At 55.5% G+C, this 59887-nt stretch overlaps 2 protein-coding genes across 8 annotated transcripts; both read right to left on the bottom strand.

Moving 5' to 3' along the window:
* Nucleotides 1–8024: 8024 nt before the first annotated feature.
* On the bottom strand, nucleotides 8025–41658 carry CFAP65 (cilia and flagella associated protein 65). Of its 6 annotated transcripts, none has more exons than XM_070489701.1 (35): nucleotides 41556–41658; nucleotides 40688–40733; nucleotides 39711–39761; nucleotides 39169–39398; nucleotides 37086–37270; nucleotides 34163–34265; nucleotides 33482–33648; nucleotides 33081–33280; nucleotides 32651–32796; nucleotides 31919–32141; nucleotides 31277–31542; nucleotides 30640–30840; nucleotides 30080–30439; nucleotides 28463–28600; nucleotides 26790–27035; nucleotides 26028–26252; nucleotides 24920–25078; nucleotides 24542–24692; nucleotides 24000–24128; nucleotides 22630–22843; nucleotides 22193–22321; nucleotides 17854–18030; nucleotides 17484–17550; nucleotides 17226–17336; nucleotides 15032–15223; nucleotides 14770–14928; nucleotides 13477–13620; nucleotides 12745–12858; nucleotides 12436–12543; nucleotides 11116–11160; nucleotides 10684–10886; nucleotides 10100–10228; nucleotides 9084–9572; nucleotides 8286–8423; nucleotides 8025–8170 (listed from the first exon to the last, which is right to left on the bottom strand). In XM_070489701.1, exons 4-35 carry the CDS (start codon nucleotides 39328–39330, stop codon nucleotides 8038–8040), a joined length of 5613 nt encoding a protein of 1870 aa, XP_070345802.1. In that variant the 5' UTR covers nucleotides 39331–39398; nucleotides 39711–39761; nucleotides 40688–40733; nucleotides 41556–41658; the 3' UTR covers nucleotides 8025–8037. The 6 variants fall into 6 exon arrangements, with proteins under 6 accessions (XP_070345802.1, XP_070345803.1, XP_070345807.1 ...); XM_070489702.1 differs by having other exon boundaries at nucleotides 41613–41652; XM_070489706.1 differs by lacking the exon at nucleotides 30080–30439.
* An 11060-nt stretch (nucleotides 41659–52718) lies between these two features.
* Nucleotides 52719–59301, bottom strand: IHH (Indian hedgehog signaling molecule). Of its 2 annotated transcripts, none has more exons than XM_014856106.3 (3): nucleotides 58596–59301; nucleotides 55876–56137; nucleotides 52719–54154 (listed from the first exon to the last, which is right to left on the bottom strand). In XM_014856106.3, the coding sequence occupies exons 1-3, from the start codon at nucleotides 58905–58907 to the stop codon at nucleotides 53496–53498; spliced, it is 1233 nt and encodes a 410-aa protein (XP_014711592.2). In that variant the 5' UTR covers nucleotides 58908–59301; the 3' UTR covers nucleotides 52719–53495. The 2 variants fall into 2 exon arrangements, with proteins under 2 accessions (XP_014711592.2, XP_070345801.1); XM_070489700.1 differs by lacking the exon at nucleotides 58596–59301 and adding an exon at nucleotides 56487–56756.
* Nucleotides 59302–59887: the final 586 nt, after the last annotated feature.

The raw sequence follows: 59887 nt of genomic DNA, 5'->3' as shown, positions 1-59887 counted from the left end.
TATAAAGTTCTTTTTCACCTTTTGTTTATGGGTGTTTAAGGGTGTACTGAGTGTCTTTCTTTATACCAGAGCGTCAGCTCTGTTTAAGGGGAGAGGGGCTGTGTCAGCCATGTTCTCAATCTTTATCCTCAAACCTCACACAGGGCACATTGGACACATCGTAGGCACTCAATGAAACTTGAATGAGTGAGTGAACCGCACGTGGTGAGCTGGAGCTCCATGTCCCTGCGCAGGGAAGATAGAGGAAATTCTCCAATGAGACTGAGGAAATTCTCCAATGAGAGGGGTGACGGTTTGCCCATCCTACCAACCTCCCCACCCCTGAATTCTGGGATGCTGAGAACAGGCACTGGGGGCAGCCAGAGCCTCCATTGGGTCTCTTTTTTCACGGGCGAGGAATTGCTGTTGAGGATCATGACGTGTGTGAAGGTGAAGGCCAAAAGTATGGGGCCCTAGAACGTGGGGAGTAAAGCCCAAGTTAGGAGGGTTTGAGTCAGAGCAGGGACAACCAGGTTTGACTGGGGATGGGGTCAGAACCATGCCCACTCCCCTGACTCCCTACCCTAGCGGGGGTTTGGACATCCACAAGTAGGATATAATTTCCCCTAAACCACAGGGGGAAATACAAACTATGGAGGGAGGCAAAAGCCAGTCCTGGACTCTTCGCGTCCTGGTCCTTGGCCTTGGTCTCACAAGTCGGGGCTGCGGCAGCGGAGTGGGAGGTGAGGAACCAAATCTCTCCTTCCGTCCCCTCTCCCTTCCTCCCCCGTCTCTCTCCGGCAGTTCTGGATTCGGCCACCAGTGGGCGCTGGCGGGCCGCGCTAGGTGGAAAGCGGCGCGGTGGGGCTGCGTGGGAGGGGGAGTTGGTGGGAGGCTGAGATCTGGAGGGGCGGCGGGCGCGGGTGCGGAGTGCGTCAGGCTGTGCGTCTGCGCTGGTCCATGACGCGGACGCTGGGTGTTCGTCCGCGGGTGCAGGGGCTTGTCAGAAGCGGGACACTGTGTTTGTGGGAGCTGGGGCTGGGGGTCTGGGCCGGTGCTCCACCTGGGAGGGCAGCTTCCAGTCCAGGTGTTGGTCAGAGGACCGTAATCCGCAGGAGGGGAGTGTGTGTGTGTGTGTGTGTGTGTGTGTGTGTGTGTGTGTGTGTGTGTTCTAAGGCTGGGGGGAAGTGGGGAGGTAGGACAGCCGAGATCCAAATTAGGAGGAGTCCGGCTTGGATTTGGGATGGAGACCCTGAGTGTGAGCAGGGCCTCTTCTAGCCCTAAATTCTGATTTTGGCTCTGCACTAAGTAGCTGTGTGGCGCTAGCCAGCCTCTCCCCTCCTCTGCACCTCAGCTTCCTCATCAGGACAATGGTGTGTGGGTCATACCGCCCCCGCAGTCTTGTCATGGCTTATAGTTCTGGCTGTCTTCCACCAGCTCTCTCAGAAATGGGCACACTCACCAACACAGACAATAGCCACTTGCCCAGAAGACCTCTAGACCTCTCTCAGAGTCCCCCCACCCCCAAGCCCCTCCCTGGCTCTGCGCCCCTGAGTCACCAAGAAAGGGAAGAAGGAGCCACTGAGGAAAGGGGCAGGGAAGGGGCTGTCAGGAAGCCCTCCTGGTGTGCCAGAATGAGACCCCGGGATCCCTGTCCTTTCTCTGTACTATGGACACCCTCCCAGCCTCCTTTCTCCACCAGGCTGGTCCAGCTCCAGCCTCCCAGCCTCCCTTTACCCAACCCCCTTCTAGCCCCCTCCTACCCCCCAGCAGCTGGTCCTGTTTGTTTTCCCAGATCAGTTGGCTCTGAGCTTCCTGAAGGAAGGATGCACAGGTGGTTTTGTTTGCCAGCTCAGCGCCCTCACCCCTACCTGCTCCACATTCACAGCCTCGGCCCTTGGGCGTGGAGCGGGGAGTTAGGTAGAGGTAGACACACACAGCATCCCCAAATCCACAGCTCCGAGAGACCTCAAGATCCCATAGGAGTCTCATCACCCTCAGAGAATGCCCCCTCCCTAGACCTCATAGAGTCCTTCATCTCATATAGGGACCTCTGGTCTCACAGAGAAATCCTCAGGAACCGCCCAGTGATTCTACCAAAATGCCCACCCCATAGGGCACCCTAAGATCCCCCAGAGAAACCCTCCGACTCAGTCCTGTTCCTTTAGATCCCACTCAGACCCCTATCCCATATGGAGGACATGCGGATCCCCAGGTCTCCACGTCAGGCAAGGGACCTGAGAATCCCCAGAGAAATGACCTCTCCCTTAGATGGAGCCCCAGCCCACGAACAGCCCACCTTCTCAGTACTGCTGGGCAGCTGAGAGGTGCGCAGTGGCCAGTGTCCTCTCCTCAAGTTGGCCTGCTCCCACCCTTCACCCCTCATTTCACTGGGAAATCAGCCAGGGCTCTGGTGGCTGAAGATGCAAATTCTGTGAATGGCACCCTCCCCCACCCTGGTACCATCACCAGCCCTCCTTTGCAGCCCTGCTCCTCCACTCCCCGCCCCCACTCCAGGTCTGGAGCCTGGAACAGGCAGAGGAGCACCTTCCCTGGGGCTGTGAGGGCTGGTCTCCTGGGAGACAGAGATAAGGCGGGTGAGAGACCAGCTCAGCTCAGGCAGGGTCTGACAGCTGGGCCCGAAGGAGGTGGCTCCTGAGGGGGTGGGAGCCCCACCTGCACAGACCCATTGTCCCATCCCACTATAAGCAGAGCCCCTCTTCTCTGTCCGGAGTGGGGCTGGAGGACTGACCACCATCCAGGGGCATGGGAGGCAGCTTTCACCCCCACCGACTCACCCAGACACGGGGCTGGCACAGGGCAGCAGGGAGAGGGCACACACATACACACGTTCACACAGTACAGGCACCAGGACGGTCCTGCATGCATCCCCATTGAACCGTCTCCCTCTAGGATTCCATAGACACCTCAGCATCACACTCATTTACGGGCAGCCATCTGCTCACTCATTCCTCAAACATTTAATAAGATGCACTATGTGCCAGGCACGGTGCTGGGTGTTGGTGTCACACACGAGTATGCCCTCATGCATTTCACGGGCACACAGCCCGCTCCATGGTCACCTAAGGAGGATCGCCTCAGCCACCCACCCATGAGCATACAGACAGCAAAGGGTTGAGAGTGTGGGCTCTGGAGTCACACTGCCGCCTGGGTTCAAATCAAAGCTCCACTGTTTATGAGTTGGATGAACTTGCACTCTACTTCTCAGTTTTTCCCTCTGTAAAATGGGAATGATAGTTTTAAAAACTGTCATGAAGATTTAAGTGCATGTGAAACTGGCCTGCAGTAGGCACCCAAAACATTTTGGCTATTACTGTAGTTGTGGTTGTGCTTATAATTGGCTTTGCCCAGTGGTTCTCTCCACTCACCTGGGGCTGGGCTGGGTCGGGGGAGGAGTCAGGCCACTGGCACAGCTTTGGGGTCTGCATCCCCCTCCCCACTTGCCCTCTGGAAGCCAGCCTAGCACCCAGGATGGGGAACCTTCCTGCTTCACCCCATTTGAGCCCTTCTGCCAATGATCTCACTTTGGGAGGGTTGGGAAGGTCAGGGGTGCGGGTGAGGTATCCCAATTTCCTTTATTCTCCTGGAAAGGACCCTTGGGAGTGGAACCCAGGGCCTAACTTCTGGTCCTGGTGATGCTCCTGGCTTCATATGCGGCCTCCGGCAGGTCACTTCCCCTCTTTGGGCCTCGGTTATGTACCCATAAACTAAGCTAACTGCTGATCCTGGGGGAGCCTCCCAGTCCCGACTCCTGTGATCCTGTGATGCCTCAGGAAGGCTCCCTCCCCTCCCCACCCAGCCTCTGCCTGCCTGCTCCCCCACACACACCTGGCCGAGCCAGAGTGAAGGGGCGAGTTGCCACTGTCGCCATGGGGACTAATCTCCAAGAAGGTCAGTGAGGCCCTGGTTCTGCCCTGGCCGGATGGGGATTAGCACCTGGGTATGAGCTCCCCCCAGGGCCTCCACTTCCGAGCCCCCCCACTCTCACATAGACCCTGAGTGGCCTCCACATGCAGAAGTTCCAAGGCTGGGCTAGAATTAGTGGGGCAGGGCAGCTGGCACACCTGTCCGTCTGTCCAGCTGTGGCCAAGAGAGAAAGGGAGAGATGGAGTCAGTTGCATGCCCCTCATTGCTCGCAGCCCCGTGTCTACCTGGGGCCTGAGCTGTGCCCCTCTTCACCTCTACCCTTTAAAGGGGAGAGATGGGTCTCCCAAGATAGGGCTATGCCCCCCTCCTCCAGCCCTGGCTGTCCCATTTACAGCCCACCCAGAAGCCACCTCTTTCTCCTCCGTTGGGGGTAATTTCCCCATCCCACTGTGGGGTGGGGTGGGGTGGAGGCTGTTTTCACCCGGCTTCCACCTCCCTCCACACACACTGTGCTTTCCACCTCGGTTACCCTGGCATCTTGTCTCTGCCTGTCTCTGGTGTCTCGCTCTTGCTTTCACTGTCTTGGGGGAAGGGGTCTGCAGCCTCTCCGGGCCCTGAAATTCCCTGTGGCTCTCACACCCCTCTGGGCTGCCCCCTCTGTCCTTGTCCTTGTGTTCTCCACCCTCATTCTCATCTTTCTCCTCTCTCCATTTCTCCTTGGCTGCTTCCCGGGCACACCACTGCCCTCACTCCAACTGCTCAGTCCCTTTTTCTGCTTCCTCTACTACCTGTCCCTCCCCCGCCCCGGGTGCTGACAGGGATGACAGGAAGCAGGCTCAGCGGGAAGGGGAGGGAGGAGGGGGCCACCTCGAACACCAGCTGCTGGGCACCCCCCCCTCCAAGCCCCACACCTGCAGGCCTGCCTGGCGCCTGGAGACTCCGCCCCTGGCCGGGCAGGGGAGGAGGGACCCGGAGGAGAGGCCCAAACCCTGGCCACAGTCAGGAAATGTGGGGCCTTGGGGATGGGGGTGTGGAGGTCTGGGGAACTTAGGCCCTGGGGGGAAGGGGCAGTGGCTCTCCGTCCTAGGGGCAGACCCCAGCCCAGCAATGGCCTCATTCCTCTCTCCCTCCCCCCACCAAGGGCTGCTGGGTGCATGTGCTTGTGAGGGGTCCTTCCAGGGAGGCATCTTCCTTGTGCAGCCCCAAGATCTGGAATCCCAGCCAGAGAGGGGGAGCCCTAGCCCCCTTCCCTGACGGCGGAAGGGAGAGGAAGCCCTCAAAGACACAGGGGAGACAGGCCAGCGCCAGGCCAGGCCCCTGACAGGCAAATCATTCAGTGCCAGGCAAGGAGGACAGGGTTGGGCCACGACGGAAGCCTGGTCGGGGAGGCCAGGATGGGGGCTGCACACACCCCAGCCCCGGGACCCATGGATCTCCCCCCTCCCCAGGGCTGCTGCGTGCAGATCCCACCTGCAGTCCGCCCTCTCCCCAGACCTGCCTGGGATCTGTCAGAGCCATCTCATCCCTTCCCCCTCCCTCTCTCTGCACCAAGGGCTCAGTAGACCCCGTGGGGCCTGGGGTAGGTGGGTGACGGGTGGCAGTGGGGGGAGGTGTGGAAGGGACAAAACAGCACCTCTAGGAACATCCACATTGGAGCCAGAGGCGGCCAGTGACTCCTAACCCTCATTCCCATCACCCTGGGGGCTGCCTCTGCCTGGGTGTGCGGGGGTGGGGGGGTGGGGTACAGCCCCTCCCCATGACACTTCTTCACCCTAAGGGGAAACTGGAGCTCTTACTGCTGTCCAAGGAGACTTCCTTCCACCCCAGCCTACAGCTGGCCCCTCCTTCTGGGGCTGGCTCAGCATCACCATCAATTTTGGGAGGAGGAATGAAGGACACCTGGAGTGACAGGAGAGCACTCAGCTAGGGGCTCAGCTGACCCCAGCCCTTGTGGGGAGCCCTCAGTTCTGGGCTCTCCCAGCCAGAGGCCAGGGGTCTAGGGTAATCTCCCTCCCCCTCCCCCTTGTCAGATCCAAGTCACTGGAAAGCGAGATGATCTGTCCCAGGTTTGGGTTGTGGCTAATAACCCATGGACTTCTGCCTGAGCTGAGGGCCACTTAGACTCGCCCCCACCCCAGCTCGCTGAAACAAGAGGCTTTGGGATTATGAGGTTCGGGAAAGGTGGTAAGCCGCTGTGCATGGGGACCCCAACAGGCAAGGGCTCCCCCAGACCCTGTGTTTGTCCTTTTCAGTCAGTCTGACAGTCTGTCTGTCTCAGACATGGGAAGACTGAAAGAGGGCCAGGGAGATGGCAGGGAGTGGACCCTGTGGATGTCAGCACCAAAGAGACCTGGAGGAGAGGACTTGCTGTCCATCCTGGTTCCAGCCCCCCCCCCCCATTTTCCACCCCTCACAGCTGTTGCTCCAACCCCTTGAGGACCTCCATCTTCCCGTCAGGTTTGGGGGGAGGGGCTCAAACGTATTGCTAGAAGCCCAGAAACCAAGATTTGGCAACTGAGGAGGAGAGGGTGGCCAGACCAACCCCCTTCATTGTGCAAGTAGGAAAACCCAGGAGTGGCCCGGCAATGACTTGCCCAAGGCCACAGAAGTCGCTGGGACAGAGCCGGACTGGAAGCTGGCTGTCCACCTCCAGAAGGGCCCCTGTTCCGGCCACAGCCCCCTATACCACCTAGTGGAGCCTGCTCGGCCGGCCCCTGTTACCCGGAATCGAGTCAGGCTGCCCCGGAGTTGCGGGCAGGACAAGGCAGGGCGGGCTGGGCCAGATGGGAACCGGATCTCCCCTGGGAGCGGCGCACAGCCTCTCCGACCCGTATGGCGGCGGCGGTGGCAGGTGCCTGCGTGGCGATCGGGCGGGCCCCCGGGCGAGTGCTGAGAGGCCGCCCCTGCCTCACGCGAGCCGAACGAACAAAACGCTCAGGTCCGGTTTGTGCGAGGGGCTCGTCGCGGGGCGGGAGCGGAGGGCCCGGGGACTGGCTGTGGCCCTCGGCGATCACTGGGTCCTGGTCTTCCGAGAGCGCAGTGCCGCACAGCGCTCCGCTAGCCGCCGCCCTCACCTGCGTGCATCTGCGGCTGACACGTCGGCGGCCTCGGCGGCCACCACAGGTGCGAGCCTGGTCCGCCCCTCCCCTCCTGGCCACCTTCCACCCGGCCTGGCCCTGCTTGGCTTCGTCCCCAGCCCCCGCCCCGGAGCTTGTGCCGGAGCCTGGGCTCAGCGCGCTCTTATACGGCCTGTTCAGTCCCCGCCCCTAGACACGCATACACACACACACACACACTCACACCTGTCCGGGCGCCCGTTTGCTCGGGGCAAATATTGACTCAGAGGAGGCGGAGCGCCCCCCACCCACCCTCTCCCTGCCTGCGCCCGGGCTCTGGGGCCGGAGCTCCTCGCAGGCCTTGGCAGCAGGGGTGGAGGGAGGGTGGAGGGGACCTGGGCCCTCTGGAACAACACCAGATGTCATTTTTCCACCCACCTGCCTCTGAGGGGGAGGAGCCGAGGAGCAGAGGACAGAGGCTCCCGGGTGGAGGTTAGGGGGAGCAGGGAGGTGAGTATCTTAGGGAGGGCGGGACATCCCTGGTCTGGGGATTCAGATGCACGATGAGAGTCGCTTAGTAGGGTCTGTGGTCTGCTGTCTAACGGTGGCCTCTACCCGCGTCCCAGAGTCTAGATCTTGGCCCTCGGCGACGTGCCTCGGTTTCCCTTCCTTCCCAACTTCTTAGCAGAGTCCAGGGAACTCAGCAGATGCTGAAAGAAAAGGCTGGCGGTGGGGGCGCCGCGGCGCAGCAGAGAAAGGGGAGGGGTGGCCACCTGCCGCGCAGACCAGGCCTGGCACTGAGTTTCTGTCCACCAGGCTACGCTGGGGCAAAGGCCAGCCAGGCCCCGCTCGCAGCGCCCTCCACTGGCCAGACTGGATTCTGGCAGCGAGCAGCGAGACCTCCAGACCAGCTGCGGTGTGAAGCCAAGAGGCGCAACCTCCCAGCCCCTAAACCTTCAATGAGTCGCTGCGGTCACCTCGGCCTCTTCCACCATCTGTCCCTCTGAGAGCGCGCGCGAGTTCCAACCGCGTTGGGGAAATAAAGTCAAGGCAGATATAACAAAAAGGCTAGATGATTTACTGGCGGGGAGGTGGAGAGAGGGCCGGGCGAAACCTAGGGCAGGAAGTCGGAGGGTCTGGGCCCTGAGGTCTGCAAATAGTCGGTAGGGGGCGGCGCCATCGGGTGGGGCGCCTCCGCTTGCTGCGGCCCCAGGGGCGCCACCGGCGGCGGGTCGGGAGTCGGAACCCTGGAAGACAGAAAGCCCCAGGTAGGGGTGGAGGCGAGGTTTTGGGCTGAGCCTGCATGCCCATGCCGCCCCTCGCGCCCCTCCCGCGTCGTCCGCGTGGCCCGGGCGCCCCCACCTGGGCAAGCTCAGCGGCGGCAGGGCGATGACGCGTGGCCGAGAGGTGAGCACCACCTCCCCGCGGCTCGCCTCCACCAGGATGTTCTGGATCATGTTCTCCAGCAGCGCCTCCTGCAGGTTGGCGAAAGCTGGGAGCCTGTGGCGGGCAGGGGCGCCGGTGTCAGCGCGGCCACCCAGCGCGCTAACCTTCTCCGCTGGCCTCCTCTGTGCTCTAGCCTGTGCCGCGTGCTCTGCGTGGATTCTCATTTAACTTCCCGCCCTCCCAACACTGAGGCATCCTTGTTCCAATTTTACAGACGCTCAAACTGTAGCTTAGAGACCCAGTTGCCAAACTTCAAGCCGCTGGTACAAGTGGTGGGATTCGAACCCAAGCAATCATAGTCCCCATCCCAGGGCCAGGTTTGGGGAAGGGCATCGATCCAGCGATGAGTGGGTGCAGAAGGTACTGGGTGGGGCCCAAGGAATCCCAACAGACAGAAAGCGACGACAGAACAGCCCCAAGGCAAGGTGGTACTTCTCTCCTGACTCTAGAAACCCATTTAAGAGACTTTGAAGACTATACCTATCCTCCTGGAAGTGGTGTGCTAGTAAATGTCAATAGCAGGGTCTTGAAGAAAAAATTAAAGCTCAGATCGCCATTCTGTAAATACTCCCATGGAAATCTTAAGCTACAAATGCGATGTCAATGGGAAGAGACCAGCACACAGGCAGAGGCTGGCCCCAGCATACCAATGCCTCCCAGGATCCTTCTGCACGCAGCCCCCCTCCAAACCCTCACCTGGGTCTGGCTGCTCACCGGCTGATGGCCTCCTTCTCCTCCCGCTCTTGCTCCTCCTTCACTATGACCTTCAGCTGCTGCTGCCACTGCCATTTCAGGGATTCTTGGGACATGGGCTGCATCGTGGGCCCAACCCCTACCCAGCCCAACTTCTCTTCGTTCCCCTCCAGCTCCTCCTCCTCCAGCTCCTCCTTGCCCGTCTCCTCCTCTTCTTCCGTCTCCTCCTCTTCCTCCTCTTCCTCCTCCAGCGCCTCTTCTTCCTCTTCATCCTTCTTTTCTTCCCCCGCTTCCTTCTTCCCTGGCTTCAGCTTGTCCTCCTCCTGCTCCTTGCTCCTGCTGTCCTCAAAGCTACTGGAGGACGGAGACAGGACTGGCGCTAAGTGCAGGCTGCTGTTCTTGGCCATGAACCTGGCTGACTGCTCACTCCAGAACTGGCAGAAGTAAGGTATCTGCTCCACCAGGCTTTGGTCCACAGCCTCGTGGAAGATCTTGTCCTCCAGCAGGCCCCTGGGTGGCAGGGAGGAGGAGAAGATCCTTGATGAGAAGCCTGGCAGCTTCCTGTAGGGCTCTGGCTCTGGGGTACCCCAAAGGGTGATTCTTGCCTAGTGTGTCTACAAACAGGTGCTAGGTGCAGGATGGATTGGAGCTGTTGGTCAGTTGCCCCTCCCAACCCTTCTTTAGAGGAAGGCATCTCTGGGCCCCATGAAGTCTTAGAGGTGAACATTATATGGTGGAGGTGGAGCCAGGAGGTGAGAGTTGCACAGAGGAAAGGCAGGAGGCTTGGGGAGACAGTGAACTGGCTCCAGACCTGATCTCCCCGCCATGAACAGGGCAGAACTCCAGACCCAGCCCTGAGGATCCCTCCAATCAGCTCCATCCTGGAGGGCCTGGGGTCATCAGTGGAAGGATGTTTTAAGGAAGTTCTGTTTTTCAGGAAAGGAAGGGCTGGGACTTCAGAGGTGGTGGGTACACCCAGAGTTGACTGAATGAGCTGGAGACATGGGGGGCGGGTGATGATGAGGGTGCAGGGTCACCTGATGATGGTGGTGAGACAGTCAACCAGGAGCTGCTTCTTCTGCTTGGAGACATGGGTCCAATTGTCAGGAGATTCTTCCTCAGAAGGTTCTGACTCTTCCCTGGGTTGCTTCCTCTTTGGCAGATCCCTGGGGAAGGCCATGACATTCTGAGTAGCCTGGGCAAGCCACCATGCTGGGGTTGGGTGCACAAGCAATGGTGATGGCCGTGCAATCATGAGGACATAGATGAGTTTCGGGCAGCCCCAGCCTTAACTATATGTAGTGCTACTGCATTCAGGGGACCAAGCCCAACCCCCAGAGTCAGTGCAGAACCTGAGAGGCTCCAAGTTGGAGATGGGAGGAAGTGAGGTGTGCAGAGGCCTAAGTGGGTTCCCCAGGGAGCTCTGGCTTTTTGTCCCCATTCTCATAAAGGCTTAAGCAGTAATGGGGACATCCTGGGCCCAGCAGAGCCCCATTAGCCCCATCACCACTGCACTTGCTCCAAGCCTTCAGCAAGGGTTGGGTCTGGGCAGCCCCTGTTCTGGAGGAGGAGAGGGGGCAGAAAGCAGAGGAAGGAGATCCCTCCCTCCCTGAGAGTTCACCGGTGCAAGAAGTGACGGGGAAAGTCAGAGAAGAAGTTGGCCAGGAAGTAGTCGGTGGCATGGGCGCGGGCAGTGAGGCCCAAGCAGAGCATGCCTGGCGAGGGTGGCTGGGGGCACGGCCAGGATGTCTCCTCCTTTGGGATCTTAAGGTTCCAGCTGGCAGGCCGGTTGAGAGACTGCTGGTTCTTGATGGGGGGCAGCGTCTTTGGGATGTGAGAGACATGGAGGACCAAGATTTGGGGACCATATTCTTATCACCGATGGGCCCCTAGCCCCCAACCAGTTCCTTTTGGGCCACATAGGGGTGTGACCCCACCCACTGGCACTTTTGTCCCTCCCTTCCAGGAGGCTCTCCCCGGGGTTGGAGGCATCTCTGAGAGTGAGCTCTCTCAAGTTATCCCAAGGAGATAGGCCTGGGGCTTATGGCCTCACCTTGTACTTCCTCACAGGTTCACAGGCTGCGCAATAGGCCCTTCTCTGTGGAAGCAAAGAGACCCTTGCTTAGGATACAAGAAGCCTGAGGGGGGACTCCCCTCTTCCTACCCTTCCTGCTGGCCCACAGAGGGCCTGAAGCCAATGCTGGGACCTGCTGCCCTCTGGTTCCTGCCCCAAATCCAGTCACACCCTCTTCCAGAAACTTCCCTATGGAACTGCTGCCCCCAGACAAGGAAAATGTGGTTACCCAACTGAAGGAAAGAGAAGGAGATGCCATCGACTTGTACAGGCTGCCCCAATGCCCTGGAGCTTGTGTCCTGGAGCTTTGTGGTTTGGTATGACAAGGAAACAGCCTTCCTTATTAAGACTTAATTTGAAAATCCCTTTTCCCATCCCCTCAAGGCTTGATTTGCATTCACAGCTGGGCCAGAGCCTCAGAGGGGAGAGGTGCCTCCCTGGGGCTTCAGCGTGGTGGATGCAGAGGTGATCAAGGTGCAAGAATATCCACAGGGATATATTGAAAAGGGAGTAGGGGGGACCAATACGGATGCTTTATCTCATGTCTGTTATTGGTCTCCCCCACAAATACTAATAGCCCATGTTTCGTGGATGCCCAGGTGCCAGGCACTGCTGTAGACACACGTATTAGCTTACTTAATCCTCACAACTCTATGAAGCAGATACTACTTGACTTGCATTTAAAAATACTTTTAAAACTTTTATTTTTAACCTTCTTAATATGGTAAATTTCAAATGTATACAAAAGTGGAGAGATGGCTACAAAGAATCCTCTGTAACCCACCATCCAGTTCCAAAAATCAGCAACTCCCAGTGAAGCTTGTCTCGTCTATGCCCCCACTCTGGATCATCTTGAAGCCAAGCCCAGGGGTCATATCACCCCCATTTTACAGTTGAGGGAAACTGAGAGGTTAAATAACTTGGCCAAGATCGCAGAACTAAAAATCCTCAAAGCCAGCAATCAAAGTCGGGCAATTTGTGTCCAGAGCCTACACCAGAAACCACTATACCACACTGCCTTCCATCGGAAGGTGAGCTCTGCCTTGTTTCCCTGGGCCCTCAGTGCCCAGCACTTAGTACGAACTCTTTAAATACTTGAAGCAGGCGATGGTCAGCCACCTTCTGTATCCAGAGTTGCCTGGGAAGATGCTATGCTTAATCTAGTGAAAGAAATCTAGTCTCTTACGGCAGGCTGGCCAGTGTTGCATGTAGGACCACCTTGGATCGCCACCTCTGTCCCCTCTGGTAAGGTGAGTCAGAAGGATCTGTAGTGTTCAAGGCCCACTCTGCCCTCCTCACCTTCACTTTCTTATCTGTGATGGTGAACTCCACTTCCTGTCGCTCCTTCTCATCCTTCCACTCCTGCAGCTCCTTATTGTACTGCTTCAGGAGTTCATGCTGGTACACCTGTGGCCCAGGACAAGGAGAAAGACCAAGGATTGGTGGGCCTGTAGCCAGGCCTTGTCCGGGCCCTGTGCCATGGGCCCCTCACTCTTCCAGGGGCTGGCCCCTGCCTCTCCCTGGGGGTCTGGGGATCTTATAGCCTATCCCAACCCCCAGGGCTGGGAGTTATGCTCCATCCCAGCTTCTCTCTGGGGCTGATCTTACCTTGCATACCAGGTCCACGCTGTAGAAGCTGGCATGCACTGAGGCCTTTAAGGTCACCACAAATGGGACTGACTCTTCAGGAGCCACCTTCCCTCTCATAGGACTCACAGACACCTGTTGATTTGGGGAAGGAGACTCTGGAGCTTCATAGGAATGGGATGGGACAAGATGGGATGGGATGGCATGCCATGGGATGGCATGCAGTGGTATGGGGTGGGGTTGGATGGGTGAGATGGGATGGGATGGAGTGAAATGGAATGGGATGAGATGGGATGGGATGAGATGGGATGGGATGAGATGGGATGGGATGGGATGAGATGGGATGGGATGAGATGGGATGGGGTAAGATGGGATGTGGTGGGGTGGGATGGGATGGAGTGAGATGGAATGGGATGGGATGGAGTGAGATGGAATGGGATGAGATGGAATGGGATGGGATGGGATGGAGTGAGATGGAATGGGATGAGATGGAATGGGATGGGATGGGATGGAGTGAGATGGAATGGGATGAGATGGGATGGGATGAGATGGAATGGGATGAAATGGGATGGGATGAGATGGGATTGGATGGGGTGGGATGGGGTAAGATGGGATGTGGTGGGATTGGATGGGATGGAGTGAGATGGGATGGGATGAGATGGGATGGGATGAGATGGAATACAATGTAATGGGATGGGGTGGGTCTGGAGCCCTGATGGAGGTTCTGATTCTGTGGACACAGGGGACTCTTACCTCCCCAAAATCTAGAGGCCTCAGCTGCCAGACGAAGGCAATTGTCTCATTCTTAGAGACATTGTTGAGGAATAGCAGGCGGCTGCACTTGCTCTGCACAGGAATGTTTCCCAGGGAGATATGAGACTGGGACAGGAAGACATTCTGTTGTTGGAGACAACACAACAGCAACAGCAACAGGTGAAGAAATAATAACCATAGCAACCACTACCAGTTACTGAGTACTTTCAACAGGCCAGGCACCACAGTAGGCAATTTACATGCATTTGAGGCTCCCAGTGGCCTATGACATAGGTCCTATTATTATCCTCATTTTACAGATGTGCTGCTAAGTTTCAGAGAGCATAAATAACTTTTCCAAAGATCTCTCACAGGCACAGCTGGGATAAACCTAGACATTCTCACTCTAAAGCCTATGATTTTGACCTTAAAATGGGCTTGGAAGGACTGAGAACTCAGAATTCATTTAGAAAAGACAGAAAAAAAGCCAACATAATTTGAGTGCCTGAAGGATGGTTGTAAATTAATAGGTGATGGGCTGTTGGCATCCTCCCTGGGCACAGAACAGGAGCTGTGTTGTACGTGTCTGGAAAGACTGAGCCCACATGGAAGGGCCACTTTCTCTCTGTCCAGGTCCTGAGTGCCTCCACTGAGTGGGGCTTTGTCTGGCTCTTGTCTGTGTCCTCAGGACCTCCACAGTGCTCATCCTGCAGTAGAAGTCCAACGAGGGTAGGAGTGGAAGGGTGGCCAAGTGAAAGATGGGTGGATAGTGACTGGATAGGCACACAGAAAGATAGATGGAGAAGTGGGTGGATGGATGGATGGATGGATGGATGGGGGGAACGCATCAGATCTCCCAACGGTTAGGAGTGTGTGAACTAAAAGTAGTGTTGTCGACCCTAGATATCTTTCAGCACCACCCATATATGTCCAAGAGAGGGGCTATTCTGCATGAAGATAATCCGTCAGAGCCCTAGAATGGGGGAGCCTCTTTATACTCATTCCAATACCTTCATCCCAATGCCCAGAGAAGAGGGTGGCTAGAGGACCCTGAAGCAGGTGGCGTGGCTTGAGAAGGAACAGCTGTGGGCACTAGGTGGCAGGGTAAGCCTCTCATGGAGCTGGTGCTGCCTCCTCAATCTGGAGGAGGGCTGGTCCAGGCTTCCCCTCTTCATCCCTCCCTTCTCATCTCCATCTCATTTCCTTCTCAGCCTTCCCATCCCTCTGCACTGGCCACTGTGGGCCCTCAGCCTCCTCTGAGGCCTCAGGCCTTCCCAGCTCCCTTCCCCCTACCTGTCCAGGAACCATCAGCCTAGAGGGTATGGAGCTGTCGTCCCACGAGGAGATGTTGTGGAATGGGGCTGTGTCCCCCATGACATGGGGGTCATAGCCCACTCCCTGGAAGCAGATGATGGCTGAATTCCATCCCAGGATGTGTATGGGCACATCCACCTGGGAAGTTGGGAGGTTAGGAGAAGGAACTGGTCAGAGCAAGGCCTGCTGAGAAGGCCAACTCCAACCCCCCACCCCCACATTAGCCCAGGCTGCTGCTCACGGAGTAGGTCTTGGCCTCAATGGGCGAGAAGATCCACAAGACCCGAGCCGTCGTTCCTGGCTGGATCTCCCCTTGCGGGTTGAGGCAGCAGAAGATGGGGTGATTGAAATTTTTCTCCTGAACCTGCGACAGGATGTTGGTCTGGATCTCATATGTCACGGGCACGGAACCACCGTTATACAGCTCATAAATCTGCAGAGGGCAGGAATGGGGAAATCTCCATACCAGCTCAGAGCTGCAATGCAGAGAGCCTGGGTTCCATGTCCACTGTGGGACAGGTTGAGCTCCACGATGTCACCTTTACAGTCCCAGAGCTCCCAAATACCTCTGATTTCCCCAATGGCTTGATCATCCAAGAAGGATGTAACTGTATTTTCAGGCTGTGACATTTTAGGATAATCTACAACCCTTATTTTATTTGCTCTCAACTTACCTTTGTCAAGGTATAAGGGGACACTAATGCTCGTGTCCCTAGTGTTGGAATTTACGGAAATGTCCATGCACGCACCATCCAGACCCTTCATCGCTTTCTAGGCTCTTGTTCTAATCACCCATGAGGCTGCCACTTTCCAAGTCTGCCATTAGAGGCAGTCCTGCTTGAAGGTAGATAAGGGAGCAGAGGAAGGTCTGAGGTCCCGAGACTAACTCCAAAGTTTGGGAATAACAGAATGTCCTGGAAGAAACCAGAGATCTTCTGGTTCAATCTTCCACTTTAGAGATGAGAAAATGGAAGCCAGAAGGAACAAAGACTTCACCTGGATTTAGGCCTGGCCCCCTCATCTTTCTCAGCACTGAATATGCTGACTAATTTCTCTAGCCTGGACCATCCTCTGAGCTCCAGACTTTGTATCCAACTTCCACTTGACAACCCCTCTTGGTTGTCTCATAGGCATCTCAAATTTGGCTAAAACCAAACTCTTCACTCTAAAACCTATTCCTACCCCCAGTTTATCTCCTCTCGGCAAAAGGTACTACATATTCCCAGGAGATCCAACTAGGAATCCACTACATCCTTAATCCCTCCCTTTCTCTTTCTTCCCAGATCCAATCCCCAGCAAGTCCCAATGATTCTGCCTCCAGAATGTAAATTACATCTGTTCACTTCTCTCTATTTCCACTGACCTTTTGCAGGTCCAAGCCACCATGTGTCATCATCTCAAAAATGACAGAGGAAGCTTGGCCACAGTTGTGGAGTTTGGTTGGAGGCATGACTGGGTCTTCTGGCTCTGGATCTGGGGGCATTTTCCATTGTCTATGTTCAGGGCCACAGGGGAGTGGTCTGGTCTCTCTGGAAAGCTCTCCGGGGGGCACATGAGTCTTTGCTTTCCTTTTCAAGAGTCTGGGCTTCTGCAGGCTTGGGAATGGCCAGCCCCAGGGCATTCTGCGAAGCCCACAGGGTAAAGGGTGGTATAGGGTAGTGTAGGGAAGTGAACAGACCTCGGGGCTGGGGGACCTCCTCTCAGGTCCAGAAGGTCCATTCCTTTGCCTCTAGGCTGAATGGCCAGAGACTCCTGCCCAGAAACACAAGGACTTCTAAGTGGGAAATTTCAGAGCCAAGAAATGTTTGGAAAAACACCATGTCCCCTTCTTGGAGATTTCCAATGCACATTTTCAGAGCAAAGGAAATTGATTCCCTCCAATTAATAAAGAAAGTTCTATAGCTTCATGAGGATTCACATTCCAGTTTTTCCCATTCCAGTGTCTGATTTTGGAGCAGTGATTTTCAAACAGTGGCTGAGACCGATTAGTGAGTAGGTCATGAAACCAATCGAGTGGGTCATGTCCAGCATTTTAAAAGCAGAAAAGAATAAAATAAAAAGGAAAACATCAGAGTGCTTTGCATGTAGTAGCGTACATATTGATTTGTGATACTTTTGGTTGTATGTGTATGTAAGTACTGGGTTATTATCCCAAATACATTAGTGTGGTTCGCAGTCAAAGAAGTTTGCAGAGCCCTGTGCCAGGGGAAAGGCACTGAAGGCTGCACAGGGCTTAGCACCAGGCACAGGAAGCTGCGGCTTCTCGCCTCTGGTGTCTCCCAGTTGCTCAATCTCGGGGTTCAATCTGCAGCCCCACCTCCTGGGGTGAGGGCTGCTGAATGGCAGGGTCTTTGTCACCCCGTCAAGGGCAAGTGCAGACACAGGGAGATTGATCCTTAAGCCTCTTGGTGACCAGGACGATGTCGACCACTGACCTGCCTTGGGGGCAGTGTGTCGCCGATGGGGACAGGGGTGAACTGGTGGCTAGTAGAGGTGAAGTGCACGTACTTCTGCTCCAGCTTCACTGTCACACCTATGAAATTCAGCTGAAAATAGAAAGCCCATGAGTAGCACCCCTTCCTGGGGGGAACTGAAGCACCTAGCAGAGAGATCTGGACCCCAGCTCTGTGGGGAGCTCGGTTCTCTGCTCCTCTCTTTGTTGTCCAGGACGGGACCAGGGTGCTAGGCCTCACCAGGATCTCCCGGCCGTGGGACACCTTGAAGAGCACTGGGAGACGATCAGTGCCGATGAACAGGTGGCTGGAAGAGAGGAGACAAGTCTGAGATGAGTTATGGAGCCGTGGTACAAGCCGGAGAACAAATGGTCAGGCATGCTTGTGGCTTTGAGCTGGCTAGCCTCTGGGAGCATGCGGAAAGCCCTTAGTTGAGATAGGGCAAGAGGTGAATTAAACCTCCCCTATAGGTGGGAAGCTGGGGTTCTCCCAGGGTGGTGGCCATTCAGGGAACCCTGGGGTTACACGGTGCAAGGCCAGTCTTCTCCAGGCACCAGGGGAAAGGAGGTCTCTGGGACCAGAAGGGCAGGCCAGGCGGTAGGGGGATCACCTGTATTTGAATTCCACTATCTGCTCCTGCCCAGGACTCAGGCTCCCGGCCTTGGGGCTGATGGAGAATATGCAATTGTCCTGCACGCGCATTTGGTGTAGCTCGGTGGCGTCAAACTCTGCTTGCTCTGCCCACAGTTCCAGGTCGATTTGCTGGTCACTTGGAAAGAGGAAGGCCCTGGGAGAGGGGCACAAAGCAGGGGGAGTGGAGCCCCTCAGTCAGAACAGAAAGGGGGGAGCTTGAGGCCCTGGGTGGGGCAGATGGAGCCCTCCTCCATGCTCCCCCCCCCCGACTTCATCCCCCCATTTGGCAAGCTGTCCTATGCATGGCTGAGCAAATGTGGCTGTCGTGGATTCTCATTCCATAATGGCCTCAAAGCCTGGGAACAGAGCAAGGCCACAGTGACTACAAGGGAAGTGGAGACCAGGGCCCTCACAGTGGGTGCCAAGGATTGAGGGGGGTGCTTGTATATGTGGGTCACTTTGAGCTGGCCACTAACTCGGGAGGGGTTTCTATGACAAAGCCCTTAGGAAGAGCCATTTGAGGCATCTAGGAATGCCAGCAGCATCAACCAGGGGTCCCTGAGAGGGAGGTGTCCAGGCCAGCTTGGGCACAGGGCAGAGAACAGACACCCCAGCAGGGCCAGCACTCTGGAAACTGCAGCAAGACTTGGAGTAGAATTAATGCCCCTGAAATGCCTCACGCTGTAGTGAAGCAAATGCTGCCCTCCAAAAAGCTGACAACACAAGTGACACAGGGGTCCCAAGGTCGCAATCGGAAAAGGATGGCCCTTCACTCTCAGAGAGATGGCACAGAACTGGCCTCCAAACGAGCAGAGGGTATGAACAGGGAGCAGCCAAAAGGGGAAAAGAAAACGGCCAACACATCGGAAAAGGCACGATCAGTCAGGGAAATGCAAGTGGGAACTCGCTCGGATCAGGTCAGAACCCTGAAAAAATCGCTACATCCAATGCCAGTGAGTTTAGAAAGAACAGACACCCTCAAACATGGGAAGGGAGAGAAGGACCTGCTGCCACTTTTGTAGGAATTTAGGCAGCATCTATTAGGATAAAAAATGTATATGCCCTTGGACTCAGAAATTCTATTTTGGGGGATCTGCAAGAATAAATGCAAGCATGTGTGCACACACACACACACTCACGCAGACACAAGGATGTTTATCACAGCTTTGCTTGTAGTGGCAAAAAAAAAAAAAGCACTGGGAACAACTAACGCCATCCAATAAAGGAGTGGTTTAATAACTTAAGGTCCATTCATAATAGAGAATATTATGTGACTATTAAAAAGAATGATTGAGATGTGTGTGTGTTGATCTGTATTGACCTAAAGGGAATGTGATTGGTATAATGCAGAGTGAAAATGTTATTGACAGAATGCTAAGCAGGAAGTAATAGGTATAGTATTGTGCCGTTACTGTCAGAAAAAATGAGGAGAAACAGGGTAACCCCGTGGCTGCGTCCATGTGTCTACATTGTGTGAGGGCTGAGAGTAAAGCGCACGCTGATCCCCCATCACCACACCCAGCGGGCTTGGAGAGGGGCTGGCCATTTCTTACTTCTCTCCCATCACCCTTGTTTCATTGACTTGTTACAGGTAAATAAACTGCTTTTGTCGTTTTATCTGGGGATATGGATCAGTGGCAAAACTAGAGATCTTGCTCCTCTGGGGTCATCCAGGTAGTTTCAACCCCTCTGTGTCCTTCGTGGCCCTCAGTCAGTCTCCCTCCAAATACTCCCGACCCCCTTTCCTTTTCTGGCGCGGTCCCCCATCTGGGACTGTGGGACCCTCCCCCCGCCCCCCGCCCTGCCACCTCGTCCCTCTGCCTCAAGCTGCTAATCCATTTCCCTCCTCGCTCCCTGCACCCCAGACCAGAGTGACAGCTCTTGAAATAGATCATGTCTTTGCCCCCCATCCCATCGATGCCTCAGGAAGAAGTCTACACTCTCAGAAGGAGGAGGAGTCTGAGGCCCTGCATGCCTTGGCCTTGGCCGGCCTCCCCAGCTGCATCCTAGACTCTTCTCTTTCCCGGATCAGCACTCCAGCCACGAAGGCCCTTTTCTCTTACCCACGTTCATGCCAGGCCCTCTGTCTGGAAGGCCCTTCGCAGCTTCTCTTTCTCTTCTCTCTAGGCTGCAGGTCTAGCTTAGTTGTAGCTTCCTCCAGGAAGCCTTTCTGGTATGCCCCCCACCATCCCTGGCAAGATGGAGTGAAGTGGCCTTGAGTGCTGCACACACTCTCACAGCAGACATCACCCGGCACCCTGGAGGGCAGGACCTGGGCTCCTCACCATTTCTACTCTGAGGACCAAGCCTGAGCTGGCACCTAGGAAGCCCCCAGTGAATGTTTAGCGAGTGCATGAGGGAACAAATGCCATTACCCAGTATCGGTATCTGACGCTGTAAGGAATCTCTGCTGAAAGGCAAGACCCTACACTCCCTGGGCCAAGGGCGGAGGCTGAGGAGAAGGCTTGGAGGGGGTGGGGCAGCCCTATTTCCTCTGTTGGTCTCCCTCCCACTTGGGGCTCTCACTCCATCCTGCCTGCTGCCGTGCCTCCAGGCCAAGTCCACACTCCCCATTTCTTACTGGTTCTGGCAGGAATAAAACCTTCAGTCTGTTCTTTATGAGCTCAGCAGAGACCGGTTAGAATTTTCAAAAATAGCCTTCTAAGAAATGGAAAGGAAACACAACAACACATAAAGCCTAGGAGAGTCGGGCCTTCCAAGGAAGGTTGCCCGCGCTTGGCATCCTGGAGGCAGCACGGACGGCCTTCCTGAACCTCAGATGATCCCCGACGGACGGGCCGGCACAGCGGGCACTCTGCCTGGGCTTCCTCTTGCCTCCGTTTCCAGCAACCTGGACCCTCTCCATGGAGAGTGTGAGCTGGCTTGCTCCTACACAAACACACCCCCGCACAATCCACTAAAATACCCTGCTGCACGCCGGCATGCAGGCCAACGTGCCGTTCCTGCCCCCACCCCCGACCCCTGTAGGGCCTGGCTCCTGGCCACTCAAAGAGCCCAGTGAATGGTGGGTCCGGAGCTCAAGGCGGGCCCTGGCCTTCCCCACCGGCCGGCTGCCCTGCTTGCCAAGCTGCCTCAGTCATTCAGGGCCAGCACGTCTCAGACAGGAGCCACCTAAGGAGGCAGCTTTCCCAGCACCCTCCACCACGGGGAGGGGTGGGACAATCCAGACAGTACCCCTGATGATGCAGCCTCCACCCCACCTCTCCCCCATCCCGGATACGCCAAGACTCTGCTCAGGCAGGAAGGTTCCTGAGATTACAGTTGCCCCCAGCTGCGTATTTTCACTCCCATCCACCCACTGCCATGCCCAGCCTGGGCCCCCAGCTCTCTCTCCCAGGCCTGACCCAGATGGGGACACATCTTTCTCACCTCCCTTTAGCCAAGTGAAGTTGGAAGTCATCAAAAAGAAGTCAACTAGGAAATCAAGGTGTGTAGTGGAGGTAGGGAGGAAGCACAAGAAAAAGCCCTGGCATGGAAATGAGATGCTTACTGGGCACAAGTTCGGGGCCCCAGTGGGAGGAAAGGGGAGCACAGGAAGGGCCAAGCGTGGCGGCCTCAGGTCTCCAGGCCGGGGCCCCATGTGACTGGAGAAGTGCTGCCTGCCCTACAGCCTCGACCCTTCCCACAGCCCCGTGCAGCTTCTTTCAGCCATGCCATCCTTCCTGACACGGGCTCAGTGGCAGCAAATCCCTGTCGTCCCTCACCAGAGACCCTCAACTCGCCCCCGTGCAGGCCCGGTCCCCACTGGACCGGGGCTCCGTCAGGGGTGCCCCAGCACCCAGCGTGGTGCCTGGTACGCAGCCGCAGTTTGAAGCCATCTTGCTGACTAGCTGGTGGAGGCTGGGGCTCTGGAGGTGGGCAAATCTGGATTTGAACCTGCCTCTGCGTGCTAATGGCTGAGGGGTCTTGGCTGAGTCCTCAGCCTCCCATTTAGGAAAGTCAGCAGAGGAGGATGTTTTACCATGTTAGGGTGAGGCTTGGAGGAGAAAGGGCTTGTAAACAGTGCCTGGCACGAGCAGATGCTCCGTGGCTGCTTCTCATTCAGCAAGCTACTAACATGACCGTGCCAGCCTCCATCAGGGTGATTCCACCACTGCTGAGGCTATTAACAGGTCTCAGCCAGTGACAGCTCTGGTGTCCTGCTAAGCGACCCCAGTCCCACCCAGGCCTCCACACTCCATCAATGGGGGGCCCATTCTTTCCAGACACCAGGCAGCCGGGCCTACCACCAGCAAGAGAAAGCCTCCAGCACCTGCCTCCCGGGCCCCCCGGCAGGCCCCTCCGGCTAGCCATACCAGTCCAGGGGCACCACTCCGCTGTTCTTCAGGGCCAGGAGCACCACAGAGGGTGGGGCCTCTATCGGGGCTGCCCCAAAATTGAAGGTGAGCTTCAGAGGGGTGAAGACGGGGGGGATCTGGTTTGTGCTGTGTGGAACAGAGAAACGGGCTCAGAGACAGGGATGGGGACAGGATGGGGCCCTCCCAGGGGTGGCTGGCTTGGTATTCATCTCCCTTCTGGCGGGAATTGGAGACTCTGGGCCTCAGGGGAGGGGCAGGCTGGCACTTCCCACCTCAAGCCAATCCCTGCCTTCTCGGGGCCCCTCCAGGGACTGGCAAGAATTTGAGGGGAGATAGGGAGCCACTTCTTGGACATGGCCTGATGCTGGATGTGTGGGCAGAAAGCTCCAAGAACATCTCCAGATAGGCCCGGTCCTCGCCCGGGCCCAGCTCACCTGTGCCGGGTGGGCACCTTGTAGGTGAGCTCCCAGGGCGTGGGGTCGCGCTCCAAGTAACTGTTGAGCGTGTCCAGGGAGAAAAGGCGCCATAGGTGCTTCCGGGTGATGCCCTCGGCGCTGCCCATGGAGCAGGCGTCCAGGACGGAGAGTAAGGGGTAAACAGCCGTCAGGAAGACGCGGCACAGCTCCTGCTTCTCCCCGACCTTGTTGTCTGGGGGAAAGGGATGTGCAAGAGGGGAGTGAGCTCACCTCCCAGCCCCCCTCGGAGCAAGGCGCACAGGCTGAGGGGCAGGACCCCTGGGCCACTTGCCCCGGGACCCTTGTTGGGAGCAGCAGGTGTCTCCCAGGCTCTGGGATGTTTCCAACAATAACCAACAGTAGCCGACCCCATCTGGTACTTTCTCCGTGCCAGGCCCTGTCCTAGGTTCTCCCTACACCACTGTATTGAATGTTCTCTGTTATTTGTCTTCAGACTAGCAATTCTTACTAATAGCTTTACTGAGGTATAATCTATATACCATAAAATTAACCCTTTTAATGCATACAACTCAGCGGTTTTTCGTATATTCACAGAGTTGTGCAATCATCACCACTACCTAGTTTTAGAACATTTTCATTACCCCAAAAGGAACCGGTGCCAAATAGCTGTCATTCCCCATCACCCCTCCCCCACCCCTGGCAACTACAAATCTACTTTCTGTCTCTGTGGATTTGCCTATTCTGGATGCGTCACATCAATGGAATCATACGCCATGTGGCTTTTTGGGACTGGCTTCTTTCGCCTGGTGTAACGTTCTCAAGGTTCATCCACGTGAGAGCATGTCTCAGTACTTCACTCCTTCTTCTTGCCTGTGCGCCGTTAATATCCCCATTTTACAGATGTGGAAACTGAGGCACAGGGAGGTTAAACAACGTACTTAGATTACATGGCTAATCAGCACTGGGGCCAGGGTCCAAGCCCAGGCAGTCTGGCTGGACTCCACACTCTCAGTCACTCTTCTGTGCCGCCCTGGATTCCTCCCAGCTGGCCTCGGGGGGGCTGGTAATGACTCCATTTTACAGAGGAGAAGGGTGAGGCCCAGGGTGTCTGAGGATTTGTCTAAGATCCCGCAGTAAATTAGCACAGCTCCAAGTTCTTCACATTGAGTCCTCCAGAGCTCAGGCACACACATACATGGACGCCCACAGACAGACGTGGGTAGTTAGAGGCACACACACCAGATACGCAAAGGCACACCCTGGCACACTTGCACTCATGCTGCCAGCGCTGCCTGGACCCTCAGCATCCTCCCACCTCAAGTCCTGCTCACACAGCCCTCCCCCTCTCCTCCCTGGCCCTGACTCTCCGTGACACATGGCCCAGGTACCTCTGTGGGAGAGGGGAGAGTAGCTGATGGTCCAGGAGTACTGGGACCGGTGTTTGGGACAGGCAGTCAGGCAGATGGTGTCCTGGGACCGGGGTGGCATGCTCCCCTCCATGCGGTCCAGCTGCAAAGCTGCTCAGGGATGACCCGGGTAGAGTCAAGGGCAGAGGAGGCCCTCAGTGAAAGCCAGAGCGGCCTGGCCTCTCCTCCTGCTCCTTCCCAGACACCCTCCCCTGGGCCAGAGAGCAGGCCCTGAGCCAGAAAATGGGGAGCAGAGTCCCTCCTCCCAGACCCAGACAGAGGGGACCTGTCTCTGTGTCACTGGCACCTGCTAAGTCTTTTGCTTCACCCGTAGCCCCATTTACGGATGAGGAAGTTGAGGCTCAGAGAAGACAGTCACCCACCCAATGCCAAGCATCCAGAAAGCGGAAGCACCAAGTGCTCTGCCTGGCCCCAGACCATGCTGTGGTCAACCAGTCTGAACCAGTGCCCCCCACGGCCCTCCTCCCCAGCCCCAGCCCCGGCCCTGGCCCAGGACTGTGTACCGAGGGGATCGTCGCCGACGACCTCGGGGCTGCCCTGCTCCAGGAAGAGGCGGTAGTAGAGGGTGCAGCTGCCCTCGTTCAGGAGCACCAGCAGCCTGGACTGCTTGCTGTTCACCAGCATGTTCCCGAAGTCCAGCTCCTTTTCTTTGGCCTGAGGGCCAGAATCAGCCAGCCTAGGCTGAGGGGCTCCCCCAGGACCATGCCGCCAGCTTTCCCACCCCTGGCCTCAGAGAATCCCCAGGAAGGGCAGGTGCAGAGGTGTGGAACGGAGGGCCAGAGGGCTCCCATCCCCTGCCCTCTTGGAGTCAGGCACCCTGGGGCCTTCCCTCCCACCTGTGCCCTGGCCCCGCCGCCACCCGCCAGGGCTCTCCCACTTACAGAGAGGCTGCTGGTGATGCCCATGCCCACCAGCCGGAGCATGTAGTGGGTGGTGGCAGGGGGCTTGGTGTTTGGGGGCAGGCCGGCTTCCCAGACCCACATCCCCACTTGGAACAGGTATTTGGTCTCCTCCAGAGGGCTGAAGGTCCACGTCAGCGTCTGGGGTCCCAGAGATTATCCCTGTATGGGGGTCTCTGGGAACCCCCCACCCGGGTTCCTGGCCATCTGAGGTCCCGCTGCAGGATATCAAGCTATGGTGACTCTTTATGAGTGTCGGCGCTGTGCCAGGCACTGCACACATGTCACATATTATGTTATCTCCCTAAGCCCCTCAATCCTTTATCCCCACAAGGTAAGTGGTATTATTTTAGTGCCTCATTTTCTGATGAGAACCTGGACACTCAGAGAAGTGGGGTAACTTGCCCAAGGTCACACAGCTGGTGAGGGCCACCTGGTGGGAGCTCTCATGAACTGACTTCACATGAGGTCAGTTCAGATGAGGTGTGAACTCTCATGACTGACTCCAGAGTCTGTGTACTCTCTCACCTCACTGATTACTATCCCTGGGTTCTTACAGACACCATGTCTTGGTGGTTCTTGGCCCAAATTTGGCCTCTCCAGCTAGTTTATAAGGCCCTAGACCGTATAGGGGTGGGAGTCTCCTAGTTTGGGTCCCAGCCCATGCCCCCTCTAGGCTGCTGCTGGGACCTCTAGGAGTCCCCTTCCTTACTCCTTAATGATAGCCACCAATTTGGCCCCAAATCCAGCTGCTCCACACCACCTCCCAGCCGCCTCACAGCTGTGGGGACCGTGGATGGAGAGTGGACTCGCCTCTGGACACTGGCATCAGAAACCCTGTTCAAGTCCCAGCTCTGTGCCTCCTAATTTATAATCTTTATAAGCAGCATTTTCTTCTCTAAGTCTCAATTCTTCTTTGTAAACTGATGATGGTAACAATCGTACCTCCTCATAAGGAGGTGACTAGGATTGAATGGGAGGGTGCTCATAGTAAGCCTGGGCCCTGATAGGCAGGAGTAAGAGATGATGGCAATGGTGAGGATGGCGGGGATCCTTCCCTCCAGCCCTCAGAGCGGGGCAGGGCACTCACGAGGCTCTCGTTGGGCTGGATGAGCCCCCTGGCGGGCTGGACGGCCAGCATCTTTCGGTGCTGCTGGGAGACCCTCCACTCAAACTCCAGGGGCAGACGCGAGGGGTTGCGGAAGGTGAAAAGGCTGGTGGAGGAGCAGCCCACCCAGGTGGGCTTGAAGAAGACGCTTCTGCAGGTGTCCAGCTTCAGCTGCAGTGGCTCCTCTCGGCTCTGCATGCTCACCTCCTGGGGCCAGAGGAGAGAGGGCAGTGCACTGACCTCACCCCACAGCCCTGGCTCCCCTTGATGTCCAGGAAGCCACAGGTGGGCAGCTTTTCCCCTTGGAGAGGGCAGGAAAAGGCCCTCTGCCAGCTGGGGCCTGGGCAGCTTCTGTCAAAGGCAGAGTAAGGAATGACTGACCCAGAAGATGGCTCTTGAAAAGAACTCAGGGACTGAGAGAAGATGTACAGACTACTTTGGGGCCCTGGCCTGGCTCCAAACACCCTCTACAACCTGCAGATGCCAGTCTTTTGTTACCCTCACTCATTCCTTGGGACCTCTGCACCCCTCTTCCAGTCCCAGATCCCCTGAAGTGGATGGGCAGGGCCCTGAGGGAGAGCTATTCACAAATGTGGCCAAGGGGTCTTTTCCCCGCTCTGCCACTTCCCGAAAGAGAAGCAGCCCTTGGTCACTGTAGGGCAGCTTCAGAGGCCAACCCCAGAACGTGGCTTTGAAAAGGAAAACACCAGACTGTGTCCCACTCCCAAGGACCCTGGCTCCTACCTTGAGATACTGGGGGCAAAAATTGAACTGCAAGTAGAATATATGCTGCTTCCAGGCGTTTCCTTTGGGGTAGGTGCAGACGAGGAAGATCTGGTGGGCCCCGGGGGCCACAAGGCCCGAGCTGGGCCGAAGGAAGATGTCTGAGCTGCTTTTGGGGGCCAGGTTGAAGGTCAGCAACATGGAACCTCTGTTGATCAGGAGCAGGCTGCGGTAGGAGGGTTCGCTGGCTGACACTGCAGGAAATAGCTGGGGTACAAGAGAAGAGGGACTCATGCTCAGATCTACACCCCACCCCCAACACACACTCAGGGAAGTCTATGTGGGCTTGGGTGGGGCCGTCTGCAAGGAGATCCAAGATGCCTCCACGCATCCCAGCCAAGGCCCTGGGAGCAGGGAAAGATGGGAGGCCAAAGCCTGGCACCAAAAGATGCTTCTGTCGTCCAGAGACCTCCAGACAGCGAGACGAGGTGGCCCCAGGAAGTGGCCCCTGGAAAGTCAGCCTTCTGAGACCCTTCTCAAGGACAAGTAGAAGTTCTGTCATTTTAGGGTGCCCTCAAATCATCCTTGGGAGAACCCGCTTTCAGAGATCTTGGTCCAGAAGCTCTGGGGTAAGCAGCTCCTTCTAGATGATTCTCATGCAGGTAGCTTAGGGGAACCCCACTTTGAGAAAGAGAAAGCCCCACAATCCCAGCTTCCAAATGCTCCTTAAGCATCTAGGATGTGGCCAGTACCAGGCTAACAGCCGGGCAGACTACGAAACTCCGGGCCTGAAATCGCTGACCAGGGCGCCCCACCCATCCAGCACGCGCACTGTGTGAGGCGGCGGGGTAGCGACACGGGCCCAGAATGGGCTGGACCGCAGGAGAGGCCGCAAACCCCTGGGAGGAACCGGCCAAGGGAAAGGCACAGGGCATCGGCGAGGGGAACCCTAGGCGGTCAGGAAGGGCTTCGGGAAAGCGTGCCCCTGAGCTGAACCTCGCGGGTGGAGTAGGTTTAGGGCTGGAGGGCAGAAGTGCAGCTAGTGGGGGGAGCAAGATCACCCCCAAGCACACTGTCCAAAAGTGGCACATCCCCAGGAACACGAGCTAAAGGGGTAGTAAAGATGGATGAAAAGCTTGACAGTGGTACCGGAAGCTGGGAAGAGGCACCAAGGGAGAAACCAGAATTGGAACTTGGCCTTCTGGCTCCAGGATCAGAGCTTTAAGCCCTAGGTCATCCTGCTGCTCAGGTCAGACAGGGCCACCAGGAGCCCTCCAGAGAAGCCTGGGAATTACGACTCCCTGAGGAAGGGGCTAAACCAAGGGGCTGGCTCCCTGACCCCCAAGGCCTGGGTGGTCCCCCAGGACAGGGGCTCATGGCATGCGTGGTCACATCCCTAGGGCCTAGTCTAGAACTTGGGGCACAGCAGGTGCCCAGTAAACAGGACAAATGAAGGAACTGGAGAGTTTTAAACGGCAGTGTGAGAGGATGGAGAGTATTTCAGACGGAGCAAGGAGCAGCCAGAGTCCTACACTGGCCCAGAGGCCCGGGGCTGGTGGTGGGGAGACTGGGACCGCCGGGGAGGCTGCTGGGATGTGTTTCTGAGGCCATCAGAGAGGGGAGAGGGATCTGCAGCCCAGGAAGAAGCCAGGCTCCCCTGTCTCACCTCCCACTGCTGCTGGGGCCACGCTCACCTTGGGGGCGTCCAGGGAACACTGGGGGATGTGGTGCTCCAAGGCGGTGCAGTAGCTGTGGCCTCGAGCCCGGAGTGTCAGGCACCAGGACGGGGACACGGTGCAGTCCTCTTCGATATTATTGTAGCTTTGCAGGACCTGCAGGGGGGCCAGACCCATGGATGAGTTCAGGGTCCTGTGTCCGACCGCATGGGGCCTCCCAGCTTGCCCCCCTGTACTGCAGGAGTCCTGCACTGGGCACAGAGGGGAGGGGCTCCCTGGGAAGACGATGTGGAGAACAAGTCATCACAGCCCAACACTGAGCTCCCGGCAAACACACTCCCTAATCCTCACGACAGCTAGGACGAGGCTGGGGCTGGGCTGTGAAAGCCACATTCATCCAGCAGGAATGCGCCTGGAGAAGCGCTGGCCAATAGAAACAGAAGGCGAGCCACAAGTGCAAGCCGCAGACGTAAATTTTAAATGTTCCCGTAGCCACATTAACAAAGGGAAACATGTGAAATTAATTTCAATAATACATTTTATTTAACCCATTAGATCCAAAAATCTCATCATTTCAACATCTAATCAATATATACATGATGCATGGATATTTACATGCTTTTCGTGCGTAGTCGTGGAAATCCAGTGTCACTTAGGTTCACAGCACATCTCAGTTTGGATTAGCCAGACTTCACGTGCTCACAAGCCACATGTGGCTGGTGGCCGCCTTATGGACAGCACAGGGCTAGAGCCTGTAGCCTGAAAATCTGAGGGGCTGAGCCTCAGCCAGGTCAGGGGTCCACAGCCTTATTCCCACAAACCTTCACATTCCGCTACTGCCGAGGTATTGGAATGCAGGCAATGAAAGACTCAGCTTTGGAAAGACTTCTCAAAAGTTTGGATGTGACCCCAAGTTTATAGACGAAAAGACCAGGGCTCAGAGACCTTAAGGGACTTGCCCTAGGTCACACAGCTGGTGAAGGGCTCTGATCTTGACTACACCGCTCTACTCCTCTTGGCCCCAGGACCCCGGCCACTGGGAAAGAACGGCAGGGTGGGCAGAGCCGAGAAGGGAGAGAAGGAGGAGGACTGACAGATGAGGAGGGAGTGACTTGTGTCTGCGACTATGAGGCTGGGCTGGAGACAGCATGTGCTTGAGCTCCCTGGCCACAGGAAGTTGTACCAGAAGCCCTTCCCCACACATGTTTAATTATCGGCGCTCCTGACTCTGTCCCCCGGGCTCTGGATCCTACCCATGGCTCTAAAAGAGCGACCACTTTCTACTGCAAGGACTAAGAAAAGCCAGGAATCCCCCTAGCCAGGAGCCCCAGGGAGCTACTCCCTGTGCACCAAATTTTCCCAAAAGGCTTGACCCCATCTGAGTCCTCCCTCTGAAGGGTGTGGGAGGCCACATATGAATGAGACATAATCAGACAGGCCAAGAATTGCCTTAGCCAAAGCAGGCCATGAGCCTGGGAGAAGGCAAACCAGTAAGGCTGCTGTCTAGCCAAGGAGAAGAGCCTGGCAGAGGAGGCATCCGACTGCAGCCATCTGCCACCCCCTCCAACCCCACCCTGCCATTCAGGCTCCAGGGCAGGGACCCCACCTTCCCCCATCTCGTTTGCCTGCACACACCTTATAGACAGCGAAGGCTTCTAGCTCCACGGCGTAGAGGGTGTTGGGGTAAGGTGGCTGGAAGTGCAGGCGCATGGCCGTGGACTTGAGCGGGGGCACATCACAGGTGTTTGGGGTCACCCAGAAGGGGCAGTCAGATCTGTGCGTCCAGACCACGGTGATCTTGCCTTTGGTGTGGTTCACCAGGCACAGGGGGACAGGGCTGGGGTCCTTGGGCCCGGGACAGGCACCAAAATCCACCTCAATAGGCTCTATGCTGACGGGCGGGGGGAAGATGGCCATGTCATTGGTGCCGTCGAAGAAGTACTCAGTCATGGGGGGGATAAAGGGATACTGCAGGGCTGGCATGTCCTCCAGGTCCTGTGCGGGAGAGACCAATTGCTATTCCCCCTGACGCTGCCCTTTATCTGTGCGCTCCCTTCTGGAAAAGGCTACAAGAGCTCCACACAGGTCACTCCAACTACTAATGGAGGCACAGGACTGCCCAAGAATTGCTAGAGAAGAAAGCATGCACGTGAGGAGGGTCGCCCTCCCCCGGGGGCCCAGAGAGGTCACCATACCTCAGTGGGAATCATGAGGGCCCCGTTCCTATCTTGCTCCAGCTTCTTCTCCCTCAGCATGATGCCCAGGATGTCAGGAGGGTAGAGGGTCAGCCCTCGCACCAGGTGTGTGCGATACCAACTGAGGTGCTGAGGCCTGAGGATGGCCGGCTTGGTGCTGTCTGAGTGGCAGGTCCCGATCAGGTCCAGGAACAGCGGGTCCTGTGATATTTGTTCGTGTGGGGCTAGATTTTAGCCTCCGCTTACCACCTTGGCCAGGCACCAGCTGGTCGGGGCACCATTTGTATCACCTTGCCCAGGGCCCTGGGTTGGGGTCCTCACTGCCCTGCACATGCTGTGTGGGGTGAGATCCAATCCTCCCTGTTCCTGGCCCAGCAGCAGCAGAAAAGTCCCTGGCCTGGCAGCAGTCAGGCAAGATGGACATATCTACCTGGCTCAGAGAGGGTTTCATGTGCCCTGGCCGTGCTCTGGCTCCAAAAGCCGGGCTGGGGCCCTGGAGGCGACGACCCAAGCAGACAGCCCCAGAAGTTCCAGAATATAAAGGAGTGAGCACCAACCCTTGTCTTTATCATTAGGCCTCAGATGGGCCCCTCCAGCTCCCAGGGGAGCCCCTCCTCCCCTCTCCCCCACCACTTACTTGGTGGTGGATGAGACAGGCCACCCGCCGGAAGTAGATGATGGGGTGAGCGGGCTGGAAGGCACAGTGCAGGGTCATGCGGGCCTTGCCCACCAGGGTCCCAAAAGTAGGTCTGATGCTGAAGATGCTCTCCTGGCAGTCAATGGCGAACTGGAAGTGGGCCGTGCAGTCCGACTTGTTCTCAATCCACAGGGACTGCTCCGAGCGCTCCCTGAGGTTGACCCAGCTGAAGTTGACGCAGTAGTGCTGCAGAGACACGGCAGGACCTGGGCATAGGGGATGGGGTCCCTGTGAGTGGGCCCTGCTACCTTGGTGGGGCTGGGGCACCAGCCTCCTCAAGGATGTCTCAGAAAGGGTCCCACTCATTGGAGGTGGTGCTGCCTAGAGACAGGAGGCCAGGCTGGAAAGGCCCAGAGCCCCAGTAGCCTGAGCAGAGCTCCAGCACCACGAAGAGGTGAGGGCAACACTATCTCCAGGTGTCCATGACTGATTCCTCACTGAGCCCACCAGGGGGCAGCAGACACCCAGGCTGAAGGGCAAGGAGGCATCCGGCTCCTAGGAGCAGATAAGGAGCACTTCCCACCCTAAGTGTGGGCTGCTCCTGTCCCCACGGGGACTGCTGTGTCCCGGGGTTGCCAGTACCTCTACAGAAACCAACGACTTTGAGCAGGGTTTGGGAGGCACAGCCAGAGGGCATGATGGACAAGTAGTCCATAGTTCTGACGTCCAAGGTCTCAGGGTGGAAGAACACCGACACGCATTTCTTCTCTCCTGGGGGCACGATGCCATGGGCCGTGGGGCACGAGAAGGCCTGGTCTTTGGCCAGCATGTCTGGGGCCATTTCGATCCTGAAGGGGGTGCTCACCTGTGGGGCCAGGTCGGGGCAGGAAGGGTCTGTCACAGGGTAAGGCAGTTTGTCATTACCAAGGTGTTCAGCTGAGGGAGTGAGGGCAGCTGGTGTCCAGCCTGCACCCTACTTGTCAGCTTTGAGCGTGGGGCAAAGCCACCTCCAACAGGAGAAAGTAAGGGGCCAAGCTGTGTGCCCTGCACTGGGACCACCCAGATGGGGCACCGTTTTCTTTTCCCAAAGGTACCGTAAAGGCTGGCTGGGGTTCTGGAGTCAGGACAACCTTAGGGCTGCTCCTGGGGTTGCTCTGTGGGGTCAAAGGATACCCCAGCCCAGCTTCTAGCTGAGGGACAGGGGCACATCTGTTGACACGTGTGTGCATCATCAGACATAGGTTATGGGAGGCATGGGGCCAGAGGTATGGAGAGAAAGGGGACATGCTGTAAAGGGGGTGAGTTTTCAGACCACCCAGCCCTGTGGTCCTTGAGTCCTGCCCCCTACGCCCCCCACATACACAGGATGCATACCACTGATGGGTTATACAGCTTGATCTGCCTCTCAGCGGTGCAGCCCACAGCAACGGAGCCAAAATGCAGCACCTTCTGGAAGCCCTCAACATCCTGGTCTTCCGGTCGCTTCTGCTTTATGCTCACTAGTAGTTGGGCGCATTTGGCTGTGGCAGAGATGGGGGCTCTTGGGGAGAAACCCACTAAGGCCTCTGTGACCCCAGCTGAACAGCCCCTTGAAGAAGGCAGGTGTCCCCAAGGAAACACAGGTCTGTGACACCAAAGAGGGCAAAGAAAAAGCCAAGCCTGCAGGGCTGGAGGGAGGGTGGGAGGCTGGTGGAGGTCCCACGGGTGCCAGGGCGGGAGGTGGGGAAGGGGGCACACTGAGGCTTTGAGACCCAGGGAGGTGCGGCAGGTGGGCTCTGGGGACAGGTGAGAGGTCGGGCCTCACCCACAGCCTGTAGCTGGATGCTGCTCTTCTGCTTGCTGCCCTCCCCGTACCAGCACGTGGCTTCAACTTCATAGATGATAGCCATAAGGGGCTGAATGGTCACCTTGATCTGGGAGGCCTGGCCTGGCTCCAGCAGCCCCATGGCGGGCAGCATCTGGAACGGGCTGGGGACCTCCCAGGTGAAGAAAGTGGGCAGGTCCCTGCATGGTGGTGGAGGTCAGAACTATGGGGCTCATTCTGACCACTGCCCCTGCTTTAGAAAGACTGAGATGCTGGGCAGCTCCCTCTCCTCCCCCATCATCTTCCCCCACCAGACGTGCCAGTCTCTCCTGCTCCCAGGATCCCTCCTCATGGTTCCTGCTGTCCCCACCTCTAAGCCTCAGCCACTCCACTCCCCTCACCCCACATTGTCCAGGCAGAACCAGGCCTCGGCTGTGTCCCCCACAGCACACATGGGCAACTGCAGAGACGGTGGGCAGATCAGATTGTGGCAAGGCAAGGTGGCTCTCAGGTCCACACAGAACATCCCCTCTGCTTTCTCAAACCACAGCTGGTCCATGTACTCCTTCTGCAGTACAGGGGGCCGGGGGGCAGAGGCAGTTGCTGATCAGTGGTACCTGGGTGGTACTCAGAGACCACATACCCCACCCCAGCCCTTGGCCATCCCCCCAACATAACCACTGAGGGGTGGGCTGGGCCGTGGCCTTCCATCTTGGTCTCTGAGGAGAGGGCAGGTTACCGGTGCTCCAACACTGTCTTGGTCTCAGAGATATGGGGCCTCTTTTGCGAGGAACAAAGTATTTGGGGGAATGTTTTGAGAGTAGAGAGAGGCCAAAGAACCTAGGGCTTTCTGATGGCCAATTCAGTTGCACAGCCATTACCCCCCAACATCCAACTGGGAACCACTCCAAGTCTAGTGACTTTAGGATCTGAGCCCCTCCAAGGCTTCCCAAGCTGGCGTTTTTGCTCCAGCTGGCAGGACGTGTGTGTGGGGAGCTCCTTGCTGCTCTGCCCTGCCTCCTGTTCCAAGGTCACTGTGCCTGTGTCCCTCCCTACCCTCTGCTCGCCATGGCGGACCTCACCTCCTCCAGAGGCCGGAAGATGATGGGGAGCGTGAGGGTTATGCCCGGGCTCAGGAAGATGGGCTGAGGGATGACCGTGAAGAAGAACTTGGTCTTGGGGGGCCTGCAGGAGAGAGGGCATAAGCAGTTCAGAATCGGGGCTCAGAAAATGGAACGGGGAGAAAGATTAGGGAAGAACCAGAAAGCTGAGAGGGCTGAGTTCTTGGGACCGTGGAGGGGGAAACATGGAGCTTCTGTCACGGGAGGACCTGTCTCCCTCATCCTATAACTTTTCTCACAGACCTTCACTCCAGGATGGCAGAACACTGAACTAAAAGGCGCAGGGGTGAGGAAGCAGCACTGGTACCTCTGGTGCATGTGGGGGTTGATGGGGATGGGAATGGGGAAGGCGGCCCTGATGTAACCTAATGCCTGAGAGCTTAGCTGGGGGAAACCAAGGCTGAGAACAGAGGTGCTGGGGCTGCCTTTCCAAGCAGAGACCTCGGCAGAGCTGCAGAGCTCCAGGGTGGGTCAAAACTACAGATCCTTCAGACTTCAAATATATTAATAAGACCATATTGCCGACAACTCTATACCAATAAATGTTAAAGTTCAGATGAAATAAACACGTTCCTACAAAAAATAAAACTTTCCAAAACTGACTCAAGAATTATACAATAAATTTTATGGACTCCCCACCTAAAATCATCAAAGAAATAGAATAAGTAGTCAAAAATCTTCCCCCCCGGCACCCGCCGCCAAAAAAAACCCACTAGGCCAGGTGGCTTCACAGCAAGTCCTACCAAGAATGTGATAAAAAATAATTCCAGCATTATCTTCCCGACAATAAAAAATGAGGAACCACTCCCCAACATATTCTGTGTGAATCCATCATAATGTTGTTACCAAATCCTGACAGAGGCAGAAGAAGAAACAAAAATTACAGGCCAATCTCGCCCATAAGCGAAATATTGGCTAAAAGAATTTAGCAATATATAGAAATAATGTTCAATCATGCCCAAGTTGGGCTTATTCTAGGAATATACAGTTAGTTTAACATAGAAAATCAATTAACACGATCCACCACATCAAAAAATTGAGAGAAAAAGTCAAATGATCATCTCAATAAAGAAAAATATTAGATAAACTTCAACACATGTTTATGAGAAAACCTCCCAGCAACCTAGGAATAGAAGGGAATTTCTTTAACCTGATAAAGTCTAAAAAGACAAAACGGAACAAAACAACTACAGGAAACACCCAAATTAATGGTGAAATGTTGGAATCTTCCACTTTGAGATCATGAACAAAACAAGGATGGTTTCTATAACCACTTCTGTTCAACGGCAAGCAAAGACCAAGAGAGAAAAGGCATAAGATTGGAAAGAAAGAAAGAAAAATGCCATTTCCATATAAAATATGAGTGTGCACACAGAAAAAAAGGATTGACAACAAATTATTAGAATTAATGTGAGGATTTATCAAGGTTGCTGGACATGACAAGGCTCTGTACAAAACATCCATTTAAAAAATGACTTTCTAAAAATCTAGGAACACGCAGAAAATGAAACAACTGTAAAAGATATTGTATACAACATCGCCAAAAATATAAATGCTTGGGAATAAAGCTAACTAAAGATGTGCGAGAGATCTACGAAGAAAATTTTCCACTTTACTGAGAGAGACATGAAGAAATGTAAATACATATAAACATATATCATGTTCACGAATTGAAAGACTGTTTGTAATGATGTCAATTTTCCCTAAATTGATCTATAGGTTCAATTAAATCCCAGTCAAAATCTGAAAAAGTTTTTTATGTGTAAGCTGATTTGAAGATTTGTATCTTAAGCAAGACACGAGAAATTTTTGACCACAAAAGAAAAAGATCAATACATTTGATTCCTTTGAAATTAAGAAATTCTTTTCCAAAAGACCTATCAAGAGAGGAAAGACAAGCTACAGGGTGGGAGAAGATATTTACAACACATAACTGACATGGATTAGTATCCACAATAAGAACCTCTACTTAAAAAAAAAAAGGTAATCTAGCAGAAAAATGGGGACAGATTTGAGCAGGAATTTCAAAACGAAATGATCAATAACATGAAAAGACATCCAACTGTATTAGTAATCAGGGAAATGCAAATTAAAACCACAACAAATTATCATTATTGGCAAAAATTTTAAATCTTGTATGGGAATGCATACATGGCTGGTGGGAATGTAAATGGATACAAGTATTTTGGAAAATACTTTGGCTTTATCTACACTAAGCAAACATGTACATGTTCTAAGTCACAGCAATTCTACTCCTGTGTATCAACCCTGGAAAAACTCTTGTACCTGCACAATGGGAGATGCATACAGGATGGTTGATAACAGTCCCAAACTGGAAACAACCCAAACATCCCTCAACAGAAGAATGAATGAGTACATTATAATACAAGCATATGTTGGAATATTATACTGCAGTGAAAAAGGATGAACTATAGCTGCATATGGATGAGTCTTACAAACATAATTGAGCAAAATAAAAGAATGACAAACGTATACCATATTATTCCACTTACATAAAGTTCGTAAGAAGGTAAAATTAAACTATGTCATTTAGAGGTGCTAACATAGGTGGTCAATCCAATTGAGAAAAGCAAGGACATCATTATCATGAAAGTCAGGATAGTAGTGACCTTTATGGGTAGGGAAGGCGTTCCAATAGGGGTGGGGCACATAACAGGAGAAGGTGAGCTTCAGACATTCTAATTTTTCCATTATTTAATCTGGTCACATGGGTTCCACTTTCAATAATTATCCAAAGCATACACGTCTTATACACTCTTCTGGCTTTATACGCCATTTTAAAAGTCTTTTTTTTTTTTAAAGAGTGCCTGCTTTGGGGGCTCAAGGGCGCAGGGGCTGGGTCTCTCACCCTCCATACTGGTACCTGTACTTCATCTTCTGGATTTGCAAGGATAGATTTTTCAGAACCAGGTTCTTGGTGATCTCCTTCCCAAGCTCCCAGCCTTTCCACTGCAGCTCCTCAGCCACCTCAATGCCCCAGACGACCCTCTTCCTCACTTTGTCCTGCTTCTTTGGGAAACATATCTGAGTGTCCATGTCACTGGTGGGCTGCTCAGTTGGCAGGGAGAAGGGGGAGAAGAAAGAACGCATTAGCGAGGGGACAAAGGTCTCCCCACCTCCAGAAAGTAAGGAATTACACCACGCATCGCCCCTGGGGGACGGCCTGGAGAGAGAAGGTGAGGAGCAGGCAGGCTCTGGAGTTGGACATTACCTCTTCCAAAAACCATTCACTGGAATGGTTTTCCAACTAAATTTCCTGCGACCCTGCCCCTGAAGCCTTCCCTGGGCCACCCCATCTGGCCATTCCATCTGGCACACTTAGCAATCTTAGCCGGCCTGCACTGCTCCTCAGTGCACCCTCAGGGACCACTCCCCTCAGGGGCTGCCTCCTCCTCCTCCTTTTCCTCTTTGTCCTATCCCTTCATTACATAACACCCCCCAGCTGGAGCACTCTATCCCAGGTACTTTTCCAGATACATGGATACGCCGCCATTTGGTCTCCCATCCCTCATCTGGCTGGTGGAGCAGAGGAAGGAGCCAATTCACCTACAACCAACCCCACCCCATGCCCTGACTTTGGGGCCATTCTAGGCACTGCTCCTGATGATGCTGGAAGTGCAATGTACCAGTGCTTCCCGGCTATAATGGAACATCCTTTTGTGGGCTGATCCCTAACTGTTCTCTATCTGAGGAGAGGGGGTGGATGGAGATCCCTGGGGCAGCAAGGTGAACACAGGAGGAGGAACCAGGTGGCTCTTCCTACCACAGTCATTGCTGTGAATGCTCAACTCACTGCCATGTTATTTTATTTTTGACCAAGTATCGCTTTTATATTGTTACATAACATAAGGCCATATTCAGCTGTTCAACAAATATTTGTGGACTACCTATTATGTGCCAGACACCGTGCTAGGTGCCAGGACTACAATAGTGAACAAGGCTGACAAATCCCTTCTCCCTCTGAGCTCACACTCTCAGTTTCAATATTTACAGTGTCAGATGGCCAACACAGTATTTGATTTGCTTATGGAGAAAGGGTGACATGGGTGAGCCAGGTAATTTATTATAAATATCAGTTGGTGCATCAGTCAGGTCCAACCAGGAAAACAGAAGCCATTCTGGGTTTTCAACAAGGAATTTAATGCACAACCAGGGGAGAGTGAAGTAACCCCAAACTTAGAAACATCAAATAGCTGCCACCACATCTAGGTTAGGGGAGATGAGGGTTCTCAGAGCCCAGAGGCCTGTCTGGTAGAGATTGGAGGCACCGGGAGATGCAGCTGCTGACAGAAACACTGTCAAAAGCAAAGAAGGAGACAGAAAAATACACCGGCTCCTCCCTTCCTCCCACCTTCCAATCTCCTGCCAGCTGACAGCAGAGCAGGGAAGGGCCGTGCGTGAATCTGAGAGCAAAGAGGCCCGAAATGGCACGGATGGAAGGGTGAGACGGTCCACAGGGAGGCGAATGCAACCACCCTCGCCTCTAAGGAGACATGAGCATCTTCACACAACACAGACACGCGCTGCACCAAACACAAAGTCGTACCCCACAATCACACCCCAGACAGTCAGGCCCCCCCCCCTCCGCAAGCCCTGCAGAGCCACTGACAGAGAACCCCCAGGGCTGCAAAAAGGAAGCAACATCCATGCATTGGTCAAACATAAAGTCCTAGTGGTCAAGGTCAGAAGAGCTTCTGAAGGAAGAGAGAACTCCCGGCCACTCCATTAGTCTCCGACTCACACCGCCCTTGAGTTCTCCTCCCACCTCGGTCACCACCACTGCTACCACCGCTCTGGTCAGCTTGGTGCTCTATCTATGCAGGGTTTAGTGCTGGGGTGTAGACAGGAGAGTCCGGTCCTCTCAGATTTCTACCCACCTGCCCTGCCACCCACCCCTCACCCTGACCCTGCTGCACCCTGCTCCACCACCCTGAACACATCCTCACCCGGACACTGACGGTGCTGCTGCAGGCACTCATGGCCACACTGCTGCCAACAATGGTAGGAACGGCTATCGTGCTGGTACTTTGGCATGATCCAGAGTTCATGGTATAGTCCCCGCTGCCCCTAGTCCTCTTGAGGGGGCTTGGGGCTGCCTGGAAGAGCATCGGGCACCTGGAACACAACTCCAAGGGGAGTACTCCTCTGGCTACCAGGAGTTCCTGCCAGTTTGGAGCTGGGAAGAGACCAGAGGGGAGACAGGAGGGACATGAAGAAGAGAGGCTGATGGAGTAGACTCTCCATGGCCATCCTTATCACGGAGGAGTGCCTGCTTCGGAGTTCTGGCAACAGGTATGAGGTGGCACCATGAGGAACAAGCCTGGATACAAGATCCACGGCTTTGCTCAGGAGCCTAGAGACTCAGCATTCAGGAAAGGCACTTAGAGGAGGGACTTGGGGACAAGGCCCATGCGGCCAGGCCCTCCACAGCCACACTTGGCATTTCTCACCAGGCCCCCAGTGAGTGCTACTGAAGCATATGCATTACCTCTATCTGGCTTTTACTCTCTATTTGTTTCCTCTGAACGTGTCTTGCCTCCTGTGAGAAGAAGAATAAGGGGCGAAGAAGAGGCAAATGAGACTGGAGGGCTCTTAAGTCTTCTGGGTTTCCTCTAACTGTATGCAATGTATAGTTGAGGTTTAAAGGAAACATTCACTGAAATAATGACTCAATCCAAGAACAAATGAATCACCCTCTAAAGCAGAGGGATCCGTGGATGGACTGCAGCTGAAAATCATATGCAAATATATATGCAAATGTTATAGGCAAATTATATGCAAAATGTCATGTGTATGGATATGTACTCTTTTCCAGGGAGAGCATCCACAGCTTTCACCAAATGCTCAAAAGGGTGCCTGGCCCTGCCCTAGGGGGACACACCAATGTCCCAAACTGACTCTGGCTCCATCTCCTCAAATCCTCTCTTCCTTTAGCAGACACCCAGGGGTGGCTACCATATTGGACAGCATCAATACCTTTTTGAACATACGTATATTTTTCAGACTACTCAGTACCCTTCTCCACCGAATAACAATCTCAAAAATAAGTAACTTCTACTGACGTTTACCACGAACTTATCATGGGCCAGGCAGTGTTGCAAGGCCTTCACATGTATTTTAGTCCTTACAGCAGTTTAGGATTAGATGCGAATTGCCTTTTATTTGGCTTAAAATGAACTCTTTTCAAATTTTGGAGTCAGTGCCTTATTATAACACATTATGCTTTAGCAAACAATTTTATGGTCACTCGTTAGAAATTTACACATGTCCACCACGCACTCTCCCGTCCCTTCCCCACATCCATCTAGAGCAAAAGATTCTGTTGATTCCGTTTTTCCTAATTGGCAACATCTCCAAAGCTTCTGAAGGGGACTATCTTAGATCCACTCATTCAGTAATTCATTCATTCACAAACAATTTCCTGAGTTCCTGTTAGGCACCGGACAAGACAGACAAGGCCCCTACCTTCAACTGTGAAGTGTACGTTCAGGTGGAATCAAATAAATGCAAGCTGGGGAGACAGGGAGGAGGGTCCCATTACTTGTCTGTTACTGATTGGCTCTGGAGTCCTGCCCGTGACCTCAGGGGATTCTACATACAGCCCCTGCCCCAGGGCCCTGAAACAGTCTCCCATCAACATGTGAAACGTCCCGGCGAGTGCATAGAAGAGATGAGAGATGATGGGGTAGAAAGCTGGTCCAGATTAGGTCTTAGGGCTCAGGGGAGGGAACGCTGACCCCGGAGCAAGGGAAGCTGGCTTCCAGCAGCTGCTCAGATTTGTTTGAGATGGGCACGTCTCTCTAAAACGCTGAGCCTCAGGCCCTTTGCCTGTGAAATGAGAGTTACCCTGCCTATTTCACCAAGCTGAGGTGAAGATCGGTTGAAATAAGGGACTTGAAAAAGCCCTAGACAAACCTATGTTACTATAATTACCAATCATACCTCCCACACCAGCCTGCACTACTCTTCCAAAAGACTCCCCCTTCTGGAATTATCGTGAAGACACCGGGCAAGGAACTGGTGCTTTTTAATCCAATTTTCTAATCTCGAGGACTTGAGAAAAAATATTTCATCAGCATCCTTTATTTGCCTAATTTCCAACCTAAAACTTCCCAAGATGACCATGGAAAAAGTGGCAGGTCCTCGTGGAAAGTCGAGGGAGGAAGAAATAGGTAAAATGAAGAGAAAAAATAGACTTAGAGCTGTTTCTCCTTTCTCTTCAGAATCGCCGGTATGATTGATCTCGCCCAAGTCTCAGTCCCACGAGGCTCTCTGAAGGACATGGGGGGTCCCCTGGCCACCTCCCGAGGGGGTGGTCTCCCGGGAAGGATACCTTCCCCGGCCACTCGCGCCGCTCCCTGGGTCCCTGGGATCAACGCTCAGAACTCACACCGCCGCCATGTTGTCGTCTCCATAGATACAGGACTCGCAGGGCCGGCGTCCCCTGGTATCCCAGGGCAACGACGGCAACCCGAAGGAGTCACGATTCATAGAAGGCGAAAGCGCCGCCCAACTTTAATCTTTACCCTCAATTTTTATTTCCCGCCTTTACCTGCTAGTAGTAACTGGACTTCGGTCAGTCGCAGCATCGTATGTATAGTCTCCCAGTCCCCTAGCATGGTACATATAGTCTCTTGTCGTGCCGTCCCCTCAATCGTGACTTTAGTTGACGACCTGGACTGGGCACCTGAGTGAGTCGATCCTGTTCCTTCCCGACATGCTTTGGTGACACAGGATCAGAATCTCAACCGGAGCTTCATTCTGTGATTGCAGTTGTTAACGTAAAAGCAGCCCGTACTTATTTCTTATCTGCATATTGCTTTGCAAATAGATTCCTTTTGCTGATGGGAGAGAATGCGTCCTTGGAGTTTTCTCCAGCATTTCCTCCTGCCCAACACAAAGCTAACTCTTTAGGGACCTGAGGCAAACGTGTGAAGAGGGCATTGCTGTACATAATGTGGATTTGGGGGAGCCCGTTTGTCCGTGTGTGGGTGTGCTGGGGGAAGGGTCTCATTTGATGAAGGCTCCTTCCATGGGTGAAACTGGAAGTCTCAAAGTTCGTTCATGGACAATGAAAGACGTTTCCCTCTCTGGGACAGCGATGGAGGGTGTTAGGGGGCGAGACCTTTGTGAGTTTAGGGGCAAACCCAGAAAATAAATTCTCATTTTTGGAAAGTTGAGTTTACTTGTGAAAGGTGAAAGATGGCCTTTGGTGACAAAGTGTCCTGAGAGACCACGTGGCCAGAGGCTGGCTGAACTGGAGGGAAGGGGAAACTAAGGGGTCCGTTAATTTCTGCCAGCACGATTAGGTCTGGAGTTTTCTTGGGACTGAAGAATGTGGGACTCAGTGAGCTTTTTCACTGGTTTTAACGTCATTCTCAGCATCTGAAACCTGTACTTTGGACATGATGACTTTTATGCCTTTTGTCATTCCTGTAATGATTTTCTGTTTGTTTTCCCCTAAGCTCTTTTTGAAAGGATCAGCCCAAGTCAACTGGGGCTAAGGGACCTATTTATCCATTCTTAGGCCAAAAAGAAATAGGGAGGAGTGACTCTGGGGGCAAGACTTGGTAGTGGCCTCAGGAATCCTGGCAAGAAAACCCCAAGGAGAAGGAAGAGCTCATGCAAGGAGCCACAGATCCCAGTGCCTCTTCCCTGAGAGAATGCCTCTCCAGGGACCGGGCATGCCCAACTCTTGGTGGATTCTGGGCTCGGGAAGATGAAAAGACGTTCTCAGTAGGGGTCCTGTGGATTCTGCTTCTGTGAAGTTCTGGCCGCCTCCCTGAGTTCTGCTGGTGTGAGTGACCTTAACTCACGTGGACTCCCAGGGAGAGGCCTGAGCTGGACTTTGCCCCAGGAGACAAACAGCACAGAAAGGGGCGTGGCAAGGGGTTGAGCCTGAGGAAGGGAGAGGAAGCCAGGCTTGCTTCGGAAGTCCCCCTTTTCAGGAGCCCAGAACCTGTGGGAGATCATGGGTGCTGGGTCCTCGTGACAACATGTTCTGTGGATCCAAGACAGACAATGGAGGTGGGTGCTGTTTGGTTCAAGGCTGTGAACAAGAGTGAGTGGTGATTCAGGAAATTGATGAAGACCAGCACGTGAGAGGAGGGAGGAAGGACGATGGGTAGAAGACAGATTCTAATCCTCCTGGTTGGAAGCTGAAGATGGGGGTAATAAAGCATAGCCAGTGACTTGGGCTTCAGCACACACAAATATCTTTTCTAAGCTTTTTTCCCACACCTCCCTGCCTCCCCCTGCAATAGAGAAGATTGTGGGCCAGGAAATCAGGCAGACCTGAGATTAATCCTGACTCTCCTACTTATTGGCTATGTGACCTTGGGCAAGTCACATGACCTCTCGGAGCCTCAGTTTCCTCATCTGTTACCTGGGGATAATTATCAAAAGGCTGGTGTAGGGAATGAGTGATCAGGCATGTGTAAAGAACTTAACACATGGTAGACGATCAGCAAAGGTGAACATACACACACACACACACACACACACAGAGGAAGGTCACTCACTAAATGAGAGGTTCCTATAAATAAGTCACTAGGCCCTCTGTGTCCCCTCCTCTCCTGCACACTGGAGAGGCAGGAAGTTCTCCTCTCCACATCCTCCTCTTGTTTCTCCAAGGAGGCTGCCTTGCTGCTCCAAGGTGGAGAAAGACAAAAGGAGATGCCAGGGTGATCTGCTGTCCAGATGGCAAGTTAACCCAGCTCCAGCACTTGAAAGGCCCTCTCCTACCTTCTTTCCCCTGAAACTCTGACTCCATTTTGAGTGTTGGTCCTGAAATCAGGTCTGCATCCAAGATGTACTTAATCTAGAAGAGGGAGATGAGGAGGTGCTCCTGACCTCTGAATTTAGGGGAGTAACTCCTCTAAGCTAAGCCTGAGGGGTGGAGAGTGATAGGAGGCTTCAGCCAAGAGGGCCACTCGGGTGGTTCAGGGCTTGATGTGGGGGCAGGCATGGAGCATTCTCTGCATTAGAGTGCCATGTTCCCCTGTAGCAGCTGGCAGGTGGAGGAGAGTGTGTTAAGAGATTGATGGCACCTCCAGCCTGAAAGCAGCCAGGGCACAGTTGGCAGGGGTTTGGGGTAGATGGCCATATGTCAAGAGAATTCAAAGGAAAGTGTTCCATTCTGCCTGGGACCTCCATAAGGTTTTCTCATTCTCCTGTGCCAACCCAGATCCCCCTAGATCACTTTCTTCCTCTGTTCATCATCCTCACCAAAGGGTAGATAGACACACAGGCCAACAGTAGGGAGATGGAGAGAAAAGGACAAGAAGCTTGATCCCATAAGACTACAGTTCAAGTCCTGATTCTAGCGTTTGATGGCTGAGCATTTTCAGGCAAGTTGTTAAACGTTCCAGAACCTCACTTTCCTTACCTGTAAAATGGGAACAAATGTGTAGTATTCAAAGCGCTTAACAGTTGGTAAGGTGTGGAGCATGGCCTCTGGAAATGGACTTCAACTGGGCTTAGAGCCAGAGTGGGCTTCTGAGAGCCCACATTGTGCCAGGCCTTCACCCTTTAGTTGTTGGGTCATGGGGAAGCCTATGGGGTGCAGGGAGGAGACTGAGAGAGCAGCCACAGCAGTGGAGGACTCAGTCAGTGACTATTTATGAACTGGCGCTAAAGTAGCTGTAGATTTCAACAGTCAGTAAAGCTACACTGAATAGTGTTAGTTGTAAGTCAGACCCGAGGACAAATCCGTGTCTCGTCTACTGTGTACAGTTATTTATTTCCAGCCAAAACGTGAAGTCTCTCCCCCTCTAATTCCTCCTCATTGGTGGACGATCAGTCATCACGTGTACCTGCTCTTTCCTTTACTCTGTGTGTGCTCCTTCTGCGTTAGCTCTCCCCGCTGTCTTCCCTGCACCATCTCCTGCAGGCTCGCCAGCTCCGTGCATCCCTGGCCAGCACCATGGACAGCTCCGGCTGACCAGCCCATCCTAGGCCATCCCATTCTTCCTGCCTTCTATCTCCTCTTCTCCCACCCACCCTAGCACAGAAACTCTGAGGTATGAACTGAATGAGGGACATCCCTGAGAAGACAGTGGAGTGGAGTGGTTGAGAACCAGTTCTGGAATAAAACAGACTGGATTTGAATCCTAACCCCGCCAGCTCCCAGCTCTATGATATTGTTCCTTGTCTCCTATAAAACCCGTCTCCTCATCTGTAGACAGAGAACACCTTAACAGCTACAGCAAAGGTTGTAAGGTTTAAGTGAGATAAAAGATTTAAAGAACTTAGCACAGTGCCTGGCTTATTATATGACCCGAATAAATGAAGAACACCACTGTTCTGTGACTTTCTATCCTATCTGATTCCTCAAGCCCTTTTCTAATCCATTTCTGACTTTTTTCAATCTATTTTCCTCTCTCAAGTGAAGGTGTCATAGCGTGATCACTGGCTCAGTGCATCTGGCCTGTCTTGGGTTTGGAAATTGGCTTGGACTTCATGTATGATAAGCGAGCCCACCCCTGACTGGCCCATGAGATTCTGTCTTTTAGATTTTTTTTTACATTTTAAAAATTTTGAGTTAATTTTAGATGTACAGAGAGTCATAAAAATAGTACAGGGAGTTCTCATAAACACTTTACCCAGCTTCCCCTTAAGTTAACATCTTACATAACCATAGAACATTTATCAAAACTAAGAAATTAACCTTGGTACAATAGTACTAATAGAAAAGTGCAGAATTTATGTATATTTCACAAGATTGTCCACTAATGTCCTTTTTTGGTTTAAGTATCCAATCCAGGATCCAAACTGGGGTGTTTCCTGAATCTTTCTTTGCCTTTCATGACCTTGACTCTTTTGAAGAGTCCTGTCAATTATTTTGTAGAATGTTCCTCAATCTGGGTTTGTTTCTTATGATTAGAGTAAGGTGTGCATCTTTAGGAAGCATAACACAGGGGTAACATGCCCTTCTTAGTGCATCATATCAGAGGGTACACGGTGTCACTGTGTATTATTGGTGATGTTAACTTTGATCACTTGGCTAAAGTGGTGTCTGCCAGGATTCTCCACTGTAAGTTTCTATTTTTTCCTCTTTATTAGATTTTGATCATACCCATCTTTTGCTTCTCTAGGATTAAGAGTTCAAAACCAATAAACCTGTCCTCACAGTAACCTTTCCACCCCTACACTCCCAACCACTCCCCCAAACCACACCCATTCCCTATTATCTGCCTGGCCACTTTCCTCTGAGCTTTCTTGAGTTGGGCATTCAGAGGTGTGCGCAGAAGCCAAATGCGGACATATCTGAAGTTTGTGAGGGCAAAAGGGTACTTCTGGCTCATTTTCATGGACCTTCTTGTTGAGGTCGTACAAGTTTCTGCTTGCGGGGGCGCTCTGAGAAAAACTGGCCAGCACTGTCCACAGGAATGTCCAGCCCCTTTCTTAGGTCTGGCCTCAACCTTTGAGCACTTTCTTCAACATCTAACATTTGACTTTTTAAAATTGCTAATAGCATTCCTTCCACTTGGCCATGTATAGCTCCTTGCTACCCACTAGCCCAGATCCTTGAGCTTCCTTCCTTCTAGAAGGCTCTTCACTCCTCCCAGAGTTTGCTATCATCAGAGATCCTGCCACCAGAGCAGATACATAACATTCCTTCAGTCAACCGAGTGTGAAGTGCTGTGCTCATCCAACCCTCCCCTCTGTCCCCCTCTCTACCTGCCCCAGGTTCATTCCGGGTCAATGTGTCTTCTCATGCCGTCCCTTAGAAGATGAAGAGGCACCACACTTCCTCTAGCCTCATGCAGGCTCCATTTTTAAGAGCTTTTGTGTAAAATTGTGTTAAAGGTCTCTGGAAAGCCTCAGAAGATGTTTTCCTAGGTTCCCAGTCTCTCCTTGCCCTTTGTCCTGGTTACTATTGCTGTGTAAGAAATTACTCCAAAACTTCAAGGTTCGAAGCAACCATTTTATCTTGCTTATGATTTTGCGGGTCAGGAATTCAGGAAGGGCTTAGTCAAGCACTTCTCGCTTGAAGTCTCTCATGCAATTCCATCCAGATATTGGCCAGGGCTGCAGCCATCTGACGGCTCCATTGGGCTAGATAGCCAAGACGGTCCACTCACGTGGCTGAGAGTTGATGCCGGCTATTGGCTGAAAGCTCAGCTAGGCCATGATGGGAATCTCTATCTATAGCCTCTCCAGCTTGGAAATCTCAGGGTAGAACCGGGCAGAAGCTACATGGCCTTTCTGACCTAGCCTCAGGCCAGATTCAAAGGGAGAGGAGTGTCAAATAATTTGTGGACATATTTTAACCACTGCCGCTCCCACCAAAATGCGATCCTCTGACGGCATGTAGAACATTATTCTTCCAGGGCCACCTTCCCTGACAGCTTCTTGGCCACCCCCAGCCCCATCAGATCTTTTAGATTGAGGCTGGGACTGCCTTCCTCCCATTCTTCTGGGATGGTAAATTAACAGTTCCCACTTCCCTCAGTTTGCTGCTGCAGTGGACCTGGGTTGCTGTCTGGACTCTGCCAGTGTGTGATTTGGGGAAAGTGACTTCACTTCTCTGGGCCTCAGTTTCTTCTCTGCAAAGTAGGAATTAGGAGTGACCCCACTTCACAGGCTGTTAGGATCTTAAAAGAGAGTGTAGATTTAATTTTTTTTTAATTTGTCTTTTTTTTTTTTTAAAAGATTGGCCCTGAGCTAACATGTGTTGCCAATCTTCCTCTTTTTTTATTCTTCCCTCCAAAGGCCCCTAGCACACAGTTGTATATATTCTAGTTGTAGGTCCTTCTATGTGGGATACCACCTCAGCATGGCTTCATGAGGGGTGACATGTCTGCACCCAGGATCCGAACAGGTGGAACCCTGGGCCACCAAAGCAGAGCACGCGAACCCAACCACTCAGCCATGGCCTGGGCCCCTTTAAAAGATAATGTAACTAGCTCGACTAGCACAACTGGTGCTCCTAGGTGTAGAAGAAATACCTGTGGGCAAGTCATTTTCCCTCTTGGAGCCTTAGTGTGTTTATCTCTGAGATGGGGATACTAATTCCCTTATCCTGCTTCCCCATGTGATCAGAGGGGGTCTTAAATGGACTGCAGCAGGGGGCCAGCCCAAAGGTTGAGGCTTGCCCACCCCAGCCTGGGTGTGAAGCCCCCTGTGTCTGTGCCTCACTGGGGCGAATGCGATGTGTGCGTGCGAGGTGGCCTGGGTGTGCCTTGGGGCAGCGCTGAGTGCAGGGTGGGGCCTCTATCTGCCAGGCCTGGCCTTATCAGATCCAGGCTGGCCACAGCGTGGCCCAGTGGAACAAAGAGGCTTTTGAGAACCAGGCTGGGGTGTGGGACGTGGGGCGGAGCCCCAGGAGGCGCATTCCACACAGGGGGCAGAGGGCACAGGGTGAGGAAGCTGCTGCCACCAACCCCTGCCAGGGTTGTTTCCCCATGGTGAAGGCACCCTTGGAGAGGGGAGCAGGGCCTGTGCTCTCCCCCACGGGCTCCCTTCCTAGAGTTGGACTTCTTGGGGGCGCAGCATTTCCCCTCTCCTACTCCCATTTTGCAGTCTCCCTTCCTGGCACTTTTAGCACCAGCCACACTGGCTCCCAGTCCTTGAGCATGCCCTGCACTCTCCCTCCACACATCTGCGCCCAATGATCCATCCACCTACCCTTGCCCAAGCCACTCACACGCTGAAGGCCCAGCTCAAAGCCACTTCCAGGCAGTCCCCCTATACTTTATCCCATGTGGCACCGTATGGAACTTCTCTCTGAATTTTCATCACTTGTGGAATCGGCTGACAGTAGCAGAGGCCCAGGGCCTTCAGGTCCACTGTATAAGGTAGTACAAGTTGTACACTGCACAAGGGCTCTAGGCTGGGCAGGCAAAGGAGGCTGAAATCCAGACAGGCTGCACGTCCCACAGTGCACCCGGAATGAGGTTCTGCCCTAAACGGACTTTCTGTCTCCTGGAGCCAGGCCAGAAGAGTTGCCTCTTCTAGTTGGATCTCCTGAGGGGTGTGTTTACTACATTTTTCCAATGGAGGGGTGCCTATTTCTGGTTCCCACACTGGGGCTGTGGGTGCTAACAGGGTTGGTTGCCTAAGGGATTGTTGTGTTCATTTTAGCCCTTCCCAGCACAGGGCCAGTCGCTGTCAGAAGCCATCCCGCAGGCAGCATCTTCAGGCGTGTGTTGGGGGAGAGAGGAGAGTGCAGGCCCACGTGGCTTTGAAAGAGCCCTGCCCAGTGGTGATTGGGTCTTTCCAAACAAAGGCTGCAAGGACAGCTCAGAGATGGGGACCTGAGGAGAGGTCTCGGCACAGACAGGTTGGGGAGCCAGGGAGCAATTGCCCCTGTGTTGAGGGCAGTCTGCCCAGGCAGCTCCAGAGCCCTCACAGCCAGGACGTTCCCCATTTTGTCTCCTGGACCTCGACACGCCAGGTCTCCCTGTCTCCAGTTCTCCCTGAGGACCTGCGGGCCTAGGCACAGGTCTTGCAATTTGCCTGGACTGGGGTATCAGAGGCTACTCTGAGTCTCCTCCCCCTGCACTTCCAGTGGGGAGAGGGGCACAGAGAGAGCAGGAGCCTGGAGGGTCCCTTGAACTCAGGTAGCCCAGCCTTGGGCAGTGAGGAGAGATGACACCTATATGGGACGTCGCCCTTACAGGTGCAGATACTGAGGCCAGAGAAGGGCCAAGGTCAAGGGCTCTGGCATGGGAGAGCGAGATCTCACAGTTAAAACCTGAGGTCAACTTGGGCCCTCTCCCCACACCCACCGCTCACCTGAACTGGCTTCTTGTCCTGCCATTCTAGTGCCTAAAAGTCTGCAGTCCGTCACCTTCTTTCTGACCCCACAGCCACCTCTTTAGTCCAGGCCACCAAGTTCTCTCCCCAGTAAACAACTGCCCGCTTCCACGGCTGCCTTCTCTGTCTGTCCTCCGCGCTGCAGCTGGTGAGCTTTCTGAAACGATCTAGTCGTGAGCTTCCCCAACTTCGACCCCCCAGGCACTCTCCAGGCCTTCAAGATAAAGTCCAGGTGCTTGGAACTCAAGAATCTGTGTCATCAAACTCCTGCCCACCTCTCTACCCCAGCTTTGCCAAGCCCACATGAGTAGAACAGCTCTGCAGTGCTGACCCGACGGTGAGCCCCAGGCTCACTCAAGCCTCCCAGCCTTGGCACTTATTGTGTCCCCAGACTGGATCCCCTTCCTTTACTTACCTGCCACACAAACTCCTCTTTGTCCTACCTGCAGCATCCTCCCCTCCAGGAAGTCTTCCTGCTTCCCAGCTTCTTCCTGTCACTCCCATAGCCCCTCTGAGGATGTCAGTCACAGCACTTAGCCCATGTTGTGGACATCCATCTCCCTACGCCGCTCCCTACCACCCAGGAGTTCGCTGAAGACAGGGACCGCCTCTGTCCCCACTCTGGTGCAGTGCCCGACTCCAGGGAGTCCAGTAAGCGATGAGTGAAGGGTGAACGAAGATCACAAATGTGGATGCAGCAGCCTTGGGGGCTGAGCGTGGTCCTGGGAGGAGAGGCCAGTGTTGGGTAAGTAGCTGCCTGGGCCCGGGCAGCGTCGTTGGCCTTCCTCTGGCCTCAGCATCATACGGAGGAGGGTCAAACTCCGTTCTGGTGGGAGAGATTGGGGCCATCATGCTGCAGAGGTGGAGGATGACTTTCCAGGCTGTGTCTCCTTGTCTCCCCACTTACACAGTTTCCTCAAATCTGCACCCAGGATTCCCAGAAAAGCTGCAGGGCCCCACCTCCACCCTAAAGTTGGTCTTTTGAGGGTCTGAATTCAAACAAAATTTTTTTCTGAATCTTTGCAGCCTTCTTTGTCTGAAGAATGAATGTATTTCCTGGGGAGTTCCATTGAGAATAGAAAGGTCGGGGGACACCAAATGGCTCTGTGTCTGCAAGACAGAGTGTGCCCAGGCCCAGTAGGAGAGGCGGGTAGGCCCCCCCACAGGGTAGAGCTCTCTCCCATTCCCTCCCTCTTTCTCTCTCTCTCCCAGTAGAATATCTACAGGGAATGTGCAGATGAAAGGACAAGAGTATCTTGACCTTGACCTTATGTTTCTCATTGTAAATGAGTTCACGGACATTCTGGGCCCTGTGAGCCTGGTCCATGAGAGTCAGCCACGGAGAGATGGGTCCACTCTAGATGTGCTGACAAAGCAGATTTCCAGGCCTGAGTCACTGAGAGTGCCTCCCAGAAAGGACCCAAGTTCACCAACGGAAAAGCCTTGTGCTTGAAAACAGTGGGCCCAAGAGCCAGACGCATGGGTTCAAATCCTGCTTCTGTCACTTGCTGTGTGATCTTAGGCAAGTCACTTAATTTCCCTGTGCTTCCATGTTCTTGTCTGGAAAATGGTACTATGAAAGGGTACCCCACATAAGACTGTTATGAAAATTAAATGGGTTACTACATATAAAGCACTTAGAACAATGCCTGGCAATGGTTAATCTTCGTTAGGTGATAGCAGTTTGTCATTATAGCCTGTGGGGGTGTATTTCCTCCCAGATGGCAGCTGCCAGGGTAAGGAAGTTTTCCCTGGAGTTTTCCTTGCTGGTGGTGGGGGATGGCTAAGACTCTGAGCATTCACCCCCACAAAGTCATCTCTGTAAGAGGAGAGAATCTGGGCAGTGGGCCTTACCTCTGGCTCTCCACACTGGGGGGAACCCTAATTTGTAGCATACGCCAATTTCCATGGTGTAAATACTGCCACCATGACCTGTTTCAACTGGCTCCTGAAATTCCTGAAAATTTAACCATTGTACCATTGGGCCTGGGAATCTCAGCTGATCTGTGGTGAGTATAGAAAAACCTGCCTTGGGACAGAGAGACCAAGAGAAAATGAAGAAGGGAGTCCTCCTGTTTGGGCAATAAACTAACTGGGCCTTCTCTAGACTAAGCGTGTTTCTCAAAGTGTGGTCCATGGACCATCTGCCATGTTCTGGGTGTTTGTAAAAATAAGTTCCTGGGCCTCACTCTGGACCTATTAAAGCAGAAACCTAGAAGTAAGGCCAGGAATCACTTTGGAACAAGCCGCCCAGGTGATTCCGAGGTTGAGAACTGCTAGGTTAGGAACCCCTGCCTTATCCAGGAAGTCAGAAGCGGCCACTAGGAGTGTGAATTCTACAGACTCTTTTCATACCACTGCCCATTATCCACAGTGAAGAATGAGAAACCCAGGCCCTGAGAAAGAGCAGAGGAAGAAGAGAGAGCGCCGTGACTGGGGCACAATGAGCTGGTTCTAGATGAGTGAAGTGACCCTGAACGAGCTACCGCAGTTCTCTTCTGGTCCAATGGCATTTGGCGCAAACTTTGGGGTCAGCATGTAAAGGCCTTGCCTGGCCCAGAGCCCAGCTCTGTTGGGACTTTGCAGAGCTGCTGGATGAGAAAGGGCTCAAAGAGGTGGAACTCTGCAGGTTTTGTCCCTGCAAGAAGGAGAGCACACTCCTGGACACACTCACCCAGGCTCCAGACTATCTCTGTGTTGGCCCCTCTCAGCGTCCTGGACCCTACGTCTCTAACAACTTAAATAATTTTTATTACAAAAGGAAGAAAAGACCAAAACATCCCCAAAAGTCTCCCATGGGCTTCCCCCTCCGCGCCAATAAATAAGGTGGGGGAGACTGACTGGAGGAGGGGGCAGGGTCGTGGTTCAGCAGAAGAGGGAGCTTAGCCTGGGCAGGGGTGGGAAGGACATTCAGCCCACTCTCCCAGCCCCGGGCGCTAGGATCACAGTGGCTGGAGCACAGAACTCTGCCTACTGACAGCAACAGTCTCTGGATGTGTCCCAAGGAGTGTGGCCAGGGAGGAAGGTCACGCCTCAGGATGGCCAGGCTGGCTGCCCCACCCTGCAGCCTTCTCAGTTCTGGCAGCACTGAGTCCAGCCAGCTCCCTGCTGGCTCCCAGGGAATCTAGCAGCATCAACTGAGGTGTAAGCCCACCGAAGGAGGGCCTAAGACAGATGGAATGGGTCCTCCCCCTTGGGGCCGGCAGCCATGAAAAATCGTAGTGAGAGCTGGCTGTGCTGGGGCCCACCGTGCCAGCCTCGAGGTCTCTAGGATAGAAGGAGAGACCACCCCCATCGTCAGCTCAGCTTGCAAGACACCAAGACACTACACCAAGACAGGGGTGGGGGACGCTGGCATTGCCCAGTCAAGTCTCAACGGTATATCTCTGTGGTGGAGGAGATGGTAGGAACCAGTGCCCCCTGCTCAGGTCCCTTCCACGGCCGGTGCGCCCTGGCAGGGAGGCCTTTGGATCCAGCTGGGCAGTTCCAGACGGGCAGCAGAGGGATCTTTTCAACTCCCTGGCCCGGCCATGCCCAGTGGGTGGAAGCTGCCCTCTTCCAGCAAGAGCCGTCCCAGGCGGTAGAGCAGCTGGGGGTACCAGTGCACACCCTCCCCCGGGGTCCAGCTGCCCCAGGCTAAGCTGTGAAACAGTCGCAGGGGCCAGAAGGCCAACTGAGCCAGGTGGTGGTCAGCCACGGCTGCGAAGCAGGAGGCCACCACATCCTCCACCACCAGCGTTCCGTGCCTTGTTAGTGGGGCGTAAGCCCCAAGGGCCACATGTGTGGAGACAGCTGCCACTCGGGCAGGCTGCAGGCCTGGCATCCCGGCCACCAGCACATACTGGCCAGGCTGCACTTGGCTGGCAAACGTGGCCCGGAAGTGGGCCGCTGGTTCTGAGTGATTGTTGGCGGTGAAGAGCAGGTGGGCAGGCGTGAGTGCCAGGCGGCGTGGGGGGTCCTGGGTCTCGATGACCTGGAAAGCCCTCAGCCTATCCGGCTCGCGATCCAGGAAAATGAGCACGTCACTGAAGGTGGGGTTCCCATCCTCCCCCATGGCCAGCACCCGGTCTCCTGGCCTCACAGCTGACAAGGCCACGCGTGCCCCACTCTCCAGGCGCACCTGGGCTCCGGCAGGGAAGCAGCCACCTGTCTTTGCGGCTGCCGAGTGCTCTGTGGGAAGAAGGGACAGGAAGGTGTTACTGCTGTGGAGCTCAGATTCCCAGATGCAGCACCTCTCCCCAGCCCAGCCAGAGCGCCCCCCTGCTCCCAGAGAGCCCCCCCATCACCATATCCTGGCCCCTGCCCCCATTTCCCATGCAGCCTCAAACCCACCCTAGCCCACGACGTCATCTGCTGCCCTCCTCCCCAGTCTCATCCTTTGCTAATGAGAGAAGCATGATTGTGGTTCCAAGACCCAGTGAGGGGGAGAGAAAGGGCCCTCCTGAAGGCCAGGTGAAGCTCCCCCTCCCTGTCTGCTCTCTTCCTGACAATGCTGTGAACCAGCCGGAGAGGCCAGAGGTGAGCTGAGCAGGGCAGTGGTCCGCTGTGACTTGACACCCAGAAGGCTGCAGCCTCCTGGAGAAGGCAATCACTCAGCTCTTCTGGGGTGTGGATGTCCCATTATTTCTCATCCTTTGCTCAGACACTCCCAAAAAAGTGGTCTCAGACTGACACCCCAAGTTCTGTGCCAGAGCTGGCCCTTGGAGTCTATACAGAAGTGAGAGAAGAGGAGGATGGGCCATGGGGCAAATGCAGACTCCTGAGGAAGCTCAGAGTGAAGGGTCAGGCCAGGGTGTGGCTCAGTGGCAAGGGCGAAATCACCACCTTCAGTTCATGTGCTGGGTCCTTGTGCGGGGACAGGACCCAGTGGCACCAGTGGGTGGGATATGTGTATGGGGGTCAGGAGTCATGAATGGAAGTGGCCACTCTGGGAGCTGGCATAGGGCCAGTGTTTGCAGGTGGAGGGGGATGTGACTTGGAGTAGATGTGGTTGGCAGGGGAGTGCTGGGGGGGGCGGGGGTGACCACTGTGGGCCCAGCGGCATGGGAGTAGTACAAAGCGGGCCTGGTCTCAGTGTGCGTGTCTGCGAGTGTGACTACTGCATGATGCCAGCGTGGAGGCTGAGCCCACAGCCAGCTGGGGCCAGGCGGGCAGTCACACAGGAACCATTTGAAGCATCGATGACTGGGTTCAGTGTAGATGACAGGGACACTGACAAGATTTGAAGGAGGGGGCGAGGCCCCAGTGCCTGCCAATTCTGATCAACAAGGCGGCCAATCTGGGAAAATCCACTTTATTAAGTCCACTCTGTTTATTCTGGCCCTCACGGCTGGCTTTGCCCCCAAATGTCCAGCTTCAGGGCCCTGAGGGAGAGGTTGGGGACGCCTGCGCCCCCTGGGAGGAGCGTACATAGTGTCCTAAAGGGCCTGACCTGCAGCCGGGCTGTGGGTTCTGAACCTCGGGGCTCCTCGCTCCTGGTCAGGCATGCTGGGGTCTGGGCACACCCTGGCCCCTGGCCCCACCACCCGCCTCGGTTCTGCACCTCGCTGGGTGGGGAGGCTGTCTCTGCCGGCCTGGCTTCCTCCATCTGTCCAGCTTGCTCTGTCTTGCACCTCCTGCGGCAGGCTCTGGATTGTGGACCACCAGGTCAGCAACCCAGTGAGCTGAGACAGGGCCCTGTCTCCCTAGGCTCCTGCCATGTCACTACCAGGCACGGTTTGAGCAGGTGGTCACTAGCAGCAACGGGGAGCGCCGCTGACGTCCTCTTCCCCGGGGTCCCCGCCTCCATCCCCCGGCCGGCCTCTTGACCTTCTTGGCCCCAGCGGGCCCTGCGCCGCCTGCCCACGCCCTGCGGCCCCGGCCCCGGGCCCAGCCCCCCGGCAGAGGCTCACCAGACTTGACGGAGCAATGCACGTGGGCTTTAGACTCGTAATACACCCAGTCGAAGCCGGCCTCCACTGCCAAGCGCGCCAGTAGTCCGTACTTATTGCGGTCGCGGTCCGACGTGGTGATGTCCACCGCGCGGCCCTCATAGTGCAGCGACTCCTCCGAGTGGTGGCCGTCCTCGTCCCAGCCCTCGGTCACTCGCAGCTTCACTCCGGGCCACTGGTTCATTACCGAGATGGCCAGCGAGTTCAGGCGGTCCTTGCAGCGCTGCGAGAGGAAAGCGTGCGGAGTTAAGGGGAGGAGCTGGCTGGTGCGCAGGGGGAGCTCAGGGGGAGCGCAGGGGGAGGCGCGGCCTGGCCTCGGACTCTCCCACTGCATGCCCTGGAGTTGGGAAACCGGGGAGGGCGCGCTGTGCCTCTCTCTTAGGAACGTAGATCCCTAAGGTGCTTCCTTCCATTCTAGCATCCGGCGGCCCCTGAGACCTGGACCGCACGGTGGCGCCACAAATCTGGAGGGCGCCTTGAGCCTCGCACCCTTGGGGCGCCCTTCTCTGATGAACGGCCCCTCCCTACTGTGTTCTCTCTCCCCTGCTCGGGGCACCGATCCCTCCACAGACCCGGCTGCATCTTTCCCCAGCCAGTTCCTCTGTGTTCCTCTGTGTCACCGAGGCACCAGGGACCAGGGACTGCCGGCTTCCTGGATGGTGGGGTTGGTGGAGAAGTCGACTGCCTGCGGCTGGCCTGCTAGACATGTAAGGCCGGAGGTGCCCAGTAGGTGTCACCGTAGCCTCAGGGCTGAGGCCCGGGGACACCGGCCCCGGAGGCGCGGCAGGTGCGGAGCGCTCCAGCAGCGTGGGGGTGTGTTGGAGGGGAATCCCGGGCTGTGTGGATCCCTCGGGCGCCACAGAGCGTTCCTGCTGGGACTATCTTATGATCCAAAACCGCCCCGTACGCGCGCCCAGGACACGGCAGCACCGGAACCAGGAGCTCGTAGATAGGCTGGCGCCGGGCCTAGCCGGCGGAGGGCGACGCGGAGGTCTCTTGCTGCAAGGGGCGCGCGCGCGGTTGATAATCCTGGGCACGGTCTTCCCTGAGCCCAGAGCCCTCAGAACCTCTGCGCCTACCCCTGTGCGGGAAGGGACAGGAGAAGACGAGCCTCGGATCTCAGGCAGCCGGCTCCACGCTCCGCCTCACATGGGGTGGGAGTAGAGCCGCGCCCTGGGGGAAGGACGGGAGAGATCATCTGTCTATGCTGGCTCCCCAAGTGCCTGGAGCCCAAGGGACCCTGCAGTTGACTCGGGGGAGGGGCGTAGGGGAGAGGGGTCCCTACCACAGTCCTTGATTCTGAGATGCAAGGTGCCGCCAAGTGTGGGCAGCCCACGTCTCGACCTACCCCCACCTTGCAGATCCCGGGCCCCTTAGACCCTTGGACTCGTTCGCTCAGGAGCCAACAGCGGCTACAACCCAAGGCCCGGTCGATCTTCCCAGGCGAGCAGTCTAGCTGGGGGCGCTCACTGTCCAGGGAGGGAGCTCCGCGTGTTCTTTGCCTTCAGACTTCTAGCCCCCCACCTATGTCGGCCCGGCGGGCCCCTGATCCCCGCCCCTCTCTTCTCCCCAACCCCCCTCCTCGGGTCCAGAGCCGGGGCGCGCGCTGTCAATGATTGCCCAGCCCGTGGCCCGGATCCTTATCTGCATTCCTCGGCGCCCGGCCCGGCCCGGCCACCAGCCAACCTTCGCCCCGACACGGGCCGGCCAGCCCCGGCGCCAGGGCGCATGCTGAGGGCCGTGGTCTAGCTGCTCTTCCTAAGGCATCTAGAAAGCAGGCTGCCTGCTGCGGGGGAGCCCCGGGAGACCACTGAGGAAGGGGGCGTAGGTCTTTTCCCTTGCGGACCTGGCTGCAAGGAAGAAAGTTTGCCCCCCACCCCACCCGACCCTGGCGCTAGGGCTGAGCGCGAGTCCTGTTCCGAGCATGCGGAGACTAGCGTTAGCTCGGCTCCCTGCCTTCCTCTGCATCCCATCCCCTCTCTTCCAATCCCCGCCTCCCCGCCACCAAGCCCAGGGATCCCCCAAGTTTGGTCCCAGCGCTCGAAGGCCCCGGCACCCCACCCTTCAACCGCAGCTGCGCCATTCAGCTCTCGGGACAGACACGTGGGCTCGCCCAGCAAGTTCCCTTTCCCACCTCCGCCGCCCGGCTCAACTCTTCCCCGCTGTTCCTTAACCCCAGACCCAGCCAGGAAGCTGCTCCAGGAGGGGGCAGCGCAGCGAACCAAGAGCGCGCGTGGGGCCCTCCGCACCCAGAGCTTCTTCGCTCAGGGCTGCCGAATGGCTTCGAAATGAAAGGGGCGCGGCTGTGCGGAAGGTTAGGCCGGGAGGGACTGCGTGGGTCCCGGAGGCGCAGGAGGCAGTCGGGTCGAGGGACCTCCGGGTGCCGCCTCTGACCTGAGCTGCCGGCACTCCGGGGCAGAGAGGCCGCCGCCGATCGGCTGAGCTGTGGCGCTTGGCAGCGGAGAGCTCTTCTCACAGCCTCCGGCGGGCTCGGGGATGCCGACAATCCCGCCGAGACCCCTGGCCAGCCCATCTTGGACAGGAGGCAGCGAGGTTTGGCGAGAGGGGCAGGTGCCAGGGGGCGTGCCAGCCAGTCGAGAAAAGGTGCCAGGGGGGCGGGTAGGGCCGGGCAGGTGGCGGTGCTTCGGCGGCGGCGCCTTACCAGGGCGGGTCGCGCTCACCTGGGTCATGAGGCGGTCGGCGCCCGTGTTCTCCTCGTCCTTGAAGATGATGTCGGGATTGTAGTTGGGGGTGAGCTCCTTGAAGCGCTCAGAGCTGCGCGCGATCTTGCCTTCATAGCGCCCGCTGGCGCCCAGGGTCTTCTCGGGCACGTTGGGGCTGAACTGCTTGTAGGCGAGCGGCACGAGCTTGCGCGGCGGCCGCCGGCGGCTGCCCACCACCCGGCCCGGCCCGCAGCCCCGCGCCGCCGGCACCAGCAGCAGCAGCAGGAGCAGGCAGAACCGCAGGCGGGGCCGGAGCCGGGCGGGAGACATGGCCGGGGAGCCCGAGAGAGGGGCAGCCGAGGGCGCCTGGTGGGCTGATGGGTGGGCTAGTCGACGGGAGCGCTGCGAGGGCTCAGGCGTCCGGGTGGCTCCGGGGGGCTCCAGGTGGGGGCGCCATGGGCTGCGCGGCGCGGCGCAGGGCCGGCGGGACTCAGGTGCGGGGTGGGGGCCTGGGGCCCTGGCTGGTGGCGGCGCGCTGTCCCCCTCGGCGCCTCGACTCTGAGCTGCCCGGCTCGCCGGCCGCCAATAAATAGGCCGGCCCGTTTGTTTTGGCAACGCGGCGGCGGCGGGGGGCGGCGGGCGGCGGGGCTGCGGGCCGCCGGGCTGGGCTGGGCTGGCCGGGCCGGCGGGCTGGCGGGTCCCGCGGTTAGCGCCCCGGCCCGGCGGTCAGGCGGCTCGGGCGGAGCGGGAGCTGCTGCCGTCTGCGGCGCAGCCCGGGGCCGAGTGAGAGGGGAAATGGAAGAGATCCGGGCTCGGGCCCCGCGCAGACCGCACCCTACCCATGTCCCTGCCTCCTGTGCGCTCGACAGCAAACCTGCAGCAAGGGCAGCACAGCCTCCTCCCCCTCGGGCGGGCGGCCCGGCACTAGCCAGCCCTAGTCCGGCTCGCTCCTCCGCCGCGCGTCCGCCCGCCCGCCGCCCTCGGCGCCCCCTGCACTGCCTGAGTTTGCCCTCCCCGCCCGGACGCGCCCCACCCCGCCTTGGCCTCGCCCCTGGGCTCCCCACGGCTCCGGGGTGCCCCGCCAGGCGCAAACCTCCCGGACAGGAGCTGCCACCCCCACAGAGACCGCAACCCACGGCGCGGCCGGACGCGAGGGGCGGGGGGCAGTGGCCGGACCGCACAGCCGCCTACGGTGTCCCCTGCGGGAAAGTGAACCCAAAAGACAGGAGGCCGCTCCTAACCTGGTGCCCCACCCTGGCCAGGAGACGCGCCCTCTCGGCTTGGCGGAGCTGAATTCTGTATCAACGCGG

This window comes from Equus asinus, chromosome 19 (genome assembly GCF_041296235.1).
Source record: "Equus asinus isolate D_3611 breed Donkey chromosome 19, EquAss-T2T_v2, whole genome shotgun sequence".
Classification (NCBI taxonomy): Eukaryota; Metazoa; Chordata; class Mammalia; order Perissodactyla; family Equidae; genus Equus; species Equus asinus.
Note: the sequence above shows the minus strand (reverse complement) of the source record. Positions and strands in the feature narration are given on the sequence as shown.

Bases quoted from the DNA above. Each gene is read 5' to 3' on its own strand.
- CFAP65 (XM_070489701.1), bottom strand. From the start codon at position 39,330: ATGCTCTTCCAGGCAGCCCCAAGCCCCCTCAAGAGGACTAGGGGCAGC. The intron at 32,797-33,080 runs GTGAGGCCCGAC...TCTCTGCCACAG, and splicing joins CATCCAGCTACAGGCTGTGG to CCAAATGCGCCCAACTACTA. The intron at 30,440-30,639 runs GTATGGTGACCT...TCTCCCGCACAG, and splicing joins CCCTCATGATTCCCACTGAG to GACCTGGAGGACATGCCAGC.
- IHH (XM_014856106.3), bottom strand. From the start codon at position 58,907: ATGTCTCCCGCCCGGCTCCGGCCCCGCCTGCGGTTCTGCCTGCTCCTG. The intron at 56,138-58,595 runs GTGAGCGCGACC...TTCCTCTCGCAG, and splicing joins CCGACCGCCTCATGACCCAG to CGCTGCAAGGACCGCCTGAA. The intron at 54,155-55,875 runs GTGAGCCTCTGC...TTCTTCCCACAG, and splicing joins GCATTGCTCCGTCAAGTCTG to AGCACTCGGCAGCCGCAAAG.